The 71896-nt window shown below is 46.9% G+C and overlaps 3 protein-coding genes and 1 pseudogene across 3 annotated transcripts; 3 read left to right on the top strand and 1 right to left on the bottom strand.

Annotated features, from left to right (window-relative positions):
• The first annotated feature begins 19742 nt into the window (after positions 1 to 19742).
• LOC109942026 (probable protein phosphatase 2C 48) lies at positions 19743 to 21836 on the top strand (annotated as a pseudogene).
• A 3711-nt stretch (positions 21837 to 25547) lies between these two features.
• LOC111589971 (protein ALP1-like) lies at positions 25548 to 26639 on the top strand. The gene is made up of 3 exons (XM_023300896.1): positions 25548 to 25700; positions 25774 to 25999; positions 26071 to 26639. The coding sequence occupies exons 1-3, from the start codon at positions 25548 to 25550 to the stop codon at positions 26511 to 26513; spliced, it is 822 nt and encodes a 273-aa protein (XP_023156664.1). The 3' UTR covers positions 26514 to 26639.
• Positions 26640 to 26886: 247 nt separating this feature from the next.
• LOC109942028 (uncharacterized) lies at positions 26887 to 28005 on the top strand. The gene is made up of 2 exons (XM_020543405.3): positions 26887 to 27228; positions 27321 to 28005. Exons 1-2 carry the CDS (start codon positions 26887 to 26889, stop codon positions 27870 to 27872), a joined length of 894 nt encoding a protein of 297 aa, XP_020398994.1. The 3' UTR covers positions 27873 to 28005.
• A 6755-nt stretch (positions 28006 to 34760) lies between these two features.
• Positions 34761 to 35633, bottom strand: LOC100280488 (SAUR33 - auxin-responsive SAUR family member). Its single transcript, NM_001279740.2, has one exon. It carries the CDS (start codon positions 35438 to 35440, stop codon positions 35039 to 35041), a length of 402 nt encoding a protein of 133 aa, NP_001266669.2. The 5' UTR covers positions 35441 to 35633; the 3' UTR covers positions 34761 to 35038.
• Between the last annotated feature and the right edge of the window lie 36263 nt (positions 35634 to 71896).

Here is a 71896-nt window from a genome sequence, read left to right on the forward strand (position 1 = left end):
TGTTGGGCAGCTCGGTGCGCTGCTTTGAAAATCGCCGGATATAGTCCCACAGGGATTCTCCTAGCTGCTGGCGGCAGCTTCGGAGATCCCAAGAGTTCCCAGGGCGCACATATGTACCCTGGAAGTTTCCGGCGAAGGCTTTGACCAGGTCGTCCCAGTTGGAGATCTATGCAGGAGGCAGATGCTCCAGCCAGGCTCGGGCGGCGTCGGAGAGGAACAGGGGGAGGTTGTGGATGATGAGGTTGTCATCGTCTATTCTGCCCAGCTGGCAGGCCAGCCGGTAGTCCGTGAGCCACAGTTCCGGCCTTGTTTCCCCCGAGTACTTGGTGATGGTAGTCGGGTGTCAGAACCGGGTCGGGAACGATGCCCATCGTATGCCCGGCTAAAAGCCTGCGGACCGGGTGGTTCGGGCGAGGGACTCCGATCCTCCCCGCTGTCATAGCGTCCCCCACGCCTGGGGTGGTAGCCTCGGCGCACCTTCTCGTCGAGGTGGGCTCGACGGTCGCGGCAGTGGTGCTCGTTGCCGAGGCGACCCGGGGTCGCATGTGTTGCGTCCCATGTGCGCCCAGTATGGACCGAGGCTTCCCGCATGAATCGGGAAGTCGCGGCGCGATGCTCCGGGGGTACCCCTGCCTTCGGGAGGCAGAGCTTTCGGCCCATCGGACCGCGGAATCCTCCAGGAGATTCTTAAGCTCTCCCTGGATATGTCGCCCCTCGGTGGTGGATGGCTCCGGCATTGCTCGAAGTAGTATTGCTGCTGCAGCCAGGTTCTGGCCGACCCCACTGGAAGCCGGAGGCAGCCTTGCCCTGGCATCGTCAGCGATGTGGTGCTGGACGTCCTGGGGCAGATGACGCGCTTCTCCGGCTGGTGCTCGGCCTGGCCACTCCTGCCCGATGTTCTGCCGAAGCTGCACAAGTTGTCCTGCTTCTTCGTCGAGCCTGGCCTGCATCTCGCGGATTTGCTCAAGCTGTGTGTCCTGACCCCCCGCAGGGACTGGGACCACAGCTAGCTCCCGAAGGATGTCAACACGAGGCGCAGGCCTAGGGGGATCGCCGTCCTCCGACATACCAAGGTGGTTGCCTTCGTCGAGACCCCCTAGATCGACGTGGAAACATTCGCGACTTGGGCCACAGTCCTCGTCGTCAAGGCTGTGGCCATCATCGGAGCAATCAGAGAGGTAGTAGTCACATGCGGTCATGAAGTACCGCATGACACTAGGGTTATCGAGCCCGGAGAAATCCCAACCAGAGTCGGGCTCGTCACCTTCCTCGGAACCCGGGGGCCCGTAGGTCGAGACGGCCGTCAGTCGGTCCCAGGTTGACCACATATGGTACCCCGGAAGGTTAGGATATGCCTTTACGAAAGCGTCCACCGAAGCGGGGTCGCTTGGTGGGTCGAAGCTAAATCTAAAAGGCACAGGGTGGAAAACGGACAGTACCTCTTGATCGACGGATGGTGACGGAGTCGCGTCGGGGACGGACTGCACCGTGACCTCAGGTACGAGGCTAACACCCAGCAAGTCCTTCGTGAGCGTGCTGGCATCATCTGTCCGCTTGGGGTTGGCGTGTTGCGGGGAAACGACACTCGTCTTCGTCTCAGACGTGAGGTCAACGCCCGACGTGTCCCCCGCTGGGACGCCGGCATCGTCGACTCGCTCGATAGCCAATGAGGTGTCGCCTCCTGCTTAGCCATGGTTGCCCCGCCTCCTCCTCCTGCGGTGGGGAAGGTGACAGGACAGACCCGGATGCCGTTCTTCCGCCACGCGGGGAAGACGTCGTCGATTCTGCCGCCGCCGGGCGGGCTGACGGCCGCCATTGTCGTTGTCGTGCGGCGGAGGAAGGAGTACCATGTCGTAGCTGCCATCGAGGGACATGAACTCGAGACTCCCGAAATGGAGCAGCGTCCCGGGCTGGAGAGGTTGCTGGAGACTACCCATCTGGAGCTTGATGGGAAGCTGTTCGTCAACACGCAGCAGACCCCTACCTGGCACGCCAACTGTCGGCGTTTCGACCCGGGGGGTCCCTGGATCGACGAGTAAATTGTCGCTGCGTGTCCCAGCCCAGATGGGTCGGCGCGAGATGGAACACAAGGGGGAACAAAAAAGGGAACCGCGGCTCGTGTTATCCTGCGCCCAGGGCAGATGCGCTTGCAGTAGGGGGTTACAAGTGTTCGCGAGGGAGAGAGAGAGCCTGTCCGTCAGCCCGTTCTCCCGCGCGGCCACCTTCTCGTACGAGGGCCCTGGACCTTTCTTTTATAGATGTAAGGAGAGGGCCCAGGTGTACAATGGGGGGGGTGTAGCAATATGCTAACGTGTCTAGCAGATAGGAGCTAGAGCCCAATGTACATGTCGACGTGGCTGTCGGAGAGGTGTTAGTGCCCTGTTCATATGATGTCGTGGCCGTCGGAGGAGCGCTTGAGCCCTGTAGAAGCACAGCTATCAAGGCTGTCGGGACCTTGCTGACGTCTCCTTGCTTCCGTAAGGGGCTGAGAACCGCCGTCGTCATGGGAGCACGCGGGTTACCATCATTACTCGTTTACCTTGCTGACGTATATATTTTGTATTAATTACAAGATCCAACTCTAACGATCTATGGTTCTAGATTTATCTTGGTCTTGCAGTCGGGGTGGCCATAAGGCTGGTGTCCACGCCGAGGTGAGCGGTACGGGTGCTGAGTCCCGACGGGAGCGGGGGAACCATCGTCCAGGTGACGACGTTCCGCGCGCTCAGCCCGCAGCAGGGCGATCTCAGCACGAGCCCTACTCAGCTCGTCTAGCGCATGGTCCAGCTCCGTGTTTAGCACGGCGGCTAGGTTGACTGTGCTGCTCAACCTAGGATTGTCCTCACCGACAGGTGAGACAATCACGCCTCCCGTGCTGCCAGATGGACGGCGGGGGTAATACTTCAGGTCAAGACCGTCAGCTACCCCACCGAAAACCGAGCAGTAGTGCGAAAGCGCACGCCGTGCAGCATCTTGCATGGCTGCCTCAGCTGAGTCCCTCTCAGAGATGGAATAGTGCTCTGAGCAGGCCTCCACACCCTGGAGACTGTTCTCCGGACGGCGCACCAAGCAGGTTGCCTCACAGCGGTCCGGGTAGACCCCACGACTGTGCTGGTAGACCACACAGCGATACTCGATGGACCAAGTATGTCGGTTAAGTGCCCGACGTAGCAGGGTGTCGAGCGCAGCGTGGAAGTGACACCCGCGAGCAGCGTCGCGAGTGATGGGTCGAGCAACCCATCCTTCCGGCTCATGGTTAGCAGAGAAGTCGATGTCGTGGCTTGAGCTGTCGTCGCCACCTCCGTCGTCTGGGTCTCCTCCAGCAGCTACTACAGAAGCTGGGGCGCCCAGTGATGGTGCAGGGGGCGCCTCCAGGGGAAGCACGGGGGAGCAGCTCCTCACGGACTCTATCTCCTGTTGGAGCGAGAAGGAAGAGCCTTGCTGCTCCTGTCGTCGACGCTGCTGCTCCTCATGCAGGCGGTGGTGCAGTCTCTCCAAGTGGCTGGACTGTCCGGCCACGGGACGGCGAAGCGGACGCTCAACAAGACGGGAGGGTAAGAAGGGGATGACAGACTTTCGTGCAGTGTGTCTAAGACGAGCCATCTACAAAAGACATCGCAAGCAAAAGGGTGAGAACAGAAGTAATATGACCAGCAAATAATGAATCATAAGTAAATGAAGGATTAGAATAAAACACAATTTTCAGCAAGGTATATTATATAGTAGAACATAGGTTTGGTCGGTATGACCAACTTTTGAAGGGATATCAAAGTCAAGGCAGGGACAGAGGTCTATAGTCCTTAGAACGACCATTCTATTCTAGGTTAGCGGTCCTACAGTCAACCTGGCTTTGATACCACTTATGTCACACCCGGTCTTTAGAAGGCAAACCGAATGCGAACCATGTACGTGCCAGGATCAGTTATTCACGTACACAGCAGTTACATAACATGGACATCATCACACAGTGCTCAAAATAGTATTAAAAAGGGAAATAGTCGATTACATCATATGTCTGAGACATCCACATAGTCTTTACAATAAATCAAAGTGCGGAAAAGAAACGTAGATAACCGCGGCCTTCACAGGCAGCCGACTGGGGGTTGCCACTAACCCACGCCTAGAACTCGTCGTAGTCTTGGAACTCCCGGAAGTCTCCTTCCACAGCTTCATCTTCTCCTGAGCAGTGGTTGCAATGCTGACAACCTGGGGATGGGGGGGGGGGTTTGGTGTGTAGAGCAAGGGTGAGTACACATCAACATACTCAGCAAGTATCCTGTTTGGCTGTAGTGGACTAGCTTTATGTGGGGATAAGTCAAGCAGTTGCTTTTATTTGGTCAGATTATTATTCACTAATATAAAGCTAGGTTTTAGCATTAATCCAAGTTATTAGCCCGATGTACCCTTTCCAAACGGAAAGAGTACCACTTACCAGCACCAAAGTCATAACCAAAACCATCGATCTCATAGCCACCTGTACCATAATGTCTCTGATCAAGTACCACTAATCACTGGAGCTCCCTTGGCCGCTCATAACCGTGAGCACGACTGATATATCAGTTTTTAAACACTCTGCAGAGGTTGTGCACTTTACCCACAAGCTGTGATTCCCTTTCTGCCCGGAGAGAGCTACTCCCCATTGACCACTACCTAGGTGGCCTAGCAGGACATCACTACGTAGCCTTTACAAAGATTCCCCGGGGCTGTAGCCACCCGTTAGGTTTCCTAAATGACCGCACTCCTCCCCAAGGGGCGAACCCAAACTTGGCAGAGCGAGCCGCATACACCGAGCCCCATTGACGGCACGACGGCTAAGTGATCTACACCCCGGATCCTCTAATTATTCAGCTAAGGGCATCCCATTCCACCCTCATGGTTGCACTGTTTTCCCGGGCGGTCATCCATAGAACAGGTCCTTACGGAGAGGCTCTCGAGAAACCGCTCGAGCCCCCTTGAAGACCACAAGTATAACATCATCATAAGAAAGGGGAAAACAGCGTATCATAGATAATCTCAGCATGTTCATTGATTGGAGTTAAGCAATAGCATAAAGCTAAACAATAATAATCCAACCCAAATAGGTAAACAAGGACATGGATAACAAAAGCTAGTGAGTCCTTAGGCATAAATGTGTAAAGCGGGAGGTGAATTAAATAATGAATAGGACAGAGATAGGTCAAAGGACACTTGCCTCCACCAACCGACTGCTGCTCAGGGGCTTCTCCTGCTAGTTCCTCGGGCTCTTCGACCGGATCGTTCTCTATGCGAGCGCAAACACACATACATCCACATATTTAATACAAAAGAACAGTACACCATACAATAGAATGCAGTAAGTAAACAGACGTTCCACGCGGGCTCGCAGTTACAGTTAAGAGAGAACGGGAACAAGACAGTCGAGAAACGGTCACGTTACATGATTATAAATTAACCACTCGCTTAATGGAAGGAAAATTAATGTAGACACTATGTTTAGCGTAAAGTAAAGTCATGTTTCATGTCTAATCATTATAAGCAGGTGGAGATAAATAAAAAGGATTGTCGCGCGGCGAGACGCGTGACATAGCACTCTAAAACGAATTAAGAAGTTAACGACTCGTCGCGCGACCGAGCACGCAACGACACACTTCGCATTAGTTAAGAGGAGACGTTAAGCGTCGCGCGACGAAACGCACGACGGCATACGTCGACTAAACTGAGTCCAAAGTGGAACGTCGCGTGAATACGCGCGCGGCGTTACACCTTGAACAACCTGAAATTAAAAATGGATCGTCGCGCGACGAAGCGCACGGCGCAACACATAGATAGAACCTGAAATTAGACAAATCCGTCGCGCGGCGAAGCGCGCGACGCAGCACGCTAACTAACGGAGTTTGACATTAACTACCGACCAAAAATAATCACAGCGAGCGCGGGTTGCGCACGCGGGAACGCGCTAGCGGCAAACGGGGAGCGCGAGGCCACACCGAGGGCCAGGACGACGCATGCAGGGGGTCGAGGCCGCGCCGGGGCAGGGGCCGCGCCGGGGCCGAGCCGGGCGAGTAGGGGGCGGGGCCGCGCCGGGGGCCGGAGGTCGCGCCGGGGGCCGCGCGCCGGCGAGCAGGGGCGGGCGGGATCGCCGCCGCGGGCCGGCAGGGGGCGGGCGAGGGGCGCCGCCGCGGGCGGGCAGGGGGCGGGCGAGCGCCGCCGCGGGGCGGGCAGGGGCGGGGGGAAGCGCCGCCACGGGGCCGAGCAGGGGCGGGGGCGCCGCCGCGCGCGAGAGGGAGGGGCGGGGCCGGCCGCGGACGGGGGCGGGGGCGGGCGGGGCGGGGTCGCCACCGCGGCAGGGGGCGGGCGGGGCCGGCCGCGCCGCCGGCGAGCGGGGAAGGGCAGGGGCGCGCGTGAGCAGGAAAAAAAAGAGGGGCGCGCGCGGGGGAGGAAGAAGAGGAGGGAGAGAGAGAGAGAGGAGAAGGGGAGGGGAGGGGAGCTCACCTCGGGGTCCAAAATCCGGTGATCGCCGTCTCCAATTCCTAGGGCACCACGGGGAGAGAGAGGTGGAAGAGGGAGAGGGGAGGTTGCTGCGCGGGAGATCCAAATGATAGAGAGGGAGAGAGGAGGGGGCGCATGGGGGGGGGTGTGGGCGCCAGGGGCGCACGGGGCCGGGCCGGGCCGGGCCGGGCTGGGCTGGGCTGGGTTGGGCCGGGCCACTTCGCGGATCGAAAACCCACGACGTGCACGACCACTAAACGGAATTAAATCGCGAATCGAAATCCGGAACGGAACGAGACGAACACTCAACATCAGACAAAGAAATGTGCTTCAGCATGATGCAACACCCATGATACTTAGGTTTTGGTATACACATGACACGGACACCTGTCGCTATACTGGTTTGAAAGTGGGAAGAAGGAGCAAAACGGGGAAAGAGAAAAGAGAGTAACACCCGAATTTGGTGAGAGAAAAGAAGAAAAAATTCTACCCCCAAATTCAGGGCGTTACAAACCTATCCCCCTTAAAAGAATCTCGCCCTCGAGATTCAGGGTTGGCTAGCAAAGAGCTCAGGGTATTTAGCCATCAGATCATCTTCACGCTCCCAAGTTGCTTCTTCCTCAGAGTGGTGATTCCATTTGACTTTGCACATTCTGATGGTCTTCCTTCGGGTGACTCTGTCTGCAACCTCAAGGATCTGCACTGGCTTCTCAACGTAGGTCAAGTCCTCCTGGACTTCAAGACCTTCCACTGGCAACTGCTCTTCTGGCACACGCAAGCACTTCTTCAACTGAGACACATGAAAGACATCATGCACAGCGGACAAATTCTCTGGCAGACTGAGCTGATAGGCCACTTCTCCACGCCTTGAGAGGATTTGGTACGGACCAATGTAGCGGGGTGCTAACTTGCCTTTGACTCCGAACCTCTTGACTCCTCTGATCGGTGACACTTTCAGATAGACAAAGTCTCCGACTTCGAAACTCAGATCTCTTCTCCTTGTGTCTGCATAGCTTCGCTGTCTTGATTGCGCTATCTTCAGATTCTCTCGGACCATCTTGATGTTCTCTTCGGCTTCAAGCAAAATGTCTGGCCCAAACACCTGCTTTTCTCCAGGCTGATCCCATTGCAACGGAGTTCTGCAACTCCTTCCATAGAGCGCCTGAAATGGTGACATCTTCAAACTGGCCTGGTAACTGTTGTTATAGGAAAACTCTGCATAAGGCAATCTCTTGTCCCATCCGGACTGATCTTGCAACGCACAGGCTCTCAACATGTCTTCAAGAATTTGGTTGGTTCTTTCGGTCTGGCCATTTGTCTGCGGATGATAAGCTGAACTGAAATTCAGATGTGTGCCCAAGGCTTCATGCAACTGCTGCCAGAAATGAGAGGTGAACTGCGTTCCTCTGTCTGACACTATCTTCTTTGGCACACCATGAAGACAAACGACCCGAGACATATACAACTCTGCCAATACTGCACTGTTGTAGTTGGTCTTGGCAGGTATGAAGTGGGCTGACTTGGTCAAGCGGTCCACTACTACCCAAATGGATTCGTAGCCGGCTCGAGTGCGAGGCAATCCAACTATGAAATCCATACCGATTTCGTCCCATTTCCACTGAGGGATCTGCAACGGTTGTAACAATCCGGCTGGTCTCTGGTGCTCTGCCTTAATTCTTTGACAACTATCACACATAGCCACATGCTCTGCGATTTCCCTCTTCATTCCGTACCACCAGAATTTCTTCTTCAGATCCTGATACATCTTCTCACTGCCAGGGTGAATCGAATAGGCTGTCTCATGAGCTTCCCTAAGGATCAACTCCCGAATAGACTGGACATTAGGAACACACAAGCGGTCTTTGAACCATATCACACCTTCTGCATCTTCTCGAAAATCTTTGCCTCTGCCATCTAGAATCAGTCGCCGGATCTCACTGATCTTCTCATCATTCTTCTGCGCTTCTTTGATTTCGCGCTCTAAGGTAGGTTCCAACTCAACTGTGACTCCTCGCGAATTGTTCAGAAATCCGAGACTCAACCTGTCGAACTCCTTGGCCAACTCATAAGGCATCGAACGAGCGACCATCAGATTGACTTGACTCTTTCTGCTCAAAGCATCTGCCACTACGTTTGCTTTGCCTGGATGGTAATGAATCTCCAACTCATAATCTTTGATCAACTCTAACCATCTTTGTTGCCTCATGTTCAACTCTGACTGAGTGAATATGTACTTCAGACTCTTGTGGTCTGTGTAAACATCACATTTCTGTCCATACAGATAGTGCCTCCATGTCTTCAGTGCGTGAACCACTACTGCCAACTCTAGATCATGGATTGGGTAGTTCTTCTCATGAACCTTCAACTGTCGGGACGAGTAGGCCACAACTCTTCCCTCTTGCATCAACACACCTCCCAAACCTGTGTAACAAGCATCACAATACACCGAGAAGGGCTTGTGCACATTAGGCAAGACTAGGACAGGCGTTGTAGTCAACTTCTCTTTCAGCGCTTCAAAGGCCTCTTGGCATTTCTGGGTCCACTTGAACTCAACTTTGTTGCCTAGCAACGCTGTCATTGGTTTCGCAATCTTCGAAAACCCTTCAATGAATCGCCGATAATATCCGGCCATTCCAATGAAACTCTTGATTCCTCGAGCATCTGTTGGCGCTCTCCAGTTCAGAATGTCTGCCACTTTCTTCGGATCCACAGCCAATCCTTCTTCGTTGATTATATGACCCAAGAACAGGACTTCATTGATCCAGAATTCACACTTGCTCAACTTTGCATACAACTGGTGCTCTCGCAATCTCTGCAACACCATCTTCAAATGATCTGCATGCTCTTCTTCGCTTTGAGAGTAAATCAGAATGTCATCAATGAATACCACCACAAACTTATCGAGATAATCCATGAATACATTGTTCATCAAATTCATGAAGAACGCTGGCGCATTGGTCAAACCAAAAGACATTACTGTGAACTCATACAAACCATACTTGGAAATGAATGTCGTCTTCGGAATGTCCGAAGGTCGGATCCTGAGCTGATGATAACCTGACCTCAGATCAATCTTGGAGAACACACTGGCTCCTCTCAACTGGTCGAACATATGTTCTATTCTGGGCAAGGGATACTTGTTCTTGATCGTGACCTCATTCAAAGCTCGGTAATCGATGCACATCCTCTTGGTGCCATATTTCTTCTCCACGAACAAGACAGGAGCGGCCCAAGGCGAGGTGCTTGGCCGGATGTAACCTTTCTCTGACAGCTCATCAATTTGCTTCTTAAGCTCAACCAACTCTGGTCTAGATATTCTGTAGGCTCTCTTAAAGATAGGGGCGGTTCCAGGAAGAAGCTCTATGGCAAACTCAACTTTCCGCTCTGGTGGCATACCCGGTAAGTCCTTTGGAAACACATCTGAGAACTCAGACACAACCTTGATACTCTCAATTGGGTCTGCTTCACTGCTATCAACAGCTAGCTGATAACAACTTCCTTTCTTTGGCTCAGGCGGGACTAACTCGGTCACCACTTCCTCTCCTAGTGGGGACACCAACTTGATGGTCCTTTTATCACAACTGATAACTGCCTGGTACTTATCTAGCCAATTCATCCCTAGGATGACATCTATTCCCTGAGTAGCCATTACTATAAGGTTGGCGGGAAACACTATCCCCCTTATTTCCACACTTATATTCAAACAAATGCTATCGGCTCGAATTCTACCACCGGCTGAGTCAATTTGAATGGGGGTTGACATGGTAGTAATTGGAAGATTATGTGCTTCTACCCATGATGCAGTAATGAAAGAATGCGTTGCTCCAGTATCAAATAACACTTTTGCAATATGGGAGTCGACTGGGAACATACCTACTATCATGCCGGGGGTCTCCTGAACTGCTTCAGCCTCCAAGTGGTTCAGTCTCCCATGATTATAGCGCGGCTGAGAGCAGTTGCCTGCTCCAGGCTGAGACACGTTCTGCTTTGCTGGGGCATTGGGGCCTGACTGCTGCTGGGCTGCCTTCTTCGGACATTGCATCACCCAGTGGCCTTGCTCTCCACAATGGAAACATGCTCTGTTTCCAACCTGAGCTGGTGCTGCCTGATTGTTCTGCTGGGTTGCTGGGGCAGGAAGACGAGGTGCTTGCTGATTCTGCCTCTGAAACTGACCTCCTGACTGATTGCTCTGACGGTTCTGATACTGGTGCTGAGGATACTGCCTTTGGAATTGCTGATGTTGCTGAGGTGGACGCTGGTTCTGCCTGAACTGCTGAGGTTGATTGCTTGAGAAATGAGGACGATTGCTACTTCCAGGCTGGGGTCCACTGATCTTGCACTTACGATCCTCCATCTCCTTACGCTTCCTCTCTGTCATGATTGCTCTGTCAATCAGGTGCTGGAATGTCGGGAAGGTGTGATTCATCAGCTGATACTGAAGAGGGTCAACCAAGCCTCTCAGGAAACGGTACTGTCGCTTGGCGTCGGTGTCGACATCTTCAGGAGCATAGCGAGACAACTGCAGAAACCTGTCCCGGTACTCACTGACAGACAATGGCCCTTGCTTGAGGGCCAGGAACTCCTCCTTCTTTACTGTCATCAGACCTGCAGGAACATGGTACTGACGAAAGCTTCCTCTGAACTCTTCCCAGGTGATGGTGTCGGGGTGGGCATGGGTGGCGAGGTAAGACTCCCACCATGACTAGGCTGCTCCTCTCAACAAACGGGGACCATACAGGACTTTCTCCCTGTCATCGCACTGAGCGGTATGCAACTCCCGCTCCATAGTGCGCAGCCAGTCTTCAGCATCCATGGGGTCAGAAGAATGAGCGAACGTTGGTGGATGGCCTCTCATGAATTCAGCACGCTTGTCTCTAGGCATCTGAGGCATCTGAGGCTGAGGTGGGGCCTGCTGCTGCTGCTGCTGCTGAATGGCGGCCAGAGTCTGACCGATGGCTTGAACTGCCTGAGTCTGCATCAGAAACATCTGCTTGATGGAAATCGGGGGCGGGGGCGGCAGGTGCTGCTGCTGGGGCACCTCCTCCTGTTGAGCGGCTCGCTCCTGCTGAGCACGCCTTCCTCCTCTACGCCTGTTCTCTGACATCTGCAGAATGCAACCACACAACAGAACTGATCTGGCAAATCTTGCAGCATAAGAAAAGAGTATAGAATTCTTCAACAGCACTAAACAGATGAGCATCTTCACTGATCTCCAACACAGACCACATAGCTTCTCAGATAAAGAGGAAAGTGGAATAAAAGGTTTCCCAACTATATAACTAACTCCATTAACATAATAGGTAAACCAAAATGCAGGGGATACCCACACTCTGGTGACAGTCATTACAAAGATCCAAACCAAACATAGTTCATCATGACAAACATAAATGCACAGGATATAGCAAACTACTTTGTCTAACTAAGACTAACTAAGACCGAGACTAATGCTAAGACTGTAGCTTCTACGTATATATTTTGTATTAATTACAAGATCCAACTCTAACGATCTATGGTTCTAGATTTATCTTGGTCTTGCAGTCGGGGTGGCCATAAGGCTGGTGTCCACGCCGAGGTGAGCGGTATGGGTGCTGAGTCCCGACGGGAGCAGGGGAACCATCGTCCAGGTGACGACGTTCCGCGCGCTCAGCCCGCAGCAGGGCGATCTCAGCACGAGCCCTACTCAGCTCGTCTAGCGCATGGTCCAGCTCCGTGTTTAGCACGACGACTAGGTTGACTGTGCTGCTCAACCTAGGATTGTCCTCACCGACAGGTGAGACAATCACGCCTCCTGTGCTGCCAGATGGACGGCGGGGGTAATACTTCAGGTCAAGACCGTCAGCTACCCCACCGAAAACCGAGCAGTAGTGCGAAAGCGCACGCCGTGCAGCATCTTGCATGGCTGCCTCAACTGAGTCCCGCTCAGAGATGGAATAGTGCTCTGAGCAGGCCTCCGCACCCTGGAGACTGTTCTCCGGACGGCACACCAAGCAGGTTGCCTCCCAGCGGTCCGGGTAGACCCCGCGACTGTGCTGGTAGACCACACAGCGATACTCGATGGACCAAGTATGCCGGTTAAGTGCCCGACGTAGCAGGGTGTCGAGCGCATCGTGGAAGTGACACCCGCGAGCAGCGTCGTGAGTGATGGGTCGAGCAACCCATCCTTCCGGCTCATGGTTAGCAGAGAAGTCGATGTCGTGGCTCGAGCTGTCGTCGCCACCTTCGTCGTCTGGGTCTCCTCCAGCAGCTACTCCAGAAGTTGGGGCGCCCAGTGATGGTGCAGGGGGCGCCTCCAGGGGAAGCACGGGGGAGCAGCTCCTCACGGACTCTATCTCCTGTTGGAGCGAGAAGGAAGAGCCCTGCTGCTCCTGTCGTCAACGTTCCTACTCCTCATGCAGGCGGTGGTGCAGTCTCTCCAAGTGGCTGGACTGTCCGGCCATGGGACGGCGAAGCGGACGCTCAGCAAGACGGGAGGGTAAGAAGGGGATGACAGACTTTCGTGCAGTGTGTCTAAGACGAGCCATCTACAAAAGACATCGCAAGCAAAAGGGTGAGAACAGAAGTAATATGACCAGCAAATAATGAATCATAAGTAAATGAAGGATTAGAATAAAACACAATTTTCAGCAAGGTATATTATATAGTAGAACATAGGTTTGGTCGGTATGACCAACTTTTGAAGGGATATCAAAGTCAAGGCAGGGACAGAGGTCTATAGTCCTTAGAACGACCATTCTATTCTAGGTTAGCGGTCCTACAGTCAACCTGGCTTTGATACCACTTATGTCACACCCGGTCTTTAGAAGGCAAACCGAATGCGAACCATGTACGTGCCAGGATCAGTTATTCACATACACAGCAGTTACATAACATGGACATCATCACACAGTGCTCAAAATAGTATTAAAAATGGAAATAGTCGATTACATCATATGTCTGAGACATCCACAGTCTTTACAATAAATCAAAGTGCGGAAAAGAAACGTAGATAACCGCGGCCTTCACAGGCAGTCGACTGGGGGTTGCCGCTAACCCACGCCTAGAACTCGTCGTAGTCTTGGAACTCCCGGAAGTCTCCTTCCACAGCTTCATCTTCTCCTGAGCAGTGGTTGCAATGCTGACAACCTGGGGATGGGGGGGTTTGGTGTGTAGAGCAAGGGTGAGTACACATCAACATACTCAGCAAGTATCCTGTTTGGCTGTAGTGGACTAGCTTTATGTGGGGATAAGTCAAGCAGTTGCTTTTAGTTGGTCAGATTATTATTCACTAATATAAAGCTAGGTTTTAGCATTAACCCAAGTTATTAGCCCGATGTACCCTTTCCAAACGGAAAGAGTACCACTTACCAGCACCAAAGTCATAACCAAAACCATCGATCTCATAGCCACCTGTACCATAATGTCTCTGATCAAGTACCACTAATCACTGGAGCTCCCTTGGCCGCTCATAACCGTGAGCACGGCTGATATATCAGTTTTTAAAAACTATGCAGAGGTTGTGCACTTTACCCACAAACCGTGATTCCCTTTCTGCCTGGAGAGAGCTACTCCCCATTGACCACTACCTAGGTGGCCTAGCAGGACATCACTACGTAGCCTTTACAAAGATTCCCCGGGGCTGTAGCCACCCGTTAGGTTTCCTAAATGCACCGCACTCCTCCCCAAGGGGCGAACCCAAACTTGGCAGAGCGAGCCGCATACACCGAGCCCCATTGACGGCACGACGGCTAAGTGATCTACACCCCGGATCCTCTAATTATTCAGCTAAGGGCATCCCATTCCACCCTCATGGTTGCACTGTTTTCCCGGGCGGTCATCCATAGAACAGGTCCTTACGGAGAGGCACTCGAGAAACCGCTCGAGCCCCCTTGAAGACCACAAGTATAACATCATCATAAGAAAGGGGAAAACAGCGTATCATAGATAATCTCATCATGTTCATTGATTGGAGTTAAGCAATAGCATAAAGCTAAACAATAATAATCCAACCCAAATAGGTAAACAAGGACATGGATAACAAAAGCTAGTGAGTCCTTAGGCATAAATGTGTAAAGCGGGAGGTGAATTAAATAATGAATAGGACAGAGATAGGTCAAAGGACACTTGCCTCCACCAACCGACTGCTGCTCAGGGGCTTCTCCTGCTAGTTCCTCGGGATCTTCGACCGGATCGTTCTCTATGCGAGCGCAAACACACATACATCCACATATTTAATACAAAAGAACAGTACACCATACAATAGAATGCAGTAAGTAAACAGACGTTCCACGCGGGCTCGCAGTTACAATTAAGAGAGAACGGGAACAAGACAGTCGAGAAACGGTCACGTTACATGATTATAAATTAACCACTCGCTTAATGGAAGGAAAATTAACGTAGACACTATGTTTAGCGTAAAGTAAAGTCATGTTTCATGTCTAATCATTATAAGCAGGTGAAGATAAATAAAAAGGATTGTCGCGCGGCGAGACGCGCGACATAGCACTCTAAAACGAATTAAGAAGTTAACGACTCGTCGCGCGACCGAGCACGCAACGACACACTTCGCATTAGTTAAGAGGAGACGTTAAGCGTCGCGCGACGAAACGCACGACGGCATACATCGACTAAACTGAGTCCAAAGTGGAACGTCGCGTGAATACGCGCGCGGCGTTACACCTTGAACAACCTGAAATTAAAAATGGATCGTCGCGCGACGAAGTGCACGGCGCAACACATAGATAGAACCTGAAATTAGACAAATCCGTCGCGCGGCGAAGCGCGCGACGCAGCACGCTAACTAACGGAGTTTGACATTAACTACCGACCAAAAATAATCACAGCGAGCGCGGGTTGCGCACGCGGGAACGCGCTAGCGGCAAACGGGGAGCGCGAGGCCACACCGAGGGCCAGGACGACGCATGCAGGGGGTCGAGGCCGCGCCGGGGCAGGGCCCGCGCCGAGGCCGAGCCCGCGCCGGGGCCGAGCCGGGCGAGCAGGGGCGGGGCCGCGCCGGGGGCCGGAGGCCGCGTCGGGGGCCGCGCGCCGGCGAGCAGGGGCGGGCGGGATCGCCGCCGCGGGCCGGGGAGGGGCGGGGGAGCGCCGCCGCGGGCGGGCAGGGGGCGGGCGAGCGCCGCCGCGGGGCGGGCAGGGGCGGGGGGAAGCGCCGCCGCGGGGCCGAGCAGGGGCGGGGGCGCCGCCGCGCGCGGGCGGGAGGGGCAGGGCCGGCCGCGGACGGGGGCGGGGGCGGGGTCGCCGCCGCGGCAGGGGGCGGGCAGGGCCGGCCGCGCCGCCGGCGAGCGGGGAAGGGCAGGGGCGCGCGCGAGCAGGAAAAAAAAGAGGGGCGCGCGCGGGGGAGGAAGAAGAGGAGGGAGAGAGAGAGAGAGAGAGAGAGAGAGAGAGAGGAGAAGGGGAGGGGAGGGGAGCTCACCTCGGGGTCCAAAATCTGGTGATCGCCGTCTCCAATTCCTAGGGCACCACGGGGAGAGAGAGGTGGAAGAGGGAGAGGGGAGGTTGCTGCGCGGGAGATCCAAATGATAGAGAGGGAGAGAGGAGGGGGCGCATGGGGGCGTGTGGGCGCCAGGGGCGCGCGGGGCCGGGCTGGGCTGGGCTGGGTTGGGCCGGGCCACTTCGCGGATCGAAAACCCACGACGTGCACGACCACTAAACGGAATTAAATCGCGAATCGAAATCCGGAACGGAACGAGACGAACACTCAACATCAGACAAAGAAATGTGCTTCGGCATGATGCAACACCCATGATACTTAGGTTTTGGTTTACACATGACACGGACACCTGTCGCTATACTGGTTTGAAAGTGGGAAGAAGGAGCAAAACGGGGAAAGAGAAAAGAGAGTAACGCCCGAATTTGGTGAGAAAAAAGAAGAAAAAATTCTACCCCCAAATTTAGGGCGTTACAGGGGGGGTCCCTGGATCGACGAGTAAATTGTCGCTGCGTGTCCCAGCCCAGATGGGTCGGCGCGAGATGGAACACAAGGGGGAACAAAAAAGGGAACCGCGGCTCGTGTTATCCTGTGCCCAGGGCAGATGCGCTTGCAGTAGGGGGTTACAAGTGTTCGCGAGGGAGAGAGAGAGAGAGCCTGTCCGTCAGCCCGTTCTCCCGCGCGGCCACCTTCTCGTACGAGGGCCCTGGACCTTCCTTTTATAGATGTAAGGAGAGGGCCCAGGTGTACAATGGGGGGGTGTAGCAATATGCTAACGTGTCTAGCAGAGAGGAGCTAGAGCCCAATGTACATGTCGACGTGGTTGTCGGAGAGGTGTTAGTGCCCTGTTCATATGATGTCGTGGCCGTCGGAGGAGCGCTTGAGCCCTGTAGAAGCACAGCTATCGAGGTTGTCAGGACCTTGCTGACGTCTCCTTGCTTCCGTAAGGGGCTGAGGACCGCCGTTGTCATGGGAGCACGCGGGTTACCATCATTACTCGTTTACCGGGGCGAGCCAGATGGGACGCCGGTCTTGTTCCCCGTAGCCTAAGCTAGCTAGGGGTAGGGTAATGATGTACCCCCCCCTGTAGCGTGGTCGGTCCGAGCCCAAGGTCGGGCGAGGCGGTGACTCCTTCGAGGTCGAGGCTGAGTCCGAGCCCTGGGGTCGGGCGAGGCGGAGACCGTCTTCCGAGGTCGAGGTTGAGTCCGAGCCCTGGGGTCGGGCGAGGCGGAGACCGTCTTCCGAGGTCAAGGTTGAGTCCGAGTCTTGGGTCGGGCGAGGCGGAGACCGTCTTCCGGGGTCGAGGTTGAGTCCGAGCCCTGGGGTCGGGCGAGGCGGAGCTTCCTATGGCGCCTGAGGCTGGACTCGGCTGCTGTCAGCCTCACCCTGGCGGGTGGCATAGCAGTCGGAGCAGGGCAGACGGTGCTGTTTTCCTGTCAGGTCAGTCAGGGGAGGGGCGAAATGACTGCGGTCACTTCGGCCCAGTCGACTGAGGAACGCGCGTCAGGATAAGGTGTCAGGTGATCCTTGCATTGAATGCTCCTGCGATTCGGTCGGTTGGCGAGGCGATCTGGCCAAGTTTGCTTCACTGCGAAGCCTGCCCGAGCTGGGCCTCGGGCGAGTCGAAGGTGCGCCCGTCGCTTGAGGAGGCCCTCGGGCGAGGCGTGAATCCGCCTGGGTCTACTGTTCCTGTCCGAGGCTGGGCTCGGGCGAGGCGAGATCGTGTCCCTTGAGTGGACGGAGCTTTGACCTGTATTGCGCCCATCAGGCCTTTGCAGCTTGTGCTGATGGTGGTTACCAACCGAGTTTAGGAGTCTTGGGGGTACCCCTAGTTATGGTCCCTGACAGATTTGGACAAGTTTGATAAAAAAGGACTTCATCTCAAAGTTATGTGGCACACCAGACCGAGTTTGTGTGCCACCGAACCAGTTTACCAAATACGCCTTTAGAGGACAAGACTGAAGATGAGAAGCCCGTCGACTTGAAGAAGGATGGCAACAAAAAGAGAATCAAGAAGATCGTCCACTATAAGACAAACTCTTCTACATCGCCATCCCCTTCAAGTGGCGAAGAATCTTCCTCCAAGCGCCATGAGGAGAAACCGGTTAAATCTAAATTCAATTGCACTCTATTTAATTACTCTCGCATTTTGAATGCCCAATTGCTTTCAATACCTCTTGCCAAACCTCCTCACTTTGATGGGGATAACTATTTGTCGTGGTTTCGAAAACCAGAGACAGTAGAATTTGTGTTCGGTGGGGAAAGGCTAGCGTGGACTCACTTCGAATGATGAATCAAGTGACTCGAGGGGGGTTATAATGGTTCAGAATCGCACCCTACGTGCAGTGTAGTGCTGATTATAGTATTGCTCTAGGGAACATGTTACAAAGGGTGCAAGTGTGAGAATGAGAGGAAGGGGAGAACTCCGGCTGAATGCTCCTAGCTCTCCTGTCCCATGCCTATTCGGTCGCCCCCGTTTAAAGTTCAAGATGGAAGCTCTTACAAGGGGACCTATTTATCTAAAGTAGGGTGTGGTCTGTCATCTTTGAGAGTCCTTCTGGCGCAGTTCTCCTGATGTTGTCTTGTGATACATGCGTAGCCATATGTTCGGTTTGGTCAATCGCTCTGTCCTACCCGGTATGCGAGTAACTGTTGAGACTCTGATGCTGAGATTCCCTGTAGTGAAGCTTGACTGGTCTCACAGGGTAGAGTCGAAGGACATTAAGGGTCATACGCTGTGATGCCTCATCCCGTTGACAGAGACTCCCCGTGACTCCTCCGATGTTTGGTAGTGTCAGCCAAGATGACGTTTGATGGTGACATGCCTTATCATGGCTGGCATGGGGCAACGATGCCAACCTTGTTTCCATGTCAGGCGAGTACAGGCATGCGCTCGACGTGCGCGTTATAGGGGGTCATGTCACTATGACCCACAGGTGCACTAGCCCCGTTATGGGCCTTTTGCCTGTCCGGCTCACAGAGTTGCTCGGCTAGAGTTGGTCGGCCTGTCCGCCTCGTTGAGTTGCTCAACAGAAGTTGGTCATCCTGTCCGCCTTGCTCAGTTGCTCAGCGGGAGTTAGTTGGCCCATCCGCCTCGCAGAGTTGCTCGATGGGAGTTGGTCGGCCTTGTTCCCATAGCTTCTGTCCCATATGGGCCACCACAAGTCATGGGCCCACTTTGGGTACCCCATTCCTAGGGACTTGTCATCATCCCCCGAGCCTTCGACCAACTTTTTGGTGTCGCTCAGAGGATATCTTGCTAGGAATCAGGTTTTCTGACATGCGCAAGCACATCTGCTAGATGTAGCCCCTGATCCCCTAAGTAATCCATGAGGATTGCTTCGGGGTTTATCTGGTGAATATGATGCGTTCCCAGTTTTTTGGATGGACCTTTTTTGCTATGGTTGGCATGGTTCCACACTTATGCCGTGTATGTGCTCCATTAATGCCAAAGTTGGGCATCAGCTTGCATCGGAACCTATCATAGCTAGGCTTAGTTATTGCCAGAGCTAGGAGTTGTCCTTGGCCGAAGCTTTAGCTCGATCGTTTGGTCACCGGCTTTGTTATGCACACATCTCCCCTCGAAATGGCCCGATGGACCCTTTTGAGTGGAGGGCTACCCACAACCGACCTAGTTGGCATGGTGTGGCTGACTGTCTAGCTACTAAAGGGTAGTCCAAGAGTGATCCGACCACCCTCTGGTAGGATCTGGTCTTGGTGAGTGGTCCCGCTGGGGGGCTCGGCCCACTGGGGGCATCATGTTAAGTCCTTCCTTACTCAACCCTATGTTGGCCCTTTGGTCGGATTGTTCGACCAAAGCGGGGCCTATGGCCACCCCATCAGCTAGGTTACCATGGGGGAGTGTGAGGTACGACCTTGGATTCAGCCCTTTGGTTTGGCTTTTAGGTTTTAGGGGTAAAAGCAAAGCCAAAAGCCATACCAAACATACCCTAAAGTTTTGTGAAATTTATGCTAGGCAAGCACTACTTTTGGCTATGGCTTTTGATGGGAGCCAACCTCTTTGATCAGTTTTTGGTTTTTTAAAAGAGTAAATTGTATCAACGGTCTTCAAACTTGGCACACCATGTCACTTGAGTCCCCAAACTCGAAAAAATAGGAAAACAAGTCCAGAACTTGGTCGATCCGTGCAAAATCGACCAAAACTAGGTTTGCTCAAACCAGATGACGAGTGGCATGTCATGCTAGAATGCACTAATAAAAGTGAAACATGCCATGTTCCGGAATCAAATGACACATATTGCCAAGTTCGAGGATTATGTGTACCAGGTGGCGCATGACGGGAGGCTCTAGTGTGGCACGCCAGAAGGCCATCTGGTTTGAGCTAAGTTCGAGGACTATTTTACCCTTTTAATTAAAATGTCAAAGCTTGTTGTCAAGCTTAACCAAAGAGGACCTTAACGTGCCTTATAAAAAGAAACATATGATTTAATCACTTAGTTTCAATTTAATTCCATTGCCACGATTACTGTAAAATTTTTATGGATTTTACACTTAGTAACAGATTAAACCATAATTGTATTGTCATATTGTACTATATAAAAGGACCCGCAACTTCTCTCTTGGACATAAGCACATTCTAAATCTGCTATTCCTTGTTCCGCCATTCCCATTCCCCCTCCCCGCACAACCCATTTCTATGTTCTGTCATTCTCATTTCTTGATCTGCCTTTCTCATTCTTCCCTCCCCACACAACCCATTCTTATTCCCACGTACAACACACGTCTAGCTAAACTTAAAAAACACGAATGGCCCCAAGGGGATTTGAACCCACGACCCTTCAAGCAATTGCGAGTAATAGCTACCACTACACCACATGTGTGTTTATGTTTACATCTATGATAGGAAAAATATCTACTACATCTCTATCTAAGCCCACCTGCCACCCTTGCACAATGCGTAGTGTTAGATAAGTATCACCAGAATTCTTTAATTATATTTTGGATGAAGTGAGTAGTATTTAAAGAAGAGCTTTGCATGCAATTTCTTTTGTTGGAATAATGTTTTCAACTTAAATTCATTTTTTTGCATGCGTGTCATTTGTTCTCCGTAATATTTTTTTCATGGATCTGACTTGTGAGTCATTTTCATAAACTAACGCCAAGGATGAATCCATATTTCTTACTTGGAAACCCCGAACAAACACCACTAGCAGGAGGCGCTCACGTTGGCGTCGCTCATCGACGACGAGAAGAAGCTTGGCGACTGCCAGTTCGACCTCTGGAAGCAGTCCTACGTAGCCGTATGCATCGCTGTGTACGACAAGCTCCGGCGCAGCCGTTGGTTGGACGCGGTCCAGGGCGGTTGCACCGCGTTGTCCATCATCAAGCACGGGGACCTCATGGTCGTCGCTAACATCGGTGACTCTTGGGTTGTTCTGGGCATCGCATCCGAGGGCAGCGCCATCACGCCGTCCAGCTTATTGTCCACCTGAAGCCTAACCTGCCATGTAAGTCGCTACTGACCGGCCATGAATTCTTGTGCGCTGCGACGACGACCGTTGCTGACGTTGTGTGAGTGTCCTCGAACATGATGTACGTAGAGGAGTAGCGCATCCGGTGGTGCAACGGCCAGGTGTACTACCTCGTTGATGAGCCTGGGGTGCACTTCGTCTGACAGCCCAGCTAAGAGTCATCAGTACTCGTCATGTCGCGCACGTTCGACGATTACTATATCAAGAACTGTGGCGTCATCTCGGCGCCGGAGGTGACGCAGAGGAGGACCGACAGTAATGACCAGTTTGTCATCCTCGCCCCCGTCGGGATAGTTTTTGTGCCGGCCTACATTTAATTCTCTTCACAAACACACACTTGCCTTTTTGTTTAAGCAAGCGCGTATGGTGGTATGTGTATGATGACTGACGATGTACGAGAGGGGAACTTCTTCCGGCAGGTGTGGGACGTGCTCTCCAATGATGATATCATGCAAATCATGACATATATCAAAGTCTGCATGATACTGATGATTGTAATATAGTAGTGAAACAGGTAGATTAAAATAACAAAAATTATGTATGACCAGAATTACAAATGGATTATGAAACATTTTCTCATAATACACACATTTTGTATATAAGTTATGATGGTATTGTGTGTTACCGTTGCAACGCACAAACACTCACCTAATAAATCAATTGGAAAAAATGTTTTTGCAAGACGTTGTTCACCTCACTCCAACAACTAGAATAGTAGTAGCTGATGAGATAATGAAATAATTGATGAAAACAGCAAAATGAGATAATGAAATAATTGATGAAAACAGCAAAAAGAATTAATTGTTGGGAAACCTCGATATGACATGCGTGCTACACATGCACCATCCACCTGCATGTGTACTCTGGGCGGCGCGCGGTCAGTGATGCAAAGTTGCATACAGAATTAATACATGATGATATACCAACTAATATAAACGTGGTATGCATGCATTATTTATTACTCTACAACATTTTTTTTTCCAAATATCTACGGCCATGTAGTCAGTATAACGTATATATAGCAGCATGTCTGACTAAACAATGGGGTTTGTGGAGACTTCCACGGAGAACGAGCGTAGTGAGGGCCGAGTTCCAAGCTATACCTAGAGGTCTGAAAAAAAATCCAAATCAATTAAATGTAATGCATACACGAGAAGTTCTATTAATATCTCTGATTGATCAATCAATCAAACAAACACAATTAGAAGACTGACGATGACAGACATGTGCATGAGAGAGTGTCCACATCCCCCGCCTGGTCTTGTTAATTTAGATTTGGGCGAAGATGCCCTGATTGGTTTGGGAGTGATAATGAAATGTGTTAGGTTAATCCGCCGGATCGGAGCGAGAGGATTTCATGCTGATACGCGCTGCCTTCTCTCTAGCTAGCTTGCGTAGATCGTCGGTGTCGGGTCATCGCGTGGGAATCGTTTGGAGATGTAAACCCCTTTAGGGCTTGTTCGGTTATTCCCAATACACATGGATTGGAAAAATTTAAGAAGAAGTTTGATTTGTTTGGGATTCAAACCCATCCAATCCCACTCAATCCATATAGATTGAGAGCTAACCGAACAAGCCCTTAATTTGTGCCAACGACGAGTGATCTCCATAGGCGGATCGTCTCTAAGCTACTGATTTGGTGTAGAATATCAAGTATCTTTTTTTATAGTATAGACCAAGTACCCATACTTTTCTCGCAATAAAACAATTATTTGGTAGTCCAAAATTCCTGCATTTAGTTTTTTGCGGTACTAGCTCTCGTCAGGCGCTGCTGTACATGTATTTGTATATGTCTGGACACTGACTGGGACGGACGATCATGCATCATGCTCCGACGACGTGACATTTCCATGATCCTCCACGTGAAACAGTTACCGTGTGTTTGGTTGGGTGCATGCGCCCGTGCAAAACTCTAGAGATGCAAAAATCAGACAGCTCCGTGTGTTTGGTTGCTTGGACGTGTGTCTGGGCCAGGCCACGCTCGTGCAAAACATTGGCCTCAGCCAGGCCCGTGGGATACGGCCAAAAGGCGCGTTCCACGCGAGCCAGGCTGCGCTCGGCCACTCGCGCTCTCCTCGCGCTCGCGCTCGCCTCGCGCTCTCCTCGCGCTCGCGCTCGCCTCGCGCTAGGGTTTCGCCGCCGCCTCCTCTCCCCTCCCATTTCTCCCTCTCACGTCTCTTCTCCCCCTCGAGCTCCCCCGCGAGCAAGCTCTCGCGTCTCCTCTCCCCCTCGAGCTCTCCGTCGAGGTCCCCCTCCCCCCCGCGAGCAAGCTTTCGCGTCTCGTCTCCCCCGCGGCGAGCTCTCGCGTCTTCTCTCCCTCGCGTTCGAGCTCTCGCGTCTCCTCCCTCTCGCTGTTGTGACACTCCTTCCAGGTAATCTGTTCTTTTGATTTGTAGTAGTATTGGTAGTTCTTGGCTGAGATCTGATATTTATGCATAAAAATAGTTCTTGGGTGAGATCTGTTCTTCGTCTGATCTGGTATAGTTGTTCGCTGAGATCTGGTAGTTGTTGGCTGAGATATGGTAGTTGTTGGCTAATTTCTCTCCTCTGAGATCTGGTAGTTGTTGGCTGAGATCTGTTCTTCGTCTGATTTGAGCTCTCCCTCTTGCATGCACCCATTTCACCCCTCTCAGATCTGGTATAGTTTGCTAATTTGTTATATAAAAATAGCTTCTGGTGTAGGATTTTGCTGCAAAGTACCATGTTGTTAGTGTTCCTCGGATGATTTTAGGGTTTTGCTACAAAGTACCATGCTTGTGGTGTCGCATGCACCCATTTCGCTTCCATGTCTGGGATCAGATAATTTGTAGACTACCAAAATCATGTCTGGGATCATGTTTACTGTCTAAACAAATCATGTTTGGGATCATGTTTACTGTCTAAATCATGTTTAGATAGCAAATCATGTTTAGACAGTAAAATCATTGCAACTGAGCACATCATGTCTGGGATCAGATGATTTGTTTAGACAGTAAAACATATTTGTAGATCAATGTTTAGACATGTAAGTACCATGTTTAGACAGTAAATCATGTTTAGATAGTAAAATCATTGCAACTGAGCACATCATGTCTGGGATCAGATGATTTGTAGGATCATTGTTTTACTATCTAAACAATGATTATGTTTTACTGTGTAAACATGTTTCTGGTGTTTTTACAATGATTATGCCTGGGAACAGAACAAGTTTTACTGTCTAAACATGATTTGTTATTGTATTGATCTATTTTGAACATTCATATGTATGATCTGGTATTGTTTTTACTGTCTAAACAATGAATATGTTTTACTGTTTAAACATGGTTTTGGTGTTTTTACAATGATTATGTTCTGTTGGATCATATTATTATGTTCTGGTATATATTTGCTACTTTAATTTGTATAAAGAAATAATTTTGAGCTGGTGTGTGATCCTTCAATACCTCTGGGTGGCGCATCTCTTCTATGTCGCAGTCGTGGTTTTAATTTCAATGATGTTGAGCTGAGTTCTATGGTTACTTTTGATTATATTCATACTTAATCTCTGAGCTATCGATCAATGGTATGTGATGTTTTAATGCCTCTGGGTGGCGCATCTCTTGTATGTCGCAGCCGTGGCTCGTGTAAGAATTTGTTATCATATATTTGCAACTAGCACATCACTATGTTAAAACTGTTATGTTCTGAGCTATAGATCAATGTTCTATGATGCTAATATGCCTCTGAGCTATATATCAATGTTCTATGAATTTCCTTTTTAGCAACTAGCACAACACATCTGAGCCAACTTAGACCTCTAATCTTATTTTTTCTATTTTATTACTCTAGCAATGAATACTGCTATTGCACGTCGTCGGCTAATTGCAAAGGCAGTGGTCCTTGTAGCAGTTATGTCAGCCTGGTTGGATGCATGGTTGAGACACCGACTGCATGCTAGGAGGTGTATCACTTATGGCCCAATGCACCAAAGAGACCAAGAGAGGCAAAACAACCTGAGATTCATTTATGAATCCACTGATGTTGAGTGTATTGACTTACTCAGGATGAGAAGAGCCCCTTTTATGCAGTTGTGTGACCTTTTTCGCACTAGGCAACTATTGAGAGATAGCATTCATAGCTCAGTAGAGGAGCAGGTTGCCATGTTTTTACATGTGGTAGGTCATAACCAAAGGTTTAGAGTTATACACATGACCTTTCGAAGGTCTATTGAGACCATTAGCAGATACTTCAAGGAAGTATTGTTTGCTGTTGGTGAACTGAGGAATGAGATGATCTTGCCACCTTCAACTGCTACACCAACCAAAATTAGAGATAGCCACAGATGGTACCCATATTTCAAGGTCAGCCAAATCCAAACACACCACTATTTTTCATGTTGGGTTTGTAGTAACAAATGTTTGCCCCAATGTGTAGGACTGTATTGGTGCCATTGATGGCACTCATGTGCTAGCAAGAGTTCCTAGAAATCAGAGGGCTGCCTTCCTTGGTAGGAAACACACCACAACACAGAACATCTTAGCTGTTGTAGACTTTGATCTAAGGTTTACATATGTTCTTGCTGGCTGGGAGGGATCAGCACATGATGCCCTTATCCTTGCTGATGCCCTTGAGAGAGAAGATGGTCTAAAAGTGCCCCAAGGTAAAAACTAGTTTCCTTGGTATCCCCTAATATTGGTCTACAATGTCCTAATATATGATATATGATGTTAGGTAAATTTTACCTTGTGGATGCTGGTTATGCTGTCAGACCTGGGTTTTTACCCCCTTATCGTGCCACACGGTACCACTTGAGTGAATATGGGGGGAGGAATCCACAGAACCCCAAAGAGCTCTTCAACCTTAGACATTCATCACTAAGGGTGACAATAGAGAGGGCCTTTGGTGCTTTGAAGAACAGATTCAAAATATTATACAACAAACCTTTCCATCCATACAAGACACAAGTAAAGCTAGTCCTAGCCTGTTGTATCCTCCACAACTGGATTCTTCGTCATGGGAATGATGAACATATTCCACTGGAAGAAACATGGGCTGCAAATCAAGTTCATGAGGAAGCTCCCCATGACCTTGTCATGGACAATGCTGCATGGTCTGCTACCAGGGACAATTGGGCTCAACAAATGTGGCAGAATAGGGCCTCACATAGGGGATAATGGTCATTATGTATTGTGCTAAGTTGGCTGAGAACATTGTCTATTAGCAATGATGAACTATCTACAATTTTGAACTCACTTTCTTTGTGCTAAGTTGGCTGAGAACATTGTCTATTAGCAATGATGAACTATCTTCAATTTTGAACTCACTTTCTTTGTGCTAAGTTCCTTTATGTGATGTGCTCAGTTGCAATGATGACATTACTTACATCCTGATACCATTGTCGACTAGCAATGATGAACTTTCCTATGCTACTTCTACTATTTTGTTACTCTTCTATGCTACTTCTGCTATTTTCTTCTACTATCTCCCCCCTAATCTCTATCTCCCCCCTAATCTCTATCTCCCCCTAATCTTTTACTTGTTCCAGCTATGGCTGACATGGTCTCTGAGGTTGCTGGTCAGGGGGCTAGGCCTGCTCTTAGGTGGACTGCTGTAATGTCTGGGTTTGTTCTCCGTCGTTTTGTTGACTTGATAGGAAATGGGGTTAAGACTGACAAGGGTTTTAAGGAAATCCACCTTAACTCTGTTGCTAAAAATGTATCTGAGTTCTGTGGCCAAGAAGTAACAGGCCAACAAGTGTACAATCACCTTCGTAAGTGGAGGTCTAGGTGGGTCAAGGTTTGCAAACTGAAGGACATTAGTGGCGCTCTTTGGGATGAGGATAACTTTGTCATAAGCTTAGAAGAGGGTCATTATGCTGCTTACATCAAGGTTAGGACCAATACCTTCTATTTTTCTAACCTGTTAATGCCACTCTTCCACTTCAAATTCTCTTGTTCTAACTTGAGTTGCTAACTCAATAGGATCACCCAAAAGATGCTGATTACCTCAATAGGCCCATAGAGAACTATATGCCTATGCAAATCATATTTGGAAGTGGGGTTGCCACAGGTAAGTTTGCAATGGGTTCAAATGAGCCTTTGGGCAAGCCAACTGACATTGTTGACATCCTAGATGATGGCATTGAAGTGACCTCAAAGTTTGTTGATTGTTCCAATCTAACTAACAAGGGGAAGACTGTTGACAAGGGTACCCCTGGTGAGTCCAATGATAACAAGCCTAACTTAGGGAAGAGGAAGAGGTTCATGACTGATGAGGATGTTGCTGTGTTCAATGGGATGAAACAAGCTGTTTCAGATGTTGCTGCTGCTGTCCGTGAAAGCATCCATGCTGAAGCAGCACCTGGGATCTACAATGTTGTAATCAACTGTCCTGGGTTCTCTAGGGAGGCTCTCATGTATGCCCTAAACCACATGATGGAGCACAAGGCCACCTCCCTGGTGTTCCTGGACATGACTCCTGATGATCGTGACCTATGGCTCAAGACTTTCCTAGCCAAGCACTACCACAACTGATGTGATCTGATCTGTCTAAGAACAATGATGTATCCCTGAGTTCTATGGGTGTATGGGTTTAGGACATCTATATTGTTTAAGAACAGATTTGGTCCACTTGCTCTATTCCATCTATCCTAGATGCTACTTAAGAACAATGATGTATCCCTGAGTTCTATGGGTTTCCCTGTTTAAGAACAGATATGCTACAGTTTATCTGATGTGTCTCTCCTTTATCCTGATTAAGAACAGATTTGGTACTTGAGAACAATGATGTTTCCCTGTTTGAGAACTGATATGCTACACTTGATCTGATGTGTGTGTCCTTTATGCCAATGATGATAACAAAAGTGAATATTAAGCCTACTCAGTTAGCCAGCCACTAATGACAGTCATTTATGTTGTTTTGCTGTTTTTGGTGTTTAAGAACAGATATGCTACACTTGATCTGGTTTTGGTTTTTGAGAACTGATACTCCTATCTATATACTTTACACTGTCATGTGTGGTTCTGTTCTGTCATCTTGAGCTGTTCTGTCATCTTGAGCTGTTCTGTCATCTTGAGCTGATTACACTGTCATCTTGAGCTGATTACACTGTCATCTTGAACTGGTTACAATGATGAACTGTTCTGTCATCTTGAGCTGAACTGAATATCTAGTAGCTGGCTACACTGTCATGTAGGATCAATTTTGATGAGATGAGGCTAATATTAATAACTATTTCAGATTTACACTTGATCTGTTTAGCTGAACTGTATATTCTATTTGCTTGAGCTGTTCTGTTCTCTCATGTGTGGTTCTGTTCTGTCAGGTGTGGTTCTGTTCTGTCATCTTGAGCTGGTTACACTGTCATGTGTGGTTCTGTTCTGTTATCTTGAGCTGTTCTGTCTTCTTGAGTTGTTCTGTCATCTTGAGCTGTCATCTTGATGTTCTGATTACACTTGTTCTGTTCTGTCATCTTGAGCTGTTCTGTCTTCTTGAGTTGTTCTGTCTTCTTGAGTTGTTCTGTCATTTTGAGCTGTCATCTTGATGTTCTGATTACAATAACTGCTGTTTGAGAACTGATATGCTACACTTGATCTGGTTTTGGTGTTTGACAAATGAGAACATATACTCCTCTATCATTTTTGCGAACTGGTTATGTAAAGGATAAGTAATTGTAATTTACAAGTGTTTTAGACTTTGTCTTTTATGCTGTTTAAGAATATATATGGTACACTTGATCTGATGTATCTGTCCTTTATGCCAATGATGATAGCAAAAATGGATATTAAGCCTAATCAGGTAGCCAGTTACTAATATTTGTTGCTTGAGAACAGATATCCTTTATGTTATTTTTGCTGTCCTATATGGTACTTAAGAACAGATATGCTATACTTGATCTGATGTGTCCTATTTGCTGTTTACAAGTCCACATTTGTTGTCCTTTTTGAAGTCCTGATGTTTCTATATAGTAGCTGGCTACACTGTCATGTGGAAAAATTTCGCTGAGCTGAGGCTAATAATAATACTGTTTTCAAGTATGAACTGATGTTTGCTGCTTTTACAAGTCATGACATGGTTTTATTTGAAGTCATGTTTGTTGTCCCATGAACTGAGTTGTAAATTCTGTTAGTAGAAGCAGAAGTAGAAGTAGAAATAGCAGAAGTAGAAGTAGAAATAACAGAAGTAGAAGTAGAACTGCTGCTATTGCTACTGTCCTATGAACTGAGTTGTAAATTCTGTTAGTATGTAACATAGCTAGTGTTTACAACTCAGTTCATCAGTTTATACATGAGTTTTCAGCAACTCAGTTCATCAGATGAAATATGAGTTGTATACGTGTATAAGCTGAAAACTGATGAACTGAGTCGTATGAACATCAGATGAATTGAGTTGTGAACTGAGTTGTAAATTCTGTTAGTATGTAAAAGTAAGAAACATCAGATGAACCGAGTTGTGAACTGGTTTTATTTGAATTTCTGTAAATTTTGTTCATTCTTCTATGAATTAAGTTGTTTTAATCTAAAATTTAAAAACAGCAAACAAAAGTTGGTACTGCGATCAGCCTATACAGGCTATGGTCATCCTGGTTAACCAAACAGAAGCTGTGTTCATGCAACTTATAAAAACAGCAAACCAAACAAGGGCTATGGTCATCCTGGTTAATTGCGATCAAAACAACCAAACAAGAGCTCTCAGCGTACTTGTACCAGCCTATACAGGCTAGGCGCAGCCTGCATCTGAGCTGAGAACCAGGCTCTGCTCATCCAACAACCAAACATACGGTTACTGATTTCAGAAAATAATAATGTTTTGTAGGGAGATTATTACAAGCCAATGCAAATCCACACTGTTTCTCTGCAGTGCTTCGGATATCGCTACAGCTAGCTAGCTGTGCTGAGCTGAAACAGGAACAGGAACAGTCTCTTTCTGGAGAAAATCATGGCAATAATCATAAACAGAGCGATGCAGATATATGTCTGTCAAACCGTCGTCGTTAGTCCGTCTGCGTCGTCCGAGCTAGCTAGATTATTGCGCGCCAATTAAGGTGCTTAGATTGCGCCTCGCACGCACGTCCGCCCCTAGCTCATGTCAGTATCGATCCTGGTTAATTTTGGCGCTTCTAATGAGGGTACACAATTGAACAGACACTTCAGTCGACGCGTGGTGGTGCTTCGCTTTTATTTGCATCCATCTGTCCTTTAGACTCGCATATGTATATGGTACTAGTTGCCTTGCCTCCTCCCCCTCTAACCTCTGAACCCAATTTAATTTCAATAGACTCTAAATTCCATTTATATTTCGTATCCTTTTCAGTAGCAGCAGCCTTTATTTTTATTTAATTATTCTGGCAAAGGGAAGCGCGAGACACGGCTACAATTCATTCAGAGGGGTGTGTGTGTGTCAACTGTCAAGTGCAGGTGCAGGTGCAGTGCATAAAAATAGAGAGAGATGCATGGCACAGAGCACCTCTTACCCCGGATGCACGCATCATTACTCTACAACTTTAATCATCAGGGCAACCACTGCTAATCATTCGAGGTCTCTCCTGCTCTAATTTTTCCTTGCAGGAGTCAAGGGAGCCAGCCATAAGATCAGCCAAAGGAAGCCAAAAGGCACTCCATGCATTTGGCTTAATTATATAGTGCGTTACCATCTTCCATACATCTTCTCCTCTCTCTCTCTCTGTCCAATGATTTACAAGCACGCATCACTTTTAGATTTTCTTCTCCGTCTATAACCTCCAACCCAAGTTTTAAAATTTGTATTCGAGGTCCACACCAATTAATCTAAAGGTTATGACTTCGAAGAAGGGTGGTTAGTAAAGATAATAAGCCTTGTTAGTTTGAAATACTAGGTCATGTTTGTCAACTAGTAGTATGCAGTAGCTAGCAGGGCTTTTGTGGCTTGCGGTTCCCATGAAAGACACGCATCAACGTCGTTGCAATCATGGGAGTGCCGATCGGACACCAAACTATTGCCTCTCAACTGCAACTCATCTTTTAAAAAATGAATTTGTACTGTACTCGATAAGAAAAACACTGCAATATATATATACCATGTTTATTTCATTTACAAATTTAATCTTCTTGATCCCGATCGGTGATTAGAAAAATGCTTTAGGGCTGTACGTTGAAGCAGGCAGCTAAGTTCTCTGAGCACTGAGCAGTAGATGGAATCGGCGACAAATCAGGCGTAGGAGAGTACTACACGCCCCCATGTCGTGTTCCACGTCTTCAATAATCAGGCCTCTACGCACCGTTTAGTTTAAAAATGTTTATCATGAATTAGATGGTGACAGCTGTGGGGTTGGGGGTCCAAAGTATTGAACAAAACCCTGGCCTGACAGCAACGTGTTGTATGATTTTGTAATAACACATACGCAGTTGTTCCAGATGTAAGGCTAAATTCATCTTCACCCTATCTGGGGAATAGCAACCCCGATTACATGTCACATTTGTCCTAAATATGAGCGTATATGTTGTTTCATTACAAATTAATCATACTCAACTATTAGTCAGAAATTGTTATAGTAGAACTCGTTCACATCGAGCTAGTTTCATGCACTTACAAACACATTTTAGAGCAGCTCCCAGATATTCTCTATATTCTCTATATTGTGGCCGCCGCCGCTGGGTTTTGCCTTCGATTTCGTTGACTTCAGAATTTTTTATCTCACGTTATGTCGACTAAATTTGATATTCCGAAGTTTGATAACAAAATTAATTTTGCTATTTGGCAGCAGTTGAAGGCTGTTCTTACCTAGTTAGTTGTTCAAAAAGCGTTGCAGACGCGACCTCCTGACATGACTGATGATAAGTGGCAAGATATTGATGAGAGAGCTTTGTCCGCCATACAACTCAGTTTATCTTCTGATGTTCTGCGTGAAGTAATGCATGAAAAATCCGTAGCAACATTGTGGAAGAAATTGGAGGAGCTGTATATGACCAAGAGTCTTGCAAACAAGCTACGTCTCAAGAAGCATCTTTACACTATTCGCATGTGAGAAGGTACATCTATGCAGTCACATCTTAATGAATTTAATTCAATTATTATGGACCTTGAGAGTCTTGATGTGAAGATAGATGATGAAGATAAGACAATTTTATTGGTAGTCTCATTGTCCCTTCTTTTAAGCATTTTAAGGAATTTATGCTTTATGGTAATCATACTTCACTGTCATTTGAGAAAAGTCAAATTTATGGTCTAAGGAAAAAATCGATGTTGATTCTCATTCTGAACCCAAAGGTGAATGTTTAATTGTACGGTGATCTGGAGATCATAAATCCAACCTTTATTGCCGTTATTGCAGAAAAAAATATCCATCATATTTCTCAGTGCCCTAAAGTGAGAAATAAAGAGGAGAGAAAGAAAAAAGAATTCGATAAGTCTTCTGCTGAAGCCAGCTTTGTTAAAACTTTGGATAGTGGAGAAGTTATGTCTGTTGCCTCTGTTGAAAAGTGTTCTTCTTGGGTTCTCGATTCCGCTTGCATTTTTATATTTGTTCGCACAGAGATTGGTTTTCTGATTATGTTCAGTCTCATGCTGGTGAGGTTGTTATTGGAGATGGATCCACATGTGAGATTATTGGAATCGACTCTATTTATATCCAAGTTCATGATGGCAGTATTAAGAAACTTATCGATGTCCGTTTTATTCCAAAATTGAAGAGAAATCTTATTTCTTTGAGCACTTTAAAAGCAATGGACTCAATTTTGCTGCTATTGATGGTGTCCTTAAGATTTCTTGTGGCAATCGTGTTATCTTGAAGGACAACCGTTTGAATAATCTCTATTACTTGCAATGTTCAACAGTTGATTTTGAAGCTGTTTCTATTGTGTTCTAGAATAGAGATTATTTTGATGATACGAAGTTGTACTCTAGTTCCAAGTCTAATGATTCCATAGACTTAGTTGATATTCAAATTTAGCATCCTAGTGGTGTTTGAGAAACAGTTCTATGGGTTTAGAGTCAAGGGGAGATTTGTTGAAACATGCCTATAATTCCTTTTATATATTTGGAATATGCCTTGGAATATGCTTTTCTATACGCCTATAAATATAGACCCTCCCTGTAACTTGTACTCTGAGGTTGATAGTGGATCTAATTCCTCGTGGTTGTTTGCTCCTCCATATTGGAGGGGAATTTTCCACGTAAATCTTTGTGTCAATTTTATTTTATAACAAAAATGAGTAGAGTTTTTGAAAAAAAATAACCTCCAACATCTTATTTAAATGGTTATCCAAATATAGGCATCTTCTATTCCGGGTTTCTCCCTAACGAAAGATAAAAAAATGTGAGTGGCCCTTTAGAATGCAAAATAGATATAAAAAACTGTTAGGGATGGAAAAGATATAGAAAGTAGTTTTCGTGTAAATAACTCTCCAAATGGTAATTTTAGAGAGTGAAATTTAGAAAGACTTTTGGAGATGCTCTTAAATGGCTTTTCATATGTAACCTCTCCTTGAAGATTCAACCACTATACACCTTTGAAGTGGAAGTTTTGTCGTGCGTCGTTCACCTCCCCACACGCATAGCGAGCGTCGCCACAGTCCCCCCCCCCCTACGCGCTAGGCAAAATATCAAAAATTCGAACCGTGGTCTCTAGGAAGAAAGCACTCGCCTCTAACCACTGCAACTCGTGTTGATTTGTGTTATAAGCGGTGTTGGTTTGTGCTATAAGCAACGTTGAATATAATTACAACAGGGTTGAAAGGGCTTCATGGTGACGACACAGTAGCGGGCAGGGGCTCAAGCCCCTACAACTTCACTTTAATTTTAAATTTATTTTTTGTGGAATGGTCCACTTCAATTTTAAATTTATTTTTTTGTATGAGAGGGTACATCACACTACATTGCCACTAGATCCTTTCGTGTCACACAACCATTGCACTATATACATCAGTAAATATGATTGATGTGACATCGCAACACACGAGCAATGTACTAGACAATGTTAACCTATCTCTATAAATAGTTGCGTCAAAATAATATAAACCTAAACTTTATATTAGAATCGTAGCTCTCGCTGCGATCTATAAATTCGTAGTTGAGAAGTTTTTTGTCTGAAACTATTTAGAGTTCTACGTACTTATAACATTCCCTAAATCTACCAAACCCACATAATAAATATACCGTCAAAACAAACAATTCAGATCGCCGGATAACTATCATCTCTTTTATTTAAATGTAATAATCAATATTATTTAGATCATTTTCTTCTATCTGTCACGTACAGTAACCCCTGCCTCCTTGCGACCCACCGCCGCCTCATCTCCCCTCGCTCCGCCGCTGCCCTCCCTCACACCGCTGCCGGTGGCCCCCTCTCTCTCGCCTCTCTCTCGCCTCCCCGGGAAACAAGAGTGCTGTATAGAAACAAGAATGCGAGTAGTAGAACGATGTATCGTACAGAAGAGTTGAATTGACAGAATTTTTTTTTTGCATTTCAACGAACATAGAAGCACTCGTCCAGACTCTTTATTATGACGAAGTAGCGAAGATAAAACAAAACTATACTAGTAACTCATGTCAATCGAACCAAATCAACGGAGCCAAAAGAGCAGCGTCGTCGTCCATGAGCTGCAACATCGGTTCCTCTACTCTCCCCCTACTTAAAACATCAGAACTGAAGGATGCATGATTTACCCCCGCGCGCGGCTTGGAGGATTCGGGAGGCTTCCAAGTCGGAGCAGTCAGCACTGACTCAGCAAGCGTAGTAGTCGACCAGCTCGTCGAGGGACTCCGGCTGCGGGTCGGCGTTCTCCAGCATCCAGAGGAGGTGCTCGAAGAGGACGACCTCGCAGCCGACGACGGTGCCTGCTGCCGCTCCCCCGGTGGTGCCGCCGGTGCGGTGGACGAGGGTCTGGAATAGCGGGTGGCCCACGAGCTCCTCGGCGACGAGGTACCGGCGGCGCGACTTGCCGACGTAGACCGGGTGGAGGCCCTTGGGCACCTCGTCCGCGCCGTGGAACGAGGCGCAGTGCGCGTCGCCGGAGGTGGCGCCGTCGTGGGCTGATGATGGCGACGGGGCGCGGGAGACGATGCGGCTCGACGAGTGCCACCTCTTGATCATGCACCGGAGCTTGCTCAGCCCGCCCTTCGCCATTGTTGCCTCTCTCTCTCTCCCTCCTTCGGTCGGACTTCGGATGGGGCGAGGCCTGGCTAACACACCAGACGCGCGCCGAATTCAAGTACAAGAACAGGGGAGGAAGGAAGAATGGAAGAAGAAGAAGAAGAAGATGGGGGGAGAAGGTTATGGTTGGGAAATGGGACTGCAGAGTGCAGACGAGGCGACGGCCAAGGCAACAAGGGTGGATTGAATATATAAGGGAAATAAAATCGGGTGGTGCGGCGCGGCGGAAGAGGCAATGTGGGGACCGCATGTCGGCCGGAGGAGGCCGAGAGGCCAGCCGCTGCCGATTAGGCGATTAGCCGTCCGTCGTCAGCACGGACCAGAGCAGCAGCAGCTGGCGGGGGCGTTTTGTGGCTTTTGTCCAGAGCTGCTGGGCCCTAGCGTGCATGCATGCGTCGTATCTGTCCGTCATCCGGCGTTCCGGTGGGCTGCGGCGCCGGGGAGCAGAGCCGCAGAGACATACTGGCCGGATTCTTCTTCTGCCGCACAGCTCAGCCAGCCTTCTGGCCCATACCTGCAAGACACGGAGGATTCCCGTAGCTAGTTGCCAGGGTTTAACATGTCGCGAGACCGTGAGAGAACATTATGTATCTGTTAGTAATAACGATGACAAAATTACAGCCGTCCAAAACTCTGTTGACGCAAAGACGCGTCATCTACCTGGCCGGGTCAGGTCAGCATGGGTCGAAAAACACAGCGGGCAACCAACACTTTTTCGTAGTAAAGAGCGGTGTAATTTACGAGTAAACTATCAAAAGACAATCAATCATCTTTACGTGACGAAGAATAATTAATTTTCCGACAAATTATTAAAAGATCCGTCTAAGCTCTTGCTCAAGAGAGACTTCGCAAGTAGACCTACTAATGGATTTGAGTTGTAATGGTTTTACGTTTGGGTATAGGCGTATATTCGGGCCGCCCGGCCCGGCCTAAGCCTGAAAAGGCCCGTATTGTTTGAATTTCGGGTTGGTCCGGTCCGTTTGAATTTCGGGTCTAGTCCCCGGCTCACGGCCTGACCCGTAATTGCTTAAACGTGCCGGGCTCATTTTAGACACCCCGAAATTCACATTAGGGCCCGAAATTCAATTTTTGGCCCGAAATTCAATTTTTGGCCCGAAATTCAGTTTTGGCCCAAAATTCACATCAGGGCCCGAAATTCACAACAGAGCCCGAAATTCACAACAAATTTAATAAAACAAATAAAAGATAAGACAAATAAATTTGACCAAAAGCAAACTTAATATTTGTATTAAGTTATCAAAGCTATGCAATGACTACCTCGTTTACAAATCATTTTGTTAGAAAGAAAAAGAGTATAATCAGCTCTATATAAAGTTCGTAAGTTCAGTTCATTATATAATGTTCATAAGAAAAATAAAATTACATCACATACTCTAATTCAAAGCTACAAAAACATCTAACTAACATTATCTCTAGCTTTGTGTTCTTTACCAAGTACATAAAAGTGTGGAATGAAGTGTGATTTTTAATAAGTATATGGGCCTTTTTGTGCATTTATTTGGGCCATTTCATGTCTGCCTTAAACGGGTCGTGCTCGTGCCCGTCCATGGGCCGCGACCTCGGCCCAAACCCGACCCGACATTAAAATATTTCGAGTCGTGCCGTGTCTGGATCGTGCTTTTTTCGTGCTTCGGGCCAGCCCATCAGGCCCGGCCCAAATATACACCTATACGTCTGGGTATTGATGTGCCTGTTGTCGTCTGGATGGGTGAGAATGTGTTTTAGATCAAAATACAGCGGGTTGGTGCGGGTTTGCTCAAGTGGGTTGGAATGAGTTCTCAGAAACGTGTCTCACCACATGCTAAACATTTAGCATGTATGCGGGCCTAGCTTTTAAACTATGGTCTATGTATGAATCTTCTTAAAAAATTCTATACAGTTTAACCGATTGTCAAACTAAGTCATTTTCCACCAAACTTTCTTCACTTTGCAAAATTTTTAAAATGTAAATGCAATGTTTTTGTTGGGGACTTGTTCTCAAGTGCTATGAGTTAAGAACAAGGCAACATAGAAAATGTTAATCGTTAAAGCCCTTCGTTCTCCGAAGCATTATTTCCCTTAGGATGTAATGGCTTGCGGACGAAGGCTATGAAGGACATACCTTCATAAATTCATCAAACAATAATGAAGGATGAAATATAAAGAATGTAAAGGACAACATGAACAATCATATATTATTACCGAGTATAAACAAAAACATCGTTGAATTACAAGTGTACCTTCAATCGGAAGGAGATGACAATACAAGCGTGACGCAAAAAGCGAATGCCAAGTCAGCGTGCCCAGTACAGGGATACTGTTCACCTATTTATAGGCACGGGACACAGCCCATACAAAATTACATTCATGCCCTTCACATTTGATAATAATTCTATAGTAGTCTATCGAGGTCTGAATAGCCTTTTCATCTTTAAGTCGGTTCCACTCTTTGCTGTCACGCCGAAGCTTTCCTGCTCGCACCTTCGGCGCTGTATCAACCTTCGTATTATTCATGTCTACTGCAATGCCGACTCTAGTCCGAGGATACCTGTTCACACATTGTACTCCAGAAATACTGTTAAATCCTGTTTTTGAGGACCTTCAGATGCCGAAGGTCCCCAACAGTAGCCCCTCGCAATATTAATTTGTTCGAAATAATAAATTTAGATTGCGATATGGACGAAGGCTTTACGCCGAAGGTCCGAAAAAATACCTTCCCTTTGCTAGAATAGCAACATTCACTGACAAGTGGGGTCTTTCAATTTTCAACGCACCGAGCGTATAAATACAGTCATACCGCAAACTCATTTGGCACGCTTTCTTGCCATTTGCTTCTGCTCACTCAATTTTTAGCTCTTGCACACTAAGATTTGCTGAGCTTTTAGTTTTGAAGCTTCGGCTTTGAAAACAGTTTTTTAGTGTTTCCGAAGATGTCTGAAGCTGCTAAGAAGGCTGCTGCTGAGATGAAGCTGAGTCTTGATGAAGAGAAGAACTTGGGGTTTCTTGTAGCGATGTCGAAGACCAACACGGAAAAAATCACCAAGGAGATTCTGGAAGGTTTGTCTGAAGATACTGGTGACAGCGACAGTTATGATGTGGACAGCGGTGGTGAAGACTCCGAAGATCGTCCCTGGCGACCGAGCCACTCAGTTTACGGTAAATCAGCTATCAAAGAGAATCATCTTGTTAACATGAGAGGAAGGTATTTCCGGGATTTGTCCGTTGTGAGGGCCGACGAAGGGGAGAAAACTTGTCCACACCCTGAAGAGAATGAAGTCGTAGTGTTCCGAAGCTTTTTGAAGGCTGGGCTGCGATTTCCCTTGAGCAACTTCGTCGTGGAGGTGCTGAAAATTTTCGAAGTCTATCTTCACCAACTTACCCCCGAGGCAATCATAAGGCTGAATATCTTCGTATGGGCCGTGCGAAGCCAAGGTCTGAAGCCTGATGCAAAAAGTTTCTGCAATATGCACGAATTATCATACGAGACAATACCTTGGGGTAAGGAACAGTATCACAATAACTTTGGCTGCTACAATTTTGTTTCTCGGTCTGGGTCAAGCTGCCCCGTGCCAACTTTTCGGAAGAGATGGCCCAGCGGCTGGATGACAGAATGGTTCTATGTAAAAAATGATCTGAAAGCACGAGAAGATATCAAAGGTATAATTATGCGCCCTATTTGGCAAAGCTTCGACCTTCGCAGGCCGAAGGTTGAAATGAATGAAGCTGCCGGAGAATGCCAAAGAGCCTTCGGCGTTGTCTGCTCTTTTATAGGAACAAGGGACTTAGTACAAGAACATATCGCCTTCAGGGTGTGGCCGCTTGCGGAGAAATGGGAAATGCCACAAGAAACCGTAAAAGAGGCCGACGAAGGTGGACTTATCAGGTTTAAGTATACTTTTAAGTTTGGAGATAAATTCGTTGAGCCAGATGATGACTCGTTGAAAAGCATTGAAAATTTAAGTGATGAGCTGCTTGGGACCTATTCGAAGGCCGAAGACACTGCAATGTCAGCAGCCTTCGGAGGCCGAAAAAAGAAGAGGCTGAATCAGGTATTTGATGCAATCGGGTTTATCTACCCTCACTATTGCTATCCCATCCGAAGGCAGAAGAGAAAAACACGACCTCTGCAATAGAAGAAACTGCAACTGCTCCTAGCGAGCCAGAACCGAAAAGAAAGAAAATAAAGGTTCTTACGCATCGGTCGCGCTATATTGAACCAGCTTCGGTGCCCGAGTTTACCGGAGAAACTTCTTCGGCCACCGAAGCTGAAAAACCAACCGAGCCAGCCTTGTTGCCAGAAGTCGCAGAAACGACCGAAGTGCCGACAAAGATAGAATTGGAACAATCAAACATTTTGTTATCAGAAACAAAAGAGAAAGCCGAAGCGCCGTCCACAGAAAAAATGGAAGAGGTAAAAGAAGCAACTGGGGGCTCCAAAACATCAGGAGTTTTGAGTCCTGCAGCAAACGTTGAGACAGCAAAAAATCAAAAAGTGCCAGCAATGACTCCGAAAAGAAAGAGGATGGCCAATGTGCTAGATGTATTGGAAACGATCAAATCTTCAAGCACACCTCCGAAGAAGGCTGCTGTCAATCCTAAAACAGCAACTGAAATTTCTGGTTCTAAAGCTCTAGAGCAAGAGATTGAAGCCGAAGCTGGGCCCTCAGAGCCCGCAAAGATAAAACCCTTGGAAAGTGAGGCAGAAAAAATAATAAAGCCAACTTTTGTTGAAGAAACCGGTGTTATTGCCCCCGAAGCATCCCCCAAAGTTCGTGATTATATTTTTCGTCATGCTTCGGGGAAAAAATTATCAGAAAAAGAAGAGCAAGAGGCCCAGCACTACGCCCAAAAACTGAAATATCCAAAGGGGGCGTTAATATTCAATGGCAGTGGAGAGGAAGACTTCTTGTATTGTCTTCCCGACAGCAAGGAGATTTCTGTCTGCCGGGAGATGAGCAAGAGCTTCGGATTCCCGACTTTAGAAGACGGACTCTCGGTGCTGTCGAAGAACGATCTGGCCGACAGCCTGGCTTACAATAGCTTAAAGGTACGACAAATGAAATCCTTGTATTTTTTCGTTCGTTTAAACCTATTGACACACACATACTTCTCTTTGCAGGGCTTGATACTTAGCAATGCCCTCAGAGCACAGAAAGATGCTGAAGACGAAGGGTGTACTATAGCCCTGAGCAACCTTCGTTCCGAAGTAATTGAACTGAGGAACGAAGGTCTTGAAAAAGATAAAATATTATACTCATTGATAAATAAAATAAAGGAAGACGAAGTTGCTTTTAAAAGTCAAGCTGAAGCTCAAAAGCGCGAAATTGAAGACCTTCGGAAACAACTGGCCAGAGCCAAGGAAGAACGCATACTTGAAGAAACAAAGCGTGAACTCAGCGATCAATGGGCAGATCACCTAGAAGTGACTGTTGAAGAGCTTCGTTCGTCCAAAAAGAGATGCTATAACAAATCTATAGATTGTGTTAAGAAATTAAAGGCTAGCTTTGCCAAGGTCGGCGCATTCTCAAGTGAGGAAAACTTTTCGAGAGGCAATCCCGAAGGTGTCATCGAATGGATTGACCACGAAGCTGAGGCCTTCGAAGAAATTTTAAATAGCCGAGGAGATATATGTGCCTTCTCTGGCGCTAGAGGGATTGCCACCATCTTAGAGAAGAAGGGCTGCGAACATGTAAAAATTTTAGCTCAATCCGAAGCTGCTTTGCCCTTTGAAGACACAAGAGATCCTTCGGCTGAAGCTAGCATAATTGGTGGAAAATTTTTTACTGATATCTGGGATAATGGTGGCCGAGAAGTGGCCGGAGAAATTATTCGAAGAAGTGAAAAGGGTATTCACGATGCTAGAGAAGTAGCTGAGGCTGCTGAAAAGAGCGCAGAGGCCGAAGGTCAATTAGGTACTAACTAATAGTTTTTATCGTGTTGTAATCTTAGGCTTTAAGATTTGTTTGCGATTTGTAATAGCAATGTAGCCGTATCCTGTCTTGCTTCAGATCCGACTAAAGTGTCTTCGGGCCCTCAGCCGAAGGAAGACGACGAAATTAAAAAAGATGGCTGAAAATATTATGGACGAAGTCGTTAACCGGCTCCTGAACGAGGCTGCAGAAGTCGTTTTGAGAGAAGATTAAGTATTTTTGTAAAAACTTCTGAAATGTAATATAGTGTAACATGTTGTAACCCAAAATGTAATATACCTATTTTTGTTACTCAATTCTTCACGATGCATGAAACTTTACGTACCGCTTTTGAGTCTTTGACGAAAAAACACCTTCCCTTCTTTTCATGCTTCGTGAAGAAGAATTTTTCTTTGTCACAACAATATCCAATGTTCTGATAGATAATATCCAGGCTTCGTGAAAATATTGTCCGAAGCTACATTTCCGAAGATCAATGATGTATCTTTTTGTGACTATGATTTCTCCCTTTCAAAGCGTTCTTCTATAGATTAATAATGTATCCACCTCTTATGCCATGTGCAAAATGATGTATGATGCTTATGCTATGCGAGATGATGTGATGATGTTATGTTATGTGAGATGATGTTTATTCCGAAGATACATACACATCCCTGCAATAAAACACAATCTTTTATAAGCCTCCCTTAGGAGCTTCTTCGCCTTTTACTTCAGCGGAATCAGCGTTTATTTTTCGCTGTAAGCCTCCCTTAGGAGCTTCTTCGCCTTTTACTTTCAGCGGTATTCGCGTTGACTTTTCGCGCTTCGCCTTTTACTTAGGCGGTATCAGCGTTGACTTTTCGCTGTATGCTCTGCATTCCCTTTGGAACGACTTTGGAGCAGAAAACTTACACTGCGCTCCCTTTGGAACGACTTTTTGTGACTTCGTCAAACTTACTCTGCGTTCCTTAGAACGACTTTTTGTTGCTTCGAAGAATTTTCGATAGTTCGAAGGTCCTTTTTATTATCACAAGCCTGAGAAGAAAACATATTTTTCTTGTAGTAATCAACGAAACTAATTACATGAAAACTAAACAATGTCCTTTATTACAGAAAATAAAACTGAATGAAAAAGATTGTCATTAAGGTAGGATATTCGTCAATAGATGTGCTTTGACTCTGGCACAGTGCTATTGACTGTACGAGCTTCGGACTGCTCTCTGAAATCCCTCTGGTGTGGAGCATACTGGCTCCCTTCTGGCTGCTGGCCTTGTTGCAACGGGGGTGGAGGTGGAGGCTGTTGCCAGGAAGCTTGAGGCTGACTCGCCGAAGCAACAGAAACTGCAGGATGGTTGCCCACATATTCTGGGATGTAGGGCGAATGATACGAAGCTGTATGCATGACCTGCTTCGGCTGAGCTTGTTGTGCTGCGGTTTCAGCTATTTCCTTTTGCTTCTGAATAGTAACATGGCACATCCTGGTAGTATGGCCTTTGTTCTCACCGCAGAATAAGCAAAAGATTCTTCTCGGTTGATCTCCAAATCTTCCTCCAAAGCCCCTGGCGCCTCTGCCTCTTGGAGCTGGTGGTCGGAAGGAGCTTTGCTCTTGGCCCGAAGCCTGTGAGGAGCATTGTGGCCTTTGCTGTTGGCTTCCTCTGTCATCATTTTGTGTAGAGTTATGAATTGATCTCACGTGCCTCGGGTAGAACCTCCCTCCGAAGCCCCTGGTCATTTCAGAAAACCTAAAAGCCTCCTCCCTTCTTTGGCGAAAATCATTATCGGCCCGAATGTACTCATCCATCATCTGGAGAAGCTTCTCCAAAGTTTGAGGAGGCTTCCTGGCGAAGTACTGAGCTGACGGACCTGGCCGAAGCCCCTTGATCATGGCCTCGATGACAATTTCATTGGGCACCGTTGGTGCCTGTGCCCTCAAACGCAAGAACCTTCGGACATACGCCTGAAGGTATTCTTCATGATCCTGAGTGCACTGGAACAGAGCCTGAGCAGTGACCGGCTTCGTCTGAAATCCTTGAAAGCTAGTTAACAACAAGTCCTTCAGCTTCTGCCATGAAGTGATCGTTCCTGGTCGAAGGGAGGAATACCAGGTTTGAGCAACACTTCTGACAGCCATAACAAAAGATTTGGCCATAACTGAAGCATTGCCACCATACGAAGACACTGTTGCTTCGTAGCTCATCAAAAACTGCTTCGGGTCTGAGTGGCCATCGAATACAGGGAGCTGAGGCGGCTTGTAGGACGGAGGCCAAGGTGTAGCCTGCAGCTCAGCGGACAGAGGAGAAGCATCATCAAAAACAAAATTCCCATGATGGAAATTGTCATACCAGTCATCTTCGTTGGGAAAACCCTCCTGATGAAGGTCTTGATGCTGAGGCCTTCGGTGTTGCTCATCCTGAGCAAGATGACGAACTTCTTCAGAGGCTTCGTCTATTTGCCTCTGCAGTTCAGCTAGCCTGGCCATCTTTTCTTTCCTCCTCTGTACTTGTTGATGAAGCATCTCCATATCTCTGATTTCTTGATCTATCTCGTCCTCTGGTGGCGTCGGACTGACAGCCTTCCTTTTCTGGCTTCGGGCCTCCCGCAGGGAGACTGTCTCCTGATTGTGGTCCAGTGGTTGCAGAGCTGCAGTCCCAGTCGCTGAAGCCTTCTTCGGCGCCATAACGAAGGTTTACGATCGCCGAAGGTGTTCAAAAAACTCAGAGTGGAAGTGAGTTCACCGGAGGTGGGCGCCAATGTTGGGGACTTGTTCTCAAGTGCTATGAGTTAAGAACAAGGCAACATAGAAAATGTTAATCGTTAAAGCCCTTCGTTCTCCGAAGCACTATTTCCCTTAGGATGTAATGGCTTGCGGACGAAGGCTATGAAGGACATACCTTCATAAATTCATCAAACAATAATGAAGGATGAAATATAAAGAATGTAAAGGACAACATGAACAATCATATATTATTACCGAGTATAAACAAAAACATCGTTGAATTACAAGTGTACCTTCAATCGGAAGGAGATGACAATACAAGCGTGACGCAAAAAGCGAATGCCAAGTCAGCGTGCCCAGTACAGGGATACTGTTCACCTATTTATAGGCACGGGACACAGCCCATACAAAATTACATTCATGCCCTTCACATTTGATAATAATTCTATAGTAGTCTATCGAGGTCTGAATAGCCTTTTCATCTTTAAGTCGGTTCCACTCTTTGCTGTCACGCCGAAGCTTTCCTGCTCGCACCTTCGGCGCTGTATCAACCTTCGTATTATTCATGTCTACTGCAATGCCGACTCTAGTCCGAGGATACCTGTTCACACATTGTACTCCAGAAATACTGTTAAATCCTGTTTTTGAGGACCTTCGGATGCCGAAGGTCCCCAACAGTTTTAATTTGAAGTCGTGCTTTTTAGAGTGAGGCCGTGGATTTACCTACACACAAATGAGATGATTATCATTCTTGGGCTCTTTGCTATTTCCAACAAAGTTCAATTAATTTTGTGAAAATTTTAAGGTGTGAATGCTAGGCTTTAATTTTTGGGTCCGGCTAATAAGGTGGGACCCACACATGGATCTTGATATACGTGACACAAACTAGCATATTATCATTATTACTCATTCCTAAAAAAATAATTAATTTAGTGAAAATTTTAAGGTGTGAACACGATGTTTTAATTTTAAGGTACTGCTTCTAAGATAGGACCCACACATGGATCTAGCTTCACCATTACACACATATTAGCATATTACTATTCTTAATTATTTCTAATTTTGTGAAAATTTTAAGTTGTGAATGTGATGTTTTAATTTTAAGGTCCGACTTCTAAGGTGGGACCTACACATGGATCTAACTACACCGTTACAAACAAATTAACATATTATAATTCTTACCCATTTCAAAAAAAATCAATTAATTTTGTGAATATTTTAAGGTGTGAACGTGATGTTTCAATTTTAAGATCCGACTTCTATGGTGGATGAAAGGACCACGATGCCCAAGAGGGGGCGATGAATTGGGCTTCGTCCTTCTTCAGGTTATAGAACTTCTTTTTCTCCTTCTTCCTTTTCTTGTCTTGGTCCTAGTCATTCTTATTATCGGGATATTGAGCAATAAAATGATCGTACTTTCCGCACTTGAAGCATGTACACTTTCTCCTTGATTTGCTTTTGTTCGAGGTAGTTTCTTGCGTCCCTTCAATGCCTACCAAATTCAGATGTTACCTCTTGTCTCTCTCTAGACTCTCTCTCTCTTTTCCTTTTGATTAGAATTAGGTTAATTAGGTGAGGGATTAATTATTTATTTTGTCAAAACTATGTGAGTCATGAAATGTTGCATCATGCTGAGCCTAAATTATTCTTTTGCTTGATGCACATGTTTGAATTGGTTTGAATTTGAAATTTGGTTTGAGTTTGATTTGAAATCCATAGAGAAAAGAAAAGAAAGGGGATTAGAAATTCAGGAAAAAGGAAAGCAGCCCGAACCCCCTCCACCATCGGCCTTTCGGCCCAAACCAGCCCAGCTCGCCGCCCGCACCCCGTTGACAGGTGGGTCCCACCTGTCGGCGCCGCGCCCCGCTCGCACGCTCGCCTCCTCTCTCCCTTCCCAGTGGGATTGCCCCGTCAGCTTTGTTGCGCGCTCGCGGGCCCTACTCGTCAGACTTGTCCCCTTCCTCCTCAACCGCAGCGCCCATGGCGTGCGCCCACGTGGTCAACCCGTGCCCACTTCCCCACGACCCACCCACGCCTCCCGAGCGCTAGGTGAAGACCCCGCACACTCCCTTAGCTTGCCCCTGCCTCACATTCGCGCTCTCCCTGCCCTCGCACTCACCCAGCCGCAGCGCCCCCCAGTTGTTGCTTCGTCGTTCCGCCGACGCCGCTGGACTTCTACCAGCGCTTTGGCCACGGTGAGCTTCGCCTGACCTTGGCGCACCGGGAACCCGTGGTGGTTTCCCCTTTCCTCAACTCCTCTATCCGGTCCACGCTCAACGTCTCCCCTGCGCAGGTCGGAGCTCGCCACCGCCACAATTCTTCGACGTCCGGCCAACCGGAGCCCTCGCGCCGTGCCAAGCTGCCCCAAGCGCCGTCTCTAGGTAAGTGACCTTTTCTCGTCCCTCTTTTGCGCCAATTCCGCTTAACCGTGGGGAATTTCGGCTCACCGGGTCGCCGCATCTTTACGGCGTCCAACCACTGCAACCCCTCCCCCGAGCCCAAACTCAGGCCTAGAGCACCCCCACCCTCTCCCCGGAGCCTACGCCGGTCGTAGAGCGCCGGATTAACTCCCACCGCGACAGGTATTGCTCGCTGGAGTAACCTCGGGTTCGCCCGAGGGTCCCCCTCCACCGTCTGCCCGTCTCAGTCCCGTTCTCGCCACCCAAACCTTGCCATAGTGCTTGTCTAGTTCTCCCCAACCTCTCCGGCCACCTAGACCCACCCCCAACGCCCTATAAGCTCTGGTCTGCCTCGCCTCTAGCGACGACGCCGTCGTGTTCGTGGAGAGTGCCACCCCTGGCTGACCGGAGAAGACTAAACCCCTCGCGCCCAATACTAACCGCACAGTCTTGATCTGACAGACCAGATTCATGGATAACGGTTCGCGCGGTTCGTGGAACCAGAGTCGTCGATTTGCGATCCAGTGGCTAGCGCGCCCCGCGTCCTCGGCATACTGCTGACCCATGGGCCCCGTGTGTCAGCGCTTCAACCCACCCTTAACCCACCTGTCAGGCGCCCGCGTCCGCGCGCCCGCTCGCCACATCTAATCCTGGCCGTTGATTGTGGATCGAATGGCTGAGTAAACTTCGTACCCCTTCGCGCGGCGATTTTGCTAAAGAGACCCTCGGTTTTCTGAAAACCAACCCGTCGTCCCTCTGTCTCGCGCGCAGCCCCTGTATTCTTGCAAACAGACCCCTGACCTTTAAATTAATCATAGAATTAGACCGAATTTAGGATTTTTTGTTCCAAAACTTGATTATTTCATAACTTTTGCATATAAACTCTAAATTGAATGATTCAAATTGCAAAATGTTCATAAGATTATTCTCTGTCTATGTAAATTATAAGCATTCACTATATGCACATATTAATTTTATGCCTAGACTATAGGTTAGTTTAGGTAATGGTTTATTTATTAATAAGAAAAATAAAAAGGAAAACCTAATGGTAATTAGATGTTAAATTTTGTGAGATTAACAACATGTAAAGTATGAATTTATCCGTGGTAGAATTTTTGTGTCCCATTAAGATAAATGCATTTAATTTATGCAATCCATGGAGATAGATAATACTTAGAGAATCACAAACCTCTAAGTGTGCCAGTTCACCCTAGCACCTAAGTTTACCTTTTGTGTTTATACTGCTCTGTCAAACTTGTGTTCACTTGATTGTATATGTTTGGTGTATTGTTCATTTGTCTTTATCTAAATGTATTGAATGCATGATCGCTTTGTTTAGAAAACGAGCATCCCGTGGTTCCTGCGTGTGTTGCCGAAGACCTTCCTGAGCAACAACCTGGTGAAGGCAAGTGTCCTTTGACCTATTATGTCCTACTTATTTTATAATTCACTATCCCGCATTACTTTATTGAACCCTAGGGATATACAAGTTTGTATTTACCTTATCCTTGTTTACCTTTTGGGTTATCATGGTTAGCTTTATGCTATTGCTTTACCTTAATTAACGAACATGATGTGAACATATATGATATGATGATGTTATCCTGATGATGATCTTGTGATACTTTAGGGGACTCAAGCTGTTTCCTGAGTACTTCTCCGTAAGGACCTGTTCGTTGAGTGACCACCCGGGATAACAGTATAACCATGAGGGTGGAATGGGACGCCCTTAGCTGATTAATTAGAGGAACTTGAGGTGTAGTTGATTTCGTCGTAGGGCCGTTAATGGGGTCTGGGCACAGTACTTGCTCTACCGAGGCTGGTTGCCGAGGTTCTTTCGATTTGGTTTTGTTATTCACCCTTCCTGTGGGGGAGAAGTACTATGTTTATCAAACTGGAGAAATCTAACAAGTGGCTATGACCTCTAGGAAATATTTGTAAAGGCTACATAGTGTATCCCTGGCCATTCACCTTAGCAGTGAAGATCGGGTCTGTACAACCTAGGCTGGAAAGGGACCACGACTCGTGGGTAAAGTGTGCAACCTCTGCAGAGTGTTAGGAACTGGTATATCAGCCGTGCTCACAGTTAAGAGCAGTCTTGAGATCCTCTTTGATTAGAAGAACTTTGGATACTTATATGATGATGGATATTGATGGTTATAACTCTGGTCTTTGGTATTTCCCCTTGGAGGGAGTACTTTAGGGTAATAACTGGGTTTATTACTAAAACTTGGATATACTAGTAGTAATAAATACTTGACCAACTAAAAGCAACTGCTTAACATTAACTCCACATATAGCTAGTCCACTTTAGCCAAACGGGACATTTGCTGAGTATGTTGATGTGTACTAACACTTGCTTTAAAAATGTCACACCCGGGTTTTAGGGGTCCAAAGCCCGGGCGCGAACATAAACACCAGGTGTGCTGGGACCAAGTCTCACACATATGATGCATAGTGGCACAGGATCGAATGTCACATCTTTACTATATAACAGGAGTTCTATACAAAATAATTAAATAATTACATCATATGAGAAAACGATCTAGCAACCCAAAGTTGACTGGGAGACGACGGCCTAGATCTCTCACGAACTCATCGCAGCATCCTCCATGCACCTCATCTTGCGGTACCTGTTCTTGACCTGTGGGGGGTGTGAGACAGCAAGAGTGAGCTCACATACGTTCATCGCTCAACAAGTTGTAGGGAATAATGTGAATGAACTCGCCAAAGGTGGGAGCTCACGTGAAGTGTAAGGCTTACCAAAGAGGATGGTTGAAGCTGAGCATTGCTTTTAATGTTGGTCAAAATTTTATTAGCAATTACTAAGTATAAGTAAATACCAACCCAATTAAGTAGTAGAACAAAAGTAACAACCTCACCTGCGATGCAATGCATATGACAAATTGAGTTTAAGTTCCATAATTTAATCATGTGAGTGTCCGAGCCGCTCATGACCGTGAGCACGGCTAGTATACCAGTTTTACACTCTGCAGAGGTTGCACATCTTTACCCACAAGTCATGTTACCCATCTGCCAAGGGATCGCGACTTCCCATACACCTCTACCGAGGAGGCGAGGCAGGGTAACACTACGAGGCCTTTACAAAGTTCCACTAGCTTCAGAAAACCTGCTACAGTTTATAGGAAGCTCCAATGCAGGAATCCCTTGCAGGACCGCCATCGCAGCAAAATCCTCCCGAGGGCCTCCCTACACTGACCACTCCCCTACTGCCCTTGCCCCTTTCGGGTAAGGTAGTCTTCCACTAGCTTTCCTAATTAGTTAGCCAAGGGCGTCCATAAACCCTTGTGGTAGCACTGTTTTCCCGGGTGGTTCTCCATGTTCCAATTAACATAATGATCTTATCATGAACAGTAAATAATAGCTGATAATAAAAGATAATCATGAACAAAATGTATCTCTATACCCAAAACCACATAAAGCAATAGCAGGTACTACCCGAAAATCCAGTGGTGAACAAGGTATAAAGATAGACAAACTAGGGTATCCTATTGGGACCCATCAAAATTAACCTATGCAGATCATTATGATTAATTAGAACATGAGTGGGTAAAAAGAAGTGATCAAGGGCACAACTTGCCTGGGACTTGAGATTCCAGGTACCAACTTGCTCTTCAGATGACACGTGTCCTCACTGCTAAACGTAGCAATACAGACAAACATGGTATATGCAAAATTAATGTTACATCAAACATACGAATAAATTGCGTAAGAATATTCTACGCGCTTCTATGAGATCATGGGTTCGAGAATCGCTAAATTCGGAGCTACGGTTATTAAGTTATGAATTTATGAAGTTATTAAATACCTAGTACAAAATCAATCAAGTGGATAATTTTGATCTAGGTTTTATGACCAAACAGAGTTACTAGGTGATAGATAATATTAAAACAAAATTATTGCAACTGGAATAAATCAATTTGAAGCTAAAATGAACTAAATATGAATTTTACAAGTTTCTAGTATTGTTTTTGTATTAAAAATCATTTTCTAAAATAAATTCTGAATTTCTTAAGCTTCTGGACTAGTCGCGCTAATACAGAGAAGTTCAGGGATCCCGGTGTAAATTTTCCTAAGACTCAGTTTACCCACGCAGTGGACCGCGGGTTGAATAAATAAAAAGGTAGGGGCTCTTTAGCAAGATTACCAGGCCGAAGAGGTATGGTTTATTATCAGCCACCCGATCAGAATTGAACGACCCTGATTAGATCACCGTAGTATGCTTATATGAACCCATAGATCCGGAAGCGAGGGTGGCGATTCAAAGTAACCTGGACTCGATCCCGACCCTAGATGTGAAGATCAACGGTGTGGAAGCGATCAACTCGAAACGGTGTCGACGTTTTAATCTCGACCGTCCATGGATGGATCACCGGTCCGCGACCCCTCGCCCATCCATTGCCGATCCAACGGCTAGGAACTCTCCTTCCCCCGACTGGACCCGAGCAGAGGCAGCGCGAAAGTGCCCAGGGCGGCGGCGCCATGGCCGCGCACCATGATCTGCGTCACGAGGCTCTGCTACTGTTAATTCGGGGTGCAACACAAAGGGAAAGGCAAAATAAACCTCATGAAGGTAATCTCACCGCAGATCATCATCTGTAGGTTCAAGTCATGGTGGCGCAGCTTCATGGTGATTTTCGAATTTCAGCGATCGATTCCGGTGGCTTCGATCAAATCCCGTGCCCAATCAGAGGTGTTTATTCCTCCCTGAACCCCGTAACCACCTCCAACACAGTCGTGGAGTAAGGCGAATCAAGATGTAGACCTCATCCCAGGGTTCGCGACGTCGAGCAAGCAGGCCACACAGCCCTGCGGCTAGGCGGCGATGTTGTTTCCCACCGAGCAATCCAGGCTACCCATGGACCCCATCCTTCTGTGTGAAGTCACGGCTAGCTCACCCACGACCAAGAGAAGTTCCCGAGCAACACGCCGAGGCCCAGAAGATGTCAAATCGCGTGCACACCGACGGCGGCCTAGCGCCTGTTTCTTTGGTTTTCCGCCTCGAGTTGATGTTGGGTGCTCGGATAGTGGGGATGGTGATTGCCGCCGAGGGGGGTTCCATTTATATACGCCAGGCGCGGTATAAGATGCCGAGTTGATGCAACAACCCGGCGAGATCGTCGGCGATTTTAGGCGTGAGTTGTTGAGATTGGGTCAAAGCCGAGCGAGCGGGGGAAGGGGAAAGCACCAGACAGCACGACCCCACACGGCGGTGACCAAAATTGCAGCCTGACATGCCGGCCCACATGTCAGCGACTCACAAGGGTTTAACAGGCGCGCACGGATTCCACAAGTTGGGCTGCGTAGGGAGTTGGGCTGCGCGGAATCCAGGGAGATGGGTCGCGAGGGAAGAAGCGACCCACGTAGCATAGGGTGAGGCCATCACTTTTCTTTTTATTTATTTATTTTTCCTGATTTCTTATTTAAAATTCAAATCAAACTCAAGGTTGAATTCCAAACTTTTTAATTTTAGAAGCACCAATAAAACACCATTATGGATGCAAAACCGTATATATATATGTTTATATTTGTTTTATTTTAGTTCTTTTACGCATGATTCCAATCATGAACTTAGAGAATAGTTCGCTTCTCATGAATTTTAGGGAAATATAATTTATATATTAAGATTTAGTTTAGTCATAGTTCATATAATTTCACTCCAAAAAATAATTTAGTTTATCTAGGTATCTTTTTAGTATAAAAAAATATTATATTACTTTCGGGAGTAGTAACTTTGAAATTTTGAATATTCTCAAGGAAAGGGCTTTTGATTTAAAAACCCCCGGAGGATTTTCCTCATTTTCACATGATTGAACTTTTAGGGTGTTACAAATCCTACCCCCTTAAAATTAATCTCGTCCCCGAGATTAGTAAGAAAGAGGATATACTTAGTTTGGTTCATTTTTTTCCAATACCCTTTTTTTGCTCAAGTTCTTCCATGGGTCTTTTCAGTATCTAGCCATTTATTAGGTAGGATATGGTTAGAGAAAGTCTAGAATGAGGTGAGAAAGATTAGGGCAAGAAAATCTTCCATCCTGGCTGGAGGATCTTGATGCATCCGGAGATCGGGGTTGTCCCTTATCCTCCCTTGACGAAGTTGCTCTTCTTCGATCTTGGTGTCTCCAGCTAGGGTTTAGGTGGTTTTAGATAGATACATGGTTGGGAATCACAAGGTCGGTCAAACAGTGTTTACTTGTACTTTTAGGTTTGGATCGATGGATAGACGACCTTTCAAGTAGGCTAAGTAGTCGTGTTTAGCCGAGTTGGCCTAAGACATTAATTTAGGTTAAGATATGTTTGTAGAAGTAGTGTCAAATCCATATTACCAGATTAACTAACCTATTTATGTAACTCACTTTAGATTAGATCATACTAGATTAGATGTGATCTAGATTAGATTTGTATGACTAGTCGAGACCAGATAAGATCTAAATAGATTTTGGGATTAGATCATGGTTGTTACTCTAGGATGAGATAAGCAAGGTGGTTAGGATAAGATGAATCTTTCAAGATAAGATGAATCTTTTAAGATAAGAGAGAGTCTTTTAAGATAAGATGGATCTATTAGGCTTGATATATTCTAGTGGGGGATATTCTTAGTTTGTATAGTCATATTATGTTTTTTTTATATTTATGCATATACGTATATGTAGATGTAATTGTGGACATTACTCCACAACTCATCACACTCAATCAAAAATCCAAATCAGACATGTATCACAAGAACAAACATCCAAGCGTATAGATACCTATAAAAATAGTTTTGTTTTTGCTCCTAAGAGTAGGTCTCCTAGTCCTAGAGGTCACTTTAGGCATAGGATTTCAAAGTGTGAAATCCACATTTGTCTTTAGAATGAAAAGGTAAGAATAGTCAGAGTAAAGCGGAAATAGATGAGAAAAGATTAAGAAAAGTTTAGAAAAGAATCAAAGTAGCAAGGGTAAGTAAAGAATGGTTGTCCAGTTCTATCTAGGTTTCGTCCTACAGTCAACATTCCTCTGATACCACTTCTGTCACACCCGGGTTTTAGGGGTCCAAAGCCCGGGCGCGAACATAAACACCAGGTGTGCTGGGACCAAGTCTCACACATATGATGCATAGTGGCACAGGATCGAATGTCACATCTTTACTATATAACAGGAGTTCTATACAAAATAATTAAATAATTACATCATATGAGGAAACGATCCAGCAACCCAAAGTTGACTGGGAGACGACGGCCTAGATCTCTCACGAACTCATCGCAGCATCCTCCATGCACCTCATCTTGCGGTACCTGTTCTTGACCTGTGGGGGGTGTGAGACAGCAAGAGTGAGCTCACATACGTTCATCGCTCAACAAGTTGTGGGGAATAATGTGAATGAACTCGCCAAAGGTGGGAGCTCACGTGAAGTGTAAGGCTTACCAAAGAGGATGGTTGAAGCTGAGCATTGCTTTTAATGTTGGTCAAAATTTTATTAGCAATTACTAAGTATAAGTAAATACCAACCCAATTAAGTAGTAGAACAAAAGTAACAACCTCACCTGCGATGCAATGCATATGACAAATTGAGTTTAAGTTCCATAATTTAATCATGTGAGTGTCCGAGCCGCTCATGACCGTGAGCACGGCTAGTATACCAGTTTTACACTCTGCAGAGGTTGCACATCTTTACCCACAAGTCATGTTACCCATCTGCCAAGGGATCGCGACTTCCCATACACCTCTACCGAGGAGGCGAGGCAGGGTAACACTACGAGGCCTTTACAAAGTTCCACTAGCTTCAGAAAACCCGCTACAGTTTATAGGAAGCTCCAATGCAGGAATCCCTTGCAGGACCGCCATCGCAGCAAAATCCTCCCGAGGGCCTCCCTACACTGACCACTCCCCTACTGCCCTTGCCCCTTTCGGGTAAGGTAGTCTTCCACTAGCTTTCCTAATTAGTTAGCCAAGGGCGTCCATAAACCCTTGTGGTAGCACTGTTTTCCCGGGTGGTTCTCCATGTTCCAATTAACATAATGATCTTATCATGAACAATAAATAATAGCTGATAATAAAAGATAATCATGAACAAAATGTATCTCTATACCCAAAACCACATAAAGCAATAGCAGGTACTACCCGAAAATCCAGTGGTGAACAAGGTATAAAGATAGACAAACTAGGGTATCCTATTGGGACCCATCAAAATTAACCTATGCAGATCATTATGATTAATTAGAACATGAGTGGGTAAAAAGAAGTGATCAAGGGCACAACTTGCCTGGGACTTGAGATTCCAGGTACCAACTTGCTCTTCAGATGACACGTGTCCTCACTGCTAAACGTAGCAATACAGACAAACATGGTATATGCAAAATTAATGTTACATCAAACATACAAATAAATTGCGTAAGAATATTCTACGCGCTTCTATGAGATCATGGGTTCGAGAATCGCTAAATTCGGAGCTACGGTTATTAAGTTATGAATTTCTGAAGTTATTAAATACCTAGTACAAAATCAATCAAGTGGATAATTTTGATCTAGGTTTTATGACCAAACAGAGTTACTAGGTGATAGATAATATTAAAACAAAATTATTGCAACTGGAATAAATCAATTTGAAGCTAAAATGAACTAAATATGAATTTTACAAGTTTCTAGTATTGTTTTTGTATTAAAAATCATTTTCTAAAATAAATTCTGAATTTCTTAAGCTTCTGGACTAGTCGCGCTAATACAGAGAAGTTCAGGGATCCCGGTGTAAATTTTCCTAAGACTCAGTTTACCCACACAGTGGACCGCAAGTTGAATAAATAAAAAGGTAGGGGCTCTTTAGCAAGATTACCAGGCCGAAGAGGTATGGTTTATTATCAGCCACCCGATCAGAATTGAACGACCCCGATTAGATCACCGTAGTATGCTTATATGAACCCATAGATCCGAAAGCGAGGGTGGCGATTCAAAGTAACCTGGACTCGATCCCGACCCTAGATGTGAAGATCAACGGTGTGGAAGCGATCAACTCGAAACGGTGTCGACGTTTTAATCTCGACCGTCCATGGATGGATCACCGGTCCGCGACCCCTCGCCCATCCATTGCCGATCCAACGGCTAGGAACTCTCCTTCCCCCGACTGGACCCGAGCAGAGGCAGCGCGAAAGTGCCCAGGGCGGCGGCGCCATGGCCGCGCACCATGATCTGCGTCACGAGGCTCTGCTACTGTTAATTCGGGGTGCAACACAAAGGGAAAGGCAAAATAAACCTCATGAAGGTAATCTCACCGCAGATCATCATCTGTAGGTTCAAGTCATGGTGGCGCAGCTTCATGGTGATTTTCGAATTTCAGCGATCGATTCCGGTGGCTTCGATCAAATCCCGTGCCCAATCAGAGGTGTTTATTCCTCCCTGAACCCCGTAACCACCTCCAACACAGTCCGTGGAGTAAGGCGAATCAAGATGTAGACCTCATCCCAGGGTTCGCGACGTCGAGCAAGCAGGCCACACAGCCCTGCGGCTAGGCGGCGATGTTGTTTCCCACCGAGCAGTCCAGGCTACCCATGGACCCCATCCTTCTGTGTGAAGTCACGGCTAGCTCACCCACGACCAAGATAAGTTCCCGAGCAACACGCCGAGGCCCAGAAGATGTCAAATCGCGTGCACACCGACGGCGGCCTAGCGCCTGTTTCTTTGGTTTTCCGCCTCGAGTTGATGTTGGGTGCTCGGATAGTGGGGATGGTGATTGCCGCCGAGGGGGGTTCCATTTATATACGCCAGGCGCGGTAGAAGATGCCGAGTTGATGCAACAACCCGGCGAGATCGTCGGCGATTTTAGGCGTGAGTTGTTGAGATTGGGTCAAAGCCGAGCGAGCGGGGGAAGGGGAAAGCACCAGACAACACGACCCCACACGGCGGTGACCAAAATTGCAGCCTGACATGCCGGCCCACATGTCAGCGACTCACAAGGGTTTAACAGGCGCGCACGGATTCCACAAGTTGGGCTGCGTAGGGAGTTGGGCTGCGCGGAATCCAGGGAGATGGGTCGCGAGGGAAGAAGTGGCCCACGTAGCATAGGGTGAGGCCATCACTTTTCTTTTTATTTATTTATTTTTCCTGATTTCTTATTTAAAATTCAAATCAAACTCAAGGTTGAATTCCAAACTTTTTAATTTTAGAAGCACCAATAAAACACCATTATGGATGCAAAACCGTATATATATATATATGTTTATATTTGTTTTATTTTAGTTCTTTTACGCATGATTCCAATCATGAACTTAGAGAATAGTTCGCTTCTCATGAATTTTAGGGAAATATAATTTATATATTAAGATTTAGTTTAGTCATAGTTCATATAATTTCACTCCAAAAAATAATTTAGTTTATCTAGGTATCTTTTTAGTATAAAAAAATATTATATTACTTTCGGGAGTAGTAACTTTGAAATTTTGAATATTCTCAAGGAAAGGGCTTTTGATTTAAAAACCCCCGGAGGATTTTCCTCATTTTCACATGATTGAACTTTTAGGGTGTTACAAAAAACCACCCCCACCCAGGTTGTCCCCACTGTATTCAATGCTCAGAAGGAGATGTAAGCAACATTGAGAACTTTGAGGAGTTCTAGGACTACAACAAGTTCTAGTTATGTTAGTGGCAAACCCCCAGTCAACTGCCTGTGAAGGCCATATCTGCTACGTTCGCTTTTCCCCACTTTGATAATATTAATGACAATGTTATGTTAATGACTCTGTGGATGTCTTGGACATCTTGATGTAATAAAGTACCTATTTTGCTATTTATTTTGAGAAATATGTGATGATGTCCAATGATGTAACCACTGTGTACATGAGTTTCTGATCCTGGCACGTACATGGTTCGCATTCGGGTTGCCTTCCAAAACCGGGTGTGACATAAGTGGTATCAAAGCCTTGCTGACTGTAGGATCGCTAACCTAGACTAGAATGGTTGCTCTAAGGACTATAGACCCCTACCCTTACCTTGACCCTTGGTGTCACTTCAAAAGTTGGTCATCTTGACCAAACCTATGTTATATTACTATCTATATACTCATCTTACAAAAAATTTATCTCACTTTACTTTTGGTTTACTTGCTGGTCATATAGTTCTATTCTTACTCTTGTGCTTACGATGTCTTTTGTAGATGGCCCACACTGCACATAAGTCAGTGATCCCCTTTTTGCCCTCTCGCCTTGCGGAGCGCCCACTGTGTCGCACGGTGACAGGTTAGTCTAGCCATTTGGAGAGATTGCATCGTCGCATGCATGAGGAGTAGGAGCGCCGACGCTAGGAGCAGGAGCAACAGGACTCTTCCCCCTTGCCTCAGCAGGAGGTGGAGTCTATGAGGCAACCTTCCCCTGCACCTCAGCCAAAGATGCCCCCTGCACCACCACAGGGCATCCCCGCTGCTGGAGGAGACCCTAATAGAGACGGAGATGGAGACACGGAGCTCTCAGAGGAGCAAGAGCCAGAGGGATGGATCGCTAGACCCATCACTTGTCACGCCGCTCGCAGGTGTCACTTCCACGACGCTCTCAACACCTTGCTGCGTCGGGCCTTCGACCGACACAATTGGTCTATTGAGTACTGTTGTCTAGTCTACCAGCATCATCGCGGGTTATACTCGGACCAGTGGAAGGCTACTTGCTTGGTGCACCGTCCGAACGATGATCTTCGGGGTGCAGAGGCCTTCTCAGAGCACTACTCTATCACTGAGAGGGACACTGCTAAGGCAGCCATGCAAGATGTTGCACGGCATGCGCTTTCGCAGTACTGCTCGTTGTTCAACGGGGTAGTTGACGGCCTCGACCTAAAGTACTACACTCATCGTTCGACCGACAGTGCTGGGGGTGATTGTCTCACCAGTTGGTAAGGGCAATCCCAGGATGAACAACAAGGTCAACCTGGTCGTCATGCTCAACACCGAGCTGGACCACGCCCTTGACGAGTTGGGCAAGGCTCGGGCGAAGATTGCAGAACTGCATGCTGAGCGCGCGGCGCGCCACTATCAGGATGGTGGTTCCCCGCTCCTGTCGGGATTCAACACCCTTACCGCTCGTCGTCCCGTGGTCGCTTTGCTTATGGCACCCCTGACTACAGGACCTAGATAGATTTGGAGCCATAGATCTACCGAGTCGGAGTCTGTAATAATGCTTAATTTAGTATCTTAGTTTTAGTCAGTCTTAGTTAGTGTTAGTTTGCTTATCATGTTTTTCTATGTCTGTCGTGATGAACTCATGATGAAGTTGGATCTTTGTAATGATTGTCACCAAGGTGTGGGAATCCCCTGCCATTGTTGTAGTTATTAATAAAGTCAGTTATTTAGTTGGGCAACCCATTTATTTCCACTTTCCTCTTTATCTGAGAGGTTGTGTTTGGCCGATTTGGGAGTCAGTGAAGATGCTCAATTGGTCAGTGTTATGAAGATTTCCATATATATTTTCTTATGCTCAAAGATTGCAAAGTCAGATCTGATGTGTGTATGCTTTCTACAGATGTCTAAAAATAGGCGCAGAGGTGGAAGGCGTGCTCAGCAGGAGCAGCAGACACCCCGAGAGGAGGCACCTCAGCAGCAGTTGCCACCGCCACCCCCGATGACCATTGAACAGATGTTCCTGATGTAAACCCAAGCAGTCCAAGCAATTGGCTAAACTTTAGCAGCAATGCAGCAGGTGCAGCAACAACAACCCCCACCTCAACCTCAGATGCAAGTTCAGATGCCATAGATGCCTCGGGACAAGCGGGCAGAGTTCATGAGGGTCCATTCCCCTGTCTTTGCCCATTTTGCTGACCCAATGGACGCCGAGGATTGGCTACATAACGTGGAGCGTGAGTTGCATACTGCTCAGTGCAACGATCGTGAGAAGGTTTTGTATGGTCCCCGTCTGCTAAGGGGAGCATCACAGTCCTGGTGGGAGTCCTACCTCGCCACCCATGCAGACCCTGAAGCTATCACCTAGGAGGAGTTCAGGGATAACGTCCATTGTTACCAAGTGTCTGTTGGCCCGATGACTGTGAGGAAGGAGGAATTTCTAGAGTTGAAGCAAGGCCCCCTATCTGTTAGTGAGTACAGGGACAAGTTTCTGCAGTTGTCATGCTATGCACCCGAGGATGTCAATACAGATGCTAAGAGGTAGTACCGCTTTCTGAGAGGCTTGGTTGATCCCCTTCACTACCAGCTGATGAACCACACTTTCCCAACTTTCCAGCATTTGGTCGATAGAGCAATCATGACTGAAAGGAAGCGTCGGGAGATGAAGGACACGAAACACAAGATTGGTGGATCTCAGGCCGGGACAAACAGTCTTCCCCGTTTCTCAGGCAATCCACCCCAGCAGTTCAAGCAGAGTCACCCTCAAGGGCACCAGCATCATCGCCAGCATCAGCGCCAGCATCAGTATCAGAGGCAGTTCCCTCAGTAGCAACAACAGTACCATCAGAACAACCAGCCAGGTGGAAATCAGTACCTACACCAGAACAACCAGGCACCTCGCCTTCTTGCCCCAACAACCAACCAGAACAACCAGGCAGCGCCAGTGCAAGGGGAAGGTCGTGGATGTTTCCATCGTGGGGAACAAGGTCACTGGACGAATCACTGCCCAAAGAAAGTAGTTCAGCAGTAGACAACTTTCAACACCTCAGCAAGACAAGGAGCACCACAACAAGCACTAGGAGGCCATGGCCAGGCCTACACTCGTGGAAAGGTGAACCACTTGGAGGCCGAAGCAATCCAGGATGCACCGGATGTGGCAGTAGGTATGTTTCCAGTCAAATCTATCCAGCAAAAGTACTATTTGATACTAGTGTCACACATTCTTTTGTTTCTACATCATGGGTAGAAGCACATAACATCCCCGTAGAACCAATGATTCTACCTTTAAGAGTTAATTCAGTTGGGGGGGAAGTTCAGTCTAATAAGATGTGTCCAAATCTAAGGATTGAAATAAGGAGGATAGATTTCCCCGCTAACCTAGTAGTAATGGGTACTCAAGGGTTAGATGTCATCCTAGGGATGAATTGGCTGCACAGAAACCAAGCCACTGTCAGTTGTGACAAGAGGACAGTAAAGTTAGTGTCCCCATCCGAGAAAAAAAGTAGTAACTGAACTGTTCATGCCTGACCTAGAAGAAGGAGCCTGTCACCATTTGTTTGTACATGGCAAGGAGACCAACCTGCTTGAGGATATTAGAATTGTGACGGAGTTCCCGACGTGTTCCCAGAGGAGTTACCAGGCATGCCACCCGAGCGTAAAGTTGAGTTTGCCATAGAGCTTATACCTGGCACCGCCCCTATTTCCAAGAGGGCCTATCGAGTGTCCGGACCAGAATTTGTGGAACTTAAGAAGTAGATTGATGAGATATTAGATAAAAGCTACATCAGACCAAGTACCTCGCCTTGGGCCACTCCAGTTTTGTTTGCGGAGAAGAAATATGGGACAAAGAGGATGTGCATTGATTATCGATCTTTGAATGAATTCACTGTCAAGAACAAGTACCCCCTGCCCCGAATTGAAGACCTGTTCGATCAGCTGAGAGGATCCAGTGTGTTCTCGAAGATAGATCTGAGGTCAGGTTACCATCAGCTCAGGATCCAACCTTCGGATATACCGAAGACCGCATTTATCACCAAGTATGGACTCTATGAGTTCGTCGTGATGTCATTCGGATTAACGGATGCACCAACTTTCTTCATGTACCTGATGAATAGTGTGTTCATGGACTACCTCGACAAGTTCGTAGTGGTGTTCATTGATGATATCCTCATATATTCCCTGAATGAGTAAGAGCATGAAGAGCATTTGAGGAAGGTATTGTAGAGGCTACGAAATTGTCAGCCGTATGCCAAGCTTAGTAACTGTGAGTTTTGGATCAGTGAAGTCCTATTCTTGGGTCATATTATAAAACAAGATGGGTTAGCCATGGATCCGAAGAAGGTAGCAGTTAATCTGGACTGGAAAGCACCAAAAGATGTCCGGGGGAATTAAGAGTTTCATTGGAATGGCCGGCTACTATCAACGTTTCATTGAAGGTTTCTCCAAGATTGCCAGGCCAATGACAACATTGTTAGCAAAGAAAGTTTAGTTCAAGTGGACCCATAGCATGCCAAGAGTCCTTTGAGACGTTGAAGAAGAAGTTGACAACACCACCGGTATTGATTCTGCCAGATGTTCAAAAGCCATTCTCAGTGTATTGTGATGCTTTGTACATCAGACTGGGATGCATGTTAATGAAGAAGGGAGAGTAGTGGTGTACTCATCCCGGCAGTTGAAGATTCATGAGAAGAATTACCCCACTCATGATTCGGAGTTAGCAGCAGTGGTTCATGCACTGAAGACCTAGAGGCATTATCTATATGGGCAGAAGTGTGATATCTACATATACCATAAGAGTCTCAAATTTATATTCACCCAGTCAGAATTGAACATGAGGCAGTGAAGATGGCTGGAGTTGTTCAAAGACTATGAGCTGGAGATACATTACCACCCAGGCAAAGCTAATGTGGTTACAAACGCTCTAAGCAAAAAGAGTCAAGTCACCATGATGGTCGCTCACCCAATGCCATATGAGCTAGCAAAGGAATTTTATAGACTGAGTCTTGGATTTCTAAACAACGCCCAAGGAGTGACAATTGAGCTAGAACCCACTCTAGAGCAAGATATCAGGAAGGGCCAAAAAAATGATGAGAAAGTCGACGAGATTCGACAACTAATCATGGATGGGAAAGACAAAGATTTCCGTGAAGAAGAAGAAGGTGTGGTGTGGTTTAAGGATAGGTTGTGTGTTCCTGACATCCGATCCGGGAACTGATTCTCAAGGAAGCTCTTGAGACAGTGTATTCCATACACCCTAGCAGCGAAAAGATGTACCAAGATCTAAAGAAAAGATTATGGTGGTACAAAATGAAATGGGAGATAGCAGAGTATGTGGCTATATGTGACAGTTGTCAAAGGACCAAGGCAGAGCATCAGAGACCCGCAGGTTTGTTGCAGTCGTTACAGATTCCTCAGTGGAAATGGGATGAGATTGGGATGGACTTTATAGTTGGTCTGCCTCGCACTCGAGCCGGTTATGACTCCATCTGGGTAGTAGTGGACCGTTTGACAAATGCGGCCCATTTTCATACATGTCAAGACCACCTATAACAGTGCAGTGTTGGCAGAACTATACATGTCTCAGATTGTGTGCTTGCATGGCGTTCCAAAGAAGATAATGTCTGACAGAGGTACTCTATTCACTTCTCACTTCTGGCAGCAGTTGCATGAAGCTTTGGGCACACACTTGAAGTTCAGTTCAGCTTACCACCCGCAAACAGATGGTCAGACTGAGAGAACCACTAGATTCTTGAAGATATGTTGAGAGCTTGTGCGTTGCAAGATAAGTTAGGTTGGGACAAGTTAGATTCTTAAATATTTGAAATTTGGTTTGAGTTTGATTTGAAATCCATGGAGAAAATAAAAGAAAAGGGATTAGAAATTTAGGAAAAAGGAAAGCAGCCCAAACCCCCTCCACCCTCGGCCTTTTGGCCAAAGCCGACCCAACTCGTCGCCCACGTGCGCGCCCACGCCCCGCTAACAGGTGGCTCCCACCTGTCAGCGTTGGGCCCCGCTCGCTTGCTCGCCTCCTCCCTCCCTACCTAGTGGGACCGCCTCGTCAACGCTGTTGTGCGTTCACGCGCACCCGCTCTTGCTTGCTCGCGGGCTCTACTCGTCACACTCGTCCCCTTCCTCTGCAACCGCCGCACCAATGTCATGCGCCCGCGCGGTCAACCGCGCCCACATCCCCACGACCCGCCCACACCGCCTGAGCGCTAGGTGAAGACCCCGCACACTCCCTTAGCTCGCCCCTACCTCACATTCGCGCTCTCCCTGCCCTCGCACTCACCCAGCCGTAGCCCCCTCGCTGTTGCTTCGTCGTTATGCCATTGTCGCTGGACTTCTGCCAACGCTTTGGCCACGATGAGCTTCACCTGAGCTTGGCGCACCGGGAACCCCTGGTTGTTTCCCCTTTCCTCAACTCCTCTGCTCGGTCCGCGCTCAACCTCTCCCCTATGCAGGTCGGAGCTCGCCGCCGCCGCGATTCTTCGACGTTCGGCCAACCGGAGCCCCCTCGCGTCGTGCCAAGCTGCCCTAAGCGTCGTCTCTAGGTAAGTGACCTTTCCTCGTCCATATTTTGCGCCAATTCCGCTTAACAGTGGAGAATTTTGGCTCGCTAGAGTCACCCCTCATCGGGCCGCCGCGTCTTCACGGCGTCTGGCCACTACAACCCCTCCTCGAGCCCGAACTCAGGCCTAGAGCACCCCCACCCTCTCCTCGGAGCCTACACCGACCGTAGAGCGCCGGATTAACTCCCACCATGATGGGTATTGCTCGCTGAAGTAACCTTGGGTTCGCCCGAGGGTCCCCCTCCATTGTCTGCCCATCTCAGTCCCGTTCTTGCCACCTAGACCTCGCCATAGTGCTTGTCGAGTTCTCCCCAACCTCTCTGGCTACCCAGACCAACCCCTAGCGCCCTAGAAGCTCCGGTCTGCCTCGCCTCCAACGACGGCGTCATCGTGTCCATGGAGAGCACCGCCCCTGGCTGACCAGAGGAGACTAAACCCCTCGCGCCCAATCCGCCCAGTCTTGATCTGATGTCCCTGATTCACGGATAACGGTTCGCACGGTTCGTGGAACAGGAGCCATCGATCTGCGATCCAGTGGCCACCACGCCCCGCGTCCTCGGCATACTGTCCCCCGTGGGCCCCGCGTGTCAGCGCCTCAACCCACCCTAGGCCCACCTATGAGGTGCTCATGTCCGTGCGCCCGCCCGCCAAATCTAATCCTGGCCGTCGATCGTGGATCGAATGGCTAAGGAAACCTCGTACCCCTTTGCGCGGCGGTTTTGCTAAAGAGACCCTCGGTTTTCTGAAAACCAACCCGTCGTCCCTCTGTTTCGCGCGTAGGCCCCTGTATTCTTGCAAACAGACCCCTGACCTTTAAATTAATCACAAAATCAGACCTACTTTAGGGTTTTTAGTTCCCAAACTTGTTTATTTCATAACTTTTGCATATGAACTCCAAATTGAATGATTCAAATTGCAAATTGTTCATAAGATTATTCTCTGTCTATTTAAATTATAAGCATTCATTGTCTGCACATATTAAATTTATGCCTAGACTATATGTTAGTTTAGGTAATGGTTTATTTATTAATAAGAAAAATAAAAAGGAAAACCCTAATGGTAATTAGATGATTAACTTTGTGAGATTAACAACATGTAAAGTATGAATTTATCCCTGGTAGAATTTTAGTGTCCCATTAAGATAAATGCATTTAATTTATGCAATCCATGGAGATAGATAATACTTAGAGAATCACAAACCTCTAAGTGTGCCAGTTCACCCTAGCACCTAAGTTTACCTTTTGTGTTTATACTGCTCTGTCAAACTTGTGTTCACTTGATTGTATATGTTTGATGTATTGTTCATTTGTCTTTATCCAAATGTATTGAATGCATTTGTTTAGACAACGAGCAGCCCATGGTTCCTGAGTGTGTTGCCGGAGACCTTCCTGAGCAACAACCTGGTGAAGGCAAGTGTCTTCTGACCTATTATGTCCTACTTACTTTATAATTCACTGTCCCGCATTACTTTATTGAACCCTAAGGATTGACTAGTCTGTATTTACCTTATCCTTATTTACCTTTTGGGTTATCATGGTTAGCTTTATGCTATTGCTTTACCTTGATTAACGAACATGATGTGAACATATATGATACGATGATGTTATCCCGATGATGATCTTGTGATACTTTAGGGGACTCAGACCATTTCCTGAGTACCTCTCCGTAAGGACCTGTCGTTGAGTGACCACCCGGAATAACAGTACAACCATGAGGGTGGAATGGGACGCCCTTAGCTGATTAATTAGAGGAACTTGAGGTGTAGTTGGCTTGGCCTTATGGCCATCAATGAGGTCCGGACACAGTACTTGCTCTGCCGAGGCTGGTTGCCGAAGTTCTTTTATTTGGTTTTGTTAGTCACCATTCCTGTGGGGAGAAGTATTGTGTTTATCGAACTGGAGAAACCTAACGGGCGGCTATGACCTCTAGGAAATCTTTGTAAAGGCTACGTAGTGTATCCCTAGCCATTCACTTTGGTAGTGAAGATCGGGTCTGTACAACCCAGGCTGGAAAGGGATCACGACTCATGAGTGAAGTGTGCAACCTTTGTAGAGTGTTAGAAACTAGTATATCAGTCGTGCTCATGGTTAAGAGCAGCCTTGGGATCCTCTCTGATTAGAAGGCCTTTGGATACTTATATGATGATGATTAATATTGATGGTTATAACTGATCTAGTCTATGGTATTTCCTCTTGGAGGGAGTACTTTTGGGTAATAACTGGGGTTATTACTAAAACTTGGCTATACTAGTAGTAATAAATACTTGACCAACTAAAAGCAAGTGCTTAACCTTAACTCCACATACAGCTAGTCCACTTTAGCCAAATGGGACATTTGCTGAGTATGTTGATGTGTACTCACCCTTGCTTTAAAAACCACCCCCACCCTAGGTTGTCCCCACTGTATTCAGTCCTCAGGAGGAGATGCAGGCAACATGGAGAACTTTGAGGAGTTCTAGGACTACGACGAGTTCTAGTTATGTTAGTGGCAAACCCCCAATCAGATGTCTGTGAAGGCCATATCTGCTACGTTCGCTTTTCCGCACTTTGATAATATTAATGACAATGTTATGTTAATGATTTTGTGGATGTCTTGGACATCTTGATGTAATAAATTACCTATTCTGCTATTTATTTTGAGCAATGCGTGATGATGTCCAATTATGTAACCGCTATGTACGTGAGTTTCTGATCTTTGCACGTACATGGTTTGCATTCGGTTTGCCTTACAAAACCAGGTGTGACATTCTTGAAGCACTTGATTACAAGTGTCATTTTCTCCTCATTGAGACCAACCGCCTCAATTTTTGTCACCTTGTCAAGAAGTGCCTCCTTGTTGGTCGTCGCTTTGGGAGCAACGGGTTGCGGCTCGTAGTGTGGAAGAGGTTTGTTAGCGATGTCGTCGACGTAGCTTCCTTTGCCATCATGCACTCGCTTATAAAATTTCCAAGAGTTTCTTCGGGTGACATTTTGGTGTACCTGTGGTTCTCACGAATGATGTTTACAAGATTATGATCAATAGCGATAAATAACCTTAGCATTAGTCGCATGATGTCATGATCTGTCTATCTTGGACTCCCGTAGATTTGGATCTTGTTCACCAGGGTCTTGAGATTATTGTATGTTTCAGTTGGTTGTTCCCCTCTCTTCATGGCGAACCTCCCCAGCTCGTCTTCCATCAACTCCATCCTGGTGATCATGGCGATGGCGTTGCCCTCATGAGTGATCTTGAGGGTATCCCATATCTCCTTGGCGTTGTCCGAGGTACTCACTTTATTGTATTCATCCCTACATAGAGAATCTAGAAGCACAGTCGTGGCTTGGGTATTTATGTGAATCATTTCTTGCATATGAATATCATTGCAATTCTCATCATCACTATCTACACATTGCATTCCATTTTCAGCTACGTTCCAAATACTAGTTGTCGGGGGCAATAATTAGGGACACCCAAATTATCCCCCTAACAAACACACTTAGAGAAACAAGGACAAAAAACCCTGAGGGGTGACAGCCGAGCTACCCACAAAAACCGAGACATCTCCCTGAGAGTCTCCCACCTCAGGCAGGACTCCGCCTCGCTCGAGGTCAACACCGCACCGTTCATCTCGCCCGAGCCTGCCTTGGGCAGATAGGATAGGGGCGCCCAAAACAGGAAGGGGACATACACATTTAATGCGTGTGCCAACCCACACTGCGGCAACAGAGCACAGTGACTGATGAGACGACGATCATGTCTGGCGCAAGAGCATGATTATGTCTGCACTATAGCAAGCTGAGCGGAGTGGCCTTCAGGCGCAATCTCTCTGCCTCGCCCAAAGCAGAATTTAGCCCGTAGGCACAACCTCTCTGCCTCGCCCGGCCCCGGGTCTAGCCTTTGGGTGATTTCTCTGCCTCGCCCGATGTCAAGTTTGGCCCTCGAACAAATTCTCTGCCTCACCCGAGCTCGGCCTCGGCCACCTACTACGTTGCGAATCCCACAGACGTCCACTCCGCCCAACTGTGGCGCACATCAAGGGACGGCTCGGCTAACGTCTCGGGAAGACTTCCACCTCAACCAAGTAGAGGCTCTGATCTCGATAAGCGTGGCAAGGAATCTCGACGTCATCCCGTGCCAGGACGCTGACGCACCCCATAAGAAGCTTTTGGCCCATACCCTGATGCTGTTACAACAACTACGGCATGGGCAACCTCTCCCTCGGGGGCTCAAGCGTACGAACAAACCCTCGGTCTCTGCCTCATCTCTCTACGACAAATCAGCAGGCGCGAGTCAATAGCATAGTTCACCGTCACATCGGCTTCCATACGCCAGGGCATCTCTCCTTCGGATACAACACTCGACTTCGCTGAGGGCGCTCCCCTTAGTGTATAAATAGGGTTGTGGTCCCTCTAGGGACGATTCATCCGCGACAGGCGCACAGACGAACGCTCACTCCTCCACTTTGTCTTAGATATTGGCACTTGCCTCAATCATCTCTAGGGACTTGGGGACTTCCCCTCTCCCGTCGTGCTCGTAAACATCTACTACAGGTACCACGGTGCGAGTAATATAAGCCTCATCCCCCTCTGCTGGAAGTAGGGCCTTGTGTTGCCCGAACCAGGATAACTGCTTGTGTCTTCTCGCACACCATCTAGTGTCCGCCACGCAGCACATTTACTAGTTGGTTAAGGACCCATGGTCCAAACACCGACACTAGGATGAAGAGAAGACAAATGATTGCGCATCTTATAGCTTCACCAAGAATAATCCTCCCCATCAAAGTGAGGAGGTTTGCAAAGAGGAATAGATAGCAAATGAGCATTCAAATTGTAAGGTACGCGAGAATAATTAAAAGAGGACTTAGAATAGTTTTGTTTGACCATCTTTTTCTTTATAGAGGATGAGTCGGCGTCCTCCCTTGGTGAATATGAAGAAGCATCGCTGTCATAGTAGATTATCCTCTTGATACGCTTCTTCTTCCCATCCTTCTTTCTAGACCTAGAGCCAACAGTCTCTCCTCCCTTTGGTGTTTTGCTGGAGGAAATCTCCTTCTCCTCGGTCATCTTCACCTTCCCTTTAGGATCCATCTCTTCGGGTGGTTAGTCCATTGATGAAGAGAACGACTCCAATACCAATTGAGAGCACCTAGAGGGGGTGAATAGCTGATCCTACAAAATTTGCTCAAAACAATACAAACTTGGTCTATAATATGAGTTAGAGTAAATAAAACCAAGTTTGAGAGTAGAGAAAAGGATAGAAGTTCCTTTCACTTGATTGCTCTTTCAAGATATAATTTAGACTTAGAGTAATATCACAAGTGATAATTTGGAACTTGGAATAGATAAAAATTGCAATAAAGTAAATGGCACAAGAGACACGACAATTTTTATCACGTGGTTTGGTCAAGCGTAATATGCTTGCCTACTCCATGTTGTGGCATCCCAATGGACGAGGGTTGCACTCAACCCCTCTCAAGTGATCCAAAGATCAAACTTGAGTACCACAATTCTTCCTTATATCACAACATCCCATTTGAGAGGAATCTCAACAAGTTGGAGTCTCTCACGCCTTGCATAAGTGATCACAATCAAAATAGAGTAAGGAGGGGAGTAACAACACACACACACACAAGAGTACAATCACAACAACAACACACACGAAAGCAAAGACAAGGGCGCAACAACAAAATGACAGAGTTACGACTTAGAAATGCGCTCAAATCTATCTCGAATCACTGAACGACATGGTCACTAAGTCTCATAGTTGTAGTGTGCTCTTAGATTGCTTGGTGTACTGGTAGATCCACCTAGGGGCCTCTTGAAAGCATCTAGGCCCTGGTTGGTTTTAGTGATTAATGGCAACATAATATTACATGTGACTAACGTGTGTTTTGCAGAGAAAATGGTAAGTTAGGTCACATTGCATGGAGTTGCGCTACAACGGTGAAAACAATCCCTCAGATGAGAACTTGAAGCGACGGTCGAAAAAGGCGAATTAAAAGATGAAGGACTTCATATCTTAAGTGTCGAAGGAGTTGTGGACACTTGGTATAGAGTTAGGACTTCTATTTTTGTTTTAGTCGTACTATAAAGAGGGATTGTGGATGAGTAGCTTGACCAAGAGAAATCTAGTGTAGTGTTAGTGCATGTTCACACTCACAACTAGTGCTAGGTGTCACTCTAGAACTCACTCACAAGTTAGAATTGAAAACGGTTTAGAAAAGCCTAAAAAAAGGGCTACTGACCTAGGGGCACCGGACTGTCCGATGCTCCCCCTGGCAGCGAGCCCGAGAGCAAGCCCTCAGCACCCCAGAAACCCGAGAGCAAACAGTTCGGAGACCCAAATTTTAGCCCTGCACCAGACTGTCCGGTGCACACCGGACAGGCACTGTGCACTGTCCGGTGCGACATTAGAGCAACGGCTAGTTGTTAGAACTAGCCGTTGGAAGCGCACCGGTGGCGCATCGGACTGTCGGGTACGCCTAGACATAGCACCTACAATAACGGCTAGTTTTGGTTGGTGGGTGTATTTATACCTCCTCCACCAACCATTATGAGTGTCTTGCTACCCCAACCAACTTGTATTCATTGCTAGAGCATTGCAAGTCCACAAAGCATAGTGAGGTGACTAGCAAATTCATAATGCCATGTTAGGACCTCATTAGTGCGCATGAGAGGCACCTAGATATAATACTCAAAATTGTATACAAGGAATATATAGTGATTTCCTCATTTTTGTGTGCCATATTTTCATCATAAAAGACCATACCTATAATTAAGAGAGATGAATTAAAACAAATGATAAAAATGTGCATCATGTTGGAGTTATATGTTTGTGCATTAAATAAAAATAATAAGGATAAAAAATATATGATAATGACTAGAAGATTGGATTAAAGCCTAAATATAAATTATGGTTTGAAAATAAGAAAAATAGAAATGATATAAAAATATAAATGACATATATATCTAAAATTATCTCCAAAATTTGTACTTTGGATTTCACAATATAATTTGAGGATAAATTGGATACAAGATTTGAATTTAAATCCTAGATTTGAAAATATATAAGAAAGAAAAGAATAAAATCTTAAAAATAAATAAACTCACACCATGTTTAAGTGGACATTTAATTTGGAGACAAATTACCACATAATTCGAATTTAAATTCAAATTGAAGTTTGAATTGGGAAGGAAGAGAGAAGGAAAAGAAATTAGAAATAGAAAAGGAGAAAAAAAAGTGAATGGCGCGTAGGCTGAATCCCCTGTGCGCGGCCCACTCATTTTCCCCTCTGCGCGCGCGACCACGGTCGAGTAAACCTCCGCGCGCCACGGACCTGACATGTGGGCCCCACGAGTCAGTCCTAGTCGCGTCGCGTTCACAATTTATCTGTCGCTGGCAGATGGGCCCGGGTGCGCAGCGTCGTCTCCAACGGAAGGCCGATCATGGCGGGCACGCCGCCGGCGCAAATCTCGCGCCCCGTTGCGATTGACCGCACGTGGTTAAGTACCGGGTCCTAGGGGCCATCTCGCACACCTCCCTTGAGCCTCTCGCCCCCACAATCCTTCGCTGTCAACTGTCTCAACCATAGCGCGGCGCAAGATCCAGCCACTGCTCAGAATTGGCGTTCCTTGTGACACCCCAGTGTCACCTAGGGTTTCTCTTGTAAAGCCCAACCAAAAACCATCATTTTATGTAAATCAAAGTAAGCATGAGCATCAAATTAACTTAAGTAATAAAGAATTCACCAAGTATGTACTTAAAAGTGTCATGATCAAAACAATTGAGTCTTTGAAAAGATAAGAATGTGCAACCCTAATTAAGAACCCTAAGTGAGCCCCATGAGCAAAATTCAAAAAAATAAGCAAAAGGGAATGAAAAGTTTAAAATTTTGAGTTAAGCCAATAATATAAGTTAAAATATATTTGATAAGCAACAAGATAGATTGAGAAAGCTTAGCCAAAATAATTCAAGAAAACCCCCAAATCAAGCTTCTTTTGTTGGGACTCATTGGGAATTCTGAATTTCAGAATTCTGAAATTCAGACCTTGAGCCAAAGATCAGGGATGTTCACCTTGATCCCTAACTCAAATCCTAATGGCCCCATTGACAAAATTGTGTCTAACTAACCCCTCTGTCGTGTGCCAGAAGATGGCATTGGGACGCGAGCCCTAGACACGACAAAACTTGGGATTTGCCTCGGGTTTGGGCAGGGAGACAGACCAGATTTCCTGGCTCCATATCTCTGCAACCAGTAGGCAAAATC

The sequence above is a fragment of the Zea mays genome, chromosome 1, assembly GCF_902167145.1.
Source record: "Zea mays cultivar B73 chromosome 1, Zm-B73-REFERENCE-NAM-5.0, whole genome shotgun sequence".
Taxonomy (NCBI): domain Eukaryota; kingdom Viridiplantae; phylum Streptophyta; class Magnoliopsida; order Poales; family Poaceae; genus Zea; species Zea mays.

Coding starts and splice junctions, on each gene's coding strand:
- LOC111589971 (XM_023300896.1), top strand. CDS start 25,548: ATGACCTTTCGAAGGTCTATTGAGACCATTAGCAGATACTTCAAGGAA. Junction 25,701..25,773: donor GATGGTACCCATATTTCAAG/GTCAGCCAAATC, acceptor CCCAATGTGTAG/GACTGTATTGGTGCCATTGA. Junction 26,000..26,070: donor TGGTCTAAAAGTGCCCCAAG/GTAAAAACTAGT, acceptor ATATGATGTTAG/GTAAATTTTACCTTGTGGAT.
- LOC109942028 (XM_020543405.3), top strand. CDS start 26,887: ATGGCTGACATGGTCTCTGAGGTTGCTGGTCAGGGGGCTAGGCCTGCT. Junction 27,229..27,320: donor ATTATGCTGCTTACATCAAG/GTTAGGACCAAT, acceptor CTAACTCAATAG/GATCACCCAAAAGATGCTGA.
- LOC100280488 (NM_001279740.2), bottom strand. CDS start 35,440: ATGGCGAAGGGCGGGCTGAGCAAGCTCCGGTGCATGATCAAGAGGTGG.